This window comes from Parus major, chromosome 4 (genome assembly GCF_001522545.3).
Source record: "Parus major isolate Abel chromosome 4, Parus_major1.1, whole genome shotgun sequence".
Taxonomy (NCBI): domain Eukaryota; kingdom Metazoa; phylum Chordata; class Aves; order Passeriformes; family Paridae; genus Parus; species Parus major.
This window is the reverse complement of record NC_031771.1, coordinates 8,446,285-8,511,294: the sequence shown is the minus strand read 5'-3', so window position 1 is coordinate 8,511,294 and position 65,010 is coordinate 8,446,285. Positions and strand designations below refer to the sequence as shown.

At 38.0% G+C, this 65,010-nt stretch overlaps 2 protein-coding genes across 6 annotated transcripts in view; one reads left to right on the top strand and one right to left on the bottom strand.

Moving 5' to 3' along the window:
* Window positions 1-6,148: 6,148 nt before the first annotated feature.
* On the top strand, window positions 6,149-54,617 carry TBC1D9 (TBC1 domain family member 9). 4 transcript variants are annotated; one of them, XM_015624591.3, is made up of 21 exons: window positions 6,153-6,527; window positions 20,660-20,770; window positions 25,266-25,384; window positions 27,066-27,294; window positions 28,270-28,531; window positions 29,630-29,837; window positions 32,645-32,851; window positions 34,263-34,433; window positions 34,877-35,027; window positions 36,573-36,787; window positions 38,215-38,332; window positions 39,252-39,537; window positions 40,252-40,381; window positions 43,915-44,013; window positions 44,133-44,201; window positions 45,501-45,612; window positions 48,810-48,875; window positions 50,135-50,221; window positions 51,114-51,188; window positions 51,328-51,428; window positions 52,353-54,617. In XM_015624591.3, the coding sequence occupies exons 1-21, from the start codon at window positions 6,401-6,403 to the stop codon at window positions 53,073-53,075; spliced, it is 3,666 nt and encodes a 1,221-aa protein (XP_015480077.1). In that variant the 5' UTR covers window positions 6,153-6,400; the 3' UTR covers window positions 53,076-54,617. The 4 variants fall into 4 exon arrangements, with proteins under 4 accessions (XP_033369886.1, XP_015480077.1, XP_015480075.1 ...); XM_015624589.1 differs by having other exon boundaries at window positions 6,401-6,527; window positions 45,501-45,741; XM_015624590.1 differs by lacking the exon at window positions 51,114-51,188 and having other exon boundaries at window positions 6,401-6,527; window positions 45,501-45,741; window positions 52,353-53,075.
* Window positions 54,618-56,445: 1,828 nt separating this feature from the next.
* ELMOD2 (ELMO domain containing 2) overlaps window positions 56,446-65,010 on the bottom strand; it is an 11,397-nt gene continuing 2,832 nt past the window's right edge. The window contains exons 5-8 of one of the 2 annotated variants that reach the window (XM_015624588.2): window positions 64,315-64,448; window positions 63,677-63,745; window positions 62,386-62,519; window positions 56,446-56,847 (exon numbers count right to left, since the gene is read on the bottom strand). In XM_015624588.2, coding sequence (XP_015480074.1) covers window positions 56,846-56,847; window positions 62,386-62,519; window positions 63,677-63,745; window positions 64,315-64,448 — 339 coding nt within the window. In that variant the 3' untranslated portion in view covers window positions 56,446-56,845. Of the gene's footprint in view, window positions 56,848-57,549; window positions 61,963-62,385; window positions 62,520-63,676; window positions 63,746-64,314; window positions 64,449-65,010 lie in introns of those variants that run through there. The other variant, XM_015624587.1, reaches the window with a different exon arrangement.

The window sequence follows — 65,010 nt, the reverse complement described above, 5'->3', positions numbered from 1 at the left end:
GTGGAGTCACTTCATTCAATGCACGATAGTCCACAGTCAGTCTCCATTCTCTGTCAGACTTGCGCACAGGCCAGATGGGGCTGTTGAAGGGGGAGTGGATTTTGCTGACCACCCCTTGGCTCTCCAGCTCTCGGATCATCTTGTGGATGGGGATCACAGCATCTCAATTTGTCCTATACTGCCGGCAGTGCACTGTCGAGATGGCAATTGGTACTCGCTGTTCTTCCACCTTCAGGAGTCCTACTGCAGATGGGTTCTCTGATAGTCCATGCAGTCTCTTTACATGCTGATTAATCTCTTTTCTTCTCTCTGGATAAAAAGATTAATCTGCAAGTCTCATCTGGGTAATGAAAAGTTTAAAATCTTGCCCAGGATTTGTAGATAGTTCTGCAACTTCTGCTGGTGCAAGAGCTGGAGCCGTCTGCGATAGAAAATTCCCCATGGCTGCTCTGGAGAGTGTAGTCACTGTTTCAGCCTGCTGCAGGTCCAGAGTTTTTTCTCCTTCTTTACTCGCAGTCCCCGGTGAACTCCGTCACTGCAACTGAGCCAGGAACCGGCCCGGCCCGGCCAGAGCCTGGGGCAAGCCCCACAGACCCCATCTCCCGGCCAGGAGAGGCGGCAGGCTCAGCCCAGCCCAGCCCCTGCCCAGGCCATGCGGCCTGGGCAGGGAACGGGAGGGCAGCTGGAGCTCTGTTACCTTTCACAGCCAGGAAACAAAGAGAACTAAAGTGCCCTGACTTTACATCTTAAGGTAGGGTTCACAAGTTGATCTCCCTTTTCAATAGTTAAAACGGCTGTCAATTCCCAGTAATGACCCAGTAATTGGTCAGAAGAAAAACTCCCATCACTCCCCAGCAACTTCAAGTTCCTTAGCTCTCAAAACCACATTAAAGGTAAAGTCACCCCATGACAGAAGGTAAACAATTTTTTTCTGAATTTAAGGATAAACAAACCTAACCACTTTATGAATGGGCAATGTCAATTAAGTCTTATGACAGATATCAAAGTATTTAAATTCAGGTACTTAGCATAAGTAATTAATGAAGTGATTCTGGGGTAAGTTATTACTGAGTATTAGCACTCTTAAAGCCAAATTAAGTCCAGCTTTTCTCTGCTGTCCAACATAACTTATGTTGTTCCTTAAGAAATCTGTCTTCTCCAACTGGTTATAACTCTTAATTACATAAGCATATAATGAAACCATCAAAATCTTCGAAAGAAACTTCATTTCTTTCCAGTATTTGTCTTCAAACATTCTCATTCGTGTCATGCTAAAGAAACAGTGCCAAGGAAGCTGTTGGCTCAACTGGTTTGGTGACTTCTTACCTGTCTGGTTGCTGGTGGTTCCAGAAGTTGCCAAAAGGAAGGTGCAAGATGGATTTGGGTCACTGAATTTCAGAAAAAGGGCAAATTCTGCTGTTACAAAGATGTATAGCTTTTTTTTTTTTTTTTTTTTTTTTTAGCATTGCGCTGAAACATGATAACTGCCTTTTTTAGGGCATTGCCACATCAAAATATCAACTGCCATCAAATGTTTGTTGGCTCTCCATTTATGTTAGTAACATTGGCTCAGCTGCATGTAGTCTCCTGAGGCATATTTAAAGAGCTGTTTTTCTTCTCAGATTTATCATTGTCAGCTTTGTTATTGTAGGAAATTTAATAACTTTTTTGAAGTTTTCATTCTTAAACGTTTTCTATTTTCATTACATTGGAATATAGCAGATGATGAAATTCATACATTTATCTGTATAGTGATGCAGTTTCCACATTACAAAACAAGCAGCTCTATTAATTAGCTAATTAGATGAACTATGGACTGGCTAGTCTATCACTGAACTTTGTTACAGTAACAGAATAATGAATTTGCCACAGTGTTAACAAATAATTCCAGGCTGAGAATATAATTGTTCTTACACAGTCTTGTGGAAGTAGGTACTGTAAAACAAAACTTGCTTCTGTTTTGGCAGGGTGAAAGCTTTGGTCAATAGAAATAGTAGGATTGGTATCCATATGTCTGGATTTTGCCAAAGAATTTTTAATTGTAATGATATATTGTATATAAAATTAACTTGGTCATAACATCTGGGTGTAAAATAAACCCACAGAGATATTGGAGAATAAGGGGATAATAGTGTGGGGGAAAGCTGGTAGGAGCCCCTGTATAATTTTAATATTCTACAAGATCAATTCTAAAGGAACTTTATGACCATTTTTCTGAAGGACGTAGGGATTGACAAGATAAATAGTTATGCAATGACACTGCTATACCAGGACTTGGCTCACTCTACTATAACCTAGTGCTTATCTCCATAAACCAGACATAAGGCAAAGTTATAACCAAAATAGGGACCACTGCTTTGGAAAGCTTTTCTGAATGAAAATTTTGGATAAAATGCTCAATGTGCTCCCAGTTCAGTGCTGTGTCAAAATAAAAGAATTCGGACATAATGTCACCAAATTAGCAAAGACTTTTCTTCTATCAAAACAAAATTGAAACTGGTAAAGCTCTGTTAACATGCAGAGTCCACCTCTGACACCTATACTCCAGAAATTATCAGAGTACACAGTATGGTATAAATATGAAGGAGAGCTGGAAACTGTGAGTCTTATCCAACACACCTCAGGAAGCAGGGTAGCCACAAAAAGATGTGTGCACAATAGACAGGAACTTGCCTGACCCATGGAGAACCTGGAACACCAACAGGGCTTTATAAAGAGTAAAGCAGTCAATATGACACCTAAGGGGAGTTAAATAAACGGAAACACTTCTTACCAACTGGTAACAAGTTGTCCAATTTTCATGAAAGAACAGCAGAACTACACACACACAAAAAAAAAAAAAAAAAAAAAAAGCTAAGAAAGCTGTCATTCAAATTGAGAGAAAAATTAGTAAGTGGCTTACTGAGGAACAGCTGTCAATCATAGAGAATTAAAAAAAGAAGTGCATCTCAGAATATGAAACTGTTTTATTAGCCTTCCTTGGAAAAGTAGGTTCCTCATCCAGACTGAAAGCTTGCAGTCAGTTTGTTTCTCCTGAATTTTCCAACCTAAGTAACTCGTGCATTTCTCAAAGATAATCTTTCAAAATTTTGATATTTTAACTTTGCTCCTAGTCAACTGAATGGCTGTCTTGAACCACTAGCAAATGCTACTTGGCTCTGTCTAATGAAGAGATCCATTGTAAGAAGGTCTTCTGGAGAATAAATGATAAAATGTCTTCTTTATTTCATTCTTTTCCCACTTAAGTAATGTTAATGTCTACTACTATGATGATATTACACAGAATGGTTGTCCTTCTAGATTCATGTTTATTTTCTTCCCTTGGAGGTTTATAGTATGTTATATGAAATGATTCCTCAGTTTGTATTGATATCTGCTCCTGATTTCTTTATTTTTCAAAATTGAATAACATATGTTGGAACCCTGGGTGCAGAGAATTTCAGGCTTTCTGTGCTGGCAGGCGCAGACCCACAGGAGAACACTGTTTGACCTAGGGCCGTGGAAAGGACTTCCAAGGTTGATAGATAAAACTGAAACTGTGAGTGTCTAGTTTGAATGGAGGTGTGTGGTATCACTTGGTAGAAAATATAAACTTTAAGGTTTTAGACTACAGTAATATACATGTAGCAAGATGGAGGTTTTAGGGCATAGGCTTGTCTTGGTTTTTCACCTTCTTGGTGGATTTTAGTAATATTGTGTGATTGGATAGAAAAATCCACAGTGCAGAACACGGGTGTTTGGTTACTGGGTTATAAGTAAAAAAAAAAAAATAGTTGGAATTTTATAAATGGGTAGTTGGCACTTAAAATGCCTTGATTTTTAGTTGCAGACGAACTCACTGTTTGTAAGAATGTAATATAGATAAGAAAAAATAAAACAACTGAGTCTGAACATGAAAACCATCTTTCACTCATTAATCCCAACCTTGAGGGATCCTTTTCCTTGAAGAAAAGAACCCAGAGACATTTTACCACGTACAATGTAGTTTTAAATCTAGTGGCTCAGAGAACTTTAAACTGTCCCGTTCAGTGTTAAAACCCCACTGAGGTTACAACCTCGTACAGTTTTGTCAACAAAATAATTTTTTCAACAAAATAAAACATACAGGGGCAATTATTCTTTTATTCCTATTTCAGTATTTGCCTAAATCCCTATTATAATTCAAGGGACTGACCAGAAGTTCATTATTTTGTTCCTGTAATGGTTTGACACTGGCCAAATACCAGGCACCCTTGAAAGCCACTCAGTCACCCTCCTGTTTCACAGCTGAACAGAAGAAGGAATAAAATTTTATGATGGGGTCATGAATGAGATAAGGACTGGCAGAAAACACTCCAAAGGCAAAACAGGCTCAACTAAGAGGTACAAAGTGAATTTATTACTCACAGAGTCAGAGGAGGATAATGAGAAGTAAAATAAGCCCTTAAAAAACACCTTTTTTCCCCAACCCCTCCCTCCTTTCAACCAACAGCACAGGGGTACAGGGAGGTGGAGATTTTGGTCAGTTCATCCCTGGAGTTGTTCTTCTACTGCTCTGAGAAAGGGTGAAGAGGCTCTTCTGCATTTCCATTCAAGGTGCAGCTGCCCTTTTTGACAATGAAAATGAATATTCTACATGGTGAAGTGGAACTGAGAGTAGAACTAGCAATTTTTAAGTGTACATCAGGGACAGTCACCTCCTCCTCCTGAACTTTTTACCTACATAGAAACAAGCACATGACTGCTACCTCAGATGAAGAGTCATTTCTCCCAGGACTCTATTTCTATCTTCACATGATGGACACTGGGTACCAGCTCCATGCCAGCACCAGTTGAAGTAAGGCTAGACTCTACTAAAAAGCACAGCCTGCATGAGCAGTTTGTGCCCAGAACATGGCTTTATGCTGTCTTAGGGTCTTAATTTAGCCTTTTCAACATCTTTAATAAAACAAAGATACATATCTGATTCAAAAATAACAGTTTTATACCTAAAGTGTGTCCAGTCCTTTCCTGACAAGGTGGAAACCAAATAACATTCAGAACTACAAGGATAGAAAATGTGTTATCTATACATACTAGTGTTCCTTTTGAGCATGCTTTATTCTAAGGTTCTTGAGGTCCTCAAAAATTACCCCCACCTTTAGCAGTAGACACAAGGTGGTCTTCAGCAGCAAAGGTGAACTTCAAACATGGTGTGGGGCATGGCAGAGAACACGTTCACAAAAGGGGCTGTGGCAAGAGGGCAGTGTCACCTCCTCTGGTGGAGATGGCTTCCCCATTCCTTCTGGTTGAGACCAGAGCCTGCTCTTCCTTTTAAAACAAAATTTTACAAAATTCTCTGAGCCACATGATGAGAAGGCCAAATCTTTCAAGGCAGGCATTAAAAGGGGAATCTTAGAATGGTTTGGGTTTTACGGCATCTTAAAAATCATCTCATTACAGCCCTCTGCCATGGGCAGGAACACCTCCCACTAGACCAGCACCATCCCAGCCTGGGCTTGAATGCTTTAAGGGATGAGGCATCCACAGCTTCTCTGGGCAACCTGTTTCCCACTGCCCATTGCCTCTCCACCCTCCTACTGAAGAATTTCTTCCTGGTATCTAATCTACACCTGCCCTCTTGCAGTTTGAAGCTATCACTCCTTATCCTATCAAAAAGTCCCTTTCCAGCTCTCTTGCAGCTTTCAGGTACTGAAAGGTGCTGTAAGGTCTCCCTGAGCCTTCTCTTCTCCAGCATGAGCAACCAGAACTCTCTCAGACTGTCTGCAGAGGAGGCTGGGGGCCCCAGAGCTGAATGCAGCACTTCAGGCGGGCCCTCGCCAGAGCAGAGGGGCAGCATCACCTCCCGCATCTGCTGCCCACGGTGCTTTGGATGCCAGGACACGTTTGGCTTTCCGGGGTGCGAGCGCACTGTGCTGGCTCGGGTCCAGCTTGTGGTCTCCCGGTATCCCGAGTTCTCGTGGGCAGGGCGGCTCTCCGTCCGCAGCTCTTGCCCGCAGTGTCCCTGCGGAGCGATTCGGCGCGCGGCCACGCAGCGGGTGTGCCCGTGCCCGCGCTCAGGTGCGGGGGCGCGGAGCGCGTTCCTCGAGGGGAGGGCGGAGCGATCGGCGGCGCGCACGGCGCGGATGCGCGGCGGTCCCGCGGGCTTTGTGCGAGAGCAAGCACGAAGGGGCTGGCGTTGATGTCACCGCTGCGGCAGGAGCTGCCGCCGCCCCGGGCCGCAGCAGCCGCCCCTCCGCGCCCGGCGGAGCGCGGGTAGGCGGCGGGGGCCATGCGGCTGCTGCCTCCGCCCGGTGCCCACCGGTGCCCGCGGGGTTGCGCTGTCTGCCGCGGCGGCCGGGCATGGTGGTGCCTGATGCGGGCGGTGCGTGCGTGAGCCACCCCTCAGCCCGCCGGGCCTGCTTTTGTCCGCGCTGGGAGCATGTGGGTGAACCCCGAGGAGGTGCTGCTGGCGAACGCGCTATGGGTGACGGAGCGGGCCAACCCTTATTTCATCCTGCAGAGGAGGAAGGGGCACGGCGGCGATGGCGGCGGCGGGGGACTGGCGGGTAAGGGCGGCGGCGGCGGGGCCGGGGCGGGGCCCTCGGCCGTTCCCGGGGCGCGGGGTCCCTCAGGGGCCGGGGCGCGGCTGCAGCGGCGCTCCCCGATCCTGCCGCCCGCACGAGCTCAGGCGCGTGGAGTGCGCCGAGATTCCCACGCGGATATTCGCGATGGAGCCTTGTGTGGGAGACCACCGGTGACCGATGGCTCCGTACATCAGGGTGTGACTTGCCCCAGGTTCTGGAAGAATTTTCTTGCTGTATCTTTAGCACGCGTAGCGTAAAATAAGACAGTGTTGTAATTCAGACATTTACGTAGAGAACAGATTTGCTTCGGCATCCGTATTCTCCAGATGTCCATGTGAAGTATGTTCACTGAATGCTTTGTTTCCGACTGCTGGCAGTTGGAGACGCTTTTGTAGAGGGTTGGGTCATACTCACCTGGTTCTTAATAATACTGTGCATATACATTCCTCGAGGTCTTCCACCTTTTCTTAGGCAACGTATATGTATTTATATGAGATTGGAGGTACAGAACCCAATTGTGTTTCCATTGATACTTCTTGAATCGATGCAGAATAATCAAGCTTATTCTCCTGAAACCTGTGCCTTCTTTATGCACTTCCATGACAATTGGTACTTCAGCAAAGCAAAATAAATATATGGATTGCATCTGTGTTTGGTTCAAGGTCCTCTAGATGTTTACTGAGAGATTGTTTCTTCAGCCCTTCAATGCTCTATAGACTTGTAAGCAGTTCATAATATAAACTAAGGCACTGCTGTGAAGTGTGTTTTCATGTAGACTGCTGAGATCTTCAGTCAGTGTTGTGTGTTGATAAGCTATCTCATTCTTGTGTGGGAAGTGACCAGCAGCCACTCCACATTGGCTGTAGATTTTAAATTTTTTTTAATAATCTTTTGAAGTGTGGACAGGATTGACAAATCCATAAAAAAATGTGTTTTGCCTCAAAAGTTCATCCCTGCTTTGCTTACTGAAAAATTCTTTTCAGGTTCTCCTTTCATGGATTGCTCCCCGGCTTTTCAAGGTCTGACAAGACATTCTTCTACCTTTCTGACTTTGTTATCTTTGAATTAGAGATGGTTTGAGATAGTTATCGATTTTCCAGTCATTTCTCAGTTACTGGGGAAACAGGTTGAGAGTTTAGGGTTCTGTTCTTCAATCTGTTTGCACAGTGCATGCATACCTAAGTCATCTTGCAGGTTATGTATAATAGCCTGGTGATACCACTTTACAGGTGGAGAAAACATTTTTGAAGATTTTGTTCTTGAATGGAAGTAGGATTCATACATGTATACTCCTTTTTTTTTTTGTGGAGGCCAGATAAACCTGCAGCATTTGGTAGAAGTTCAGAGTAGAGAAATAGTTCTTTGTTTCAGCATTACCCCCCTGCCTTTTGGAATTTAAATATTTGCATACTGTATCCATTATTTTAGTATGTTAATGAAGTCTGTATAGTGAGTATTATTTAGAAGGTGAAATTCTCCACATATTTTGAAATCTGCTTTCCATGTAGTTCTTACTCGAGTCTGTGCTTTGCTGGAATTGCAGCTGATGTGGCATTGAGGTAGTAGCAACAAGTCCATTTCCAGGGGTTTTGTTTGTACAGAAAAGGGCTGGTAAAAAGTTGTAACTTTTTTCAATATGTTTCCAAAACCATAACTAATCAAACCCCTGTAACTAAGTAATTTATTAGAGTTGGCAGTATTTAAAATATGGGAGCTTATCAGACCATGTGCTAAAATGGCAAGGGTTTATGGCACAGTGTCAACAAAAGGTGGGAGAGAAAGGGAGGGAGGGATGGTTGTAGTCTCCAAGCCACTCCCAACGTGACAGGCACAATATTAATTGGAACTTAGGTTTATTTTATTTTTTTTTTCATAGAAATACTGGAATTTTTTGCTGATTCTTTTAACAGCTGTGGTCTGCCAGTTGAGGGACACAGAAGGTGGAGAAAGTTAGTGTATTGGTCTTGGTAAGAAAGACTGGTTAAAAGCAAGGTATTGAGGGACCTAGCTGATCCTGAGTTAAAGAATATGTCTGCTGATACAGTAAACAAGATACGTAATTTGTAGTAATTATAGCATTTAGTATGACTCTTTGGAAGCTCTCTAGATGATACTGATCTTGTGACAAAGGTGGAGGTTACCTGGTCAAAAGTAACAGGGAAAAAAAGAACTTTTGGGTTGGGGGGTTGGGTTTTTTTTTCTCCTTAATTACCCTTACTGTAGTGACATAATACTGAAATTTGCTCAGATGTAATCTAAGAAGTTAGCCATCCACGGTATTTAATATGGTACAAAATTCGGCCTTGTTGCTCCGTGGGAAACCAATTTCTGTGTCCTTGAAGTTGACTAGAAATATTGTGTACAAGATTTTTAACTGTGCTAGGGCTGATCTCAAGTTATATTTGCAAGAGAGGATGTAAATACAGCTGTCCTTTTATTTTTTTCTGATCTAACTTTTGCTGGCTTGTACTCCCTCATTATTGACTTTTGAAGTCATTTGTCTTGAATTGTAGAATGAGAATTGATTTTCAAATTGATGAGACTCTGGTATGATGACATTAGGTGGCTTTACCATGTAACTTAAGCAGTGGCTAGACAATGAGAAGCATTGATTCTCTGGCATTGCCCTCAAATCTAGGTTTGCCGTAAAACTGTCATCAGCAAAGTGATCAGGGTTAAGTGTAATGCCCTTCTCTCCAGCTGTGATCGTGGCAAACTCCTTTTGGCATGTCTCAGTCTAAAGCCAAGCATTTTATGTAATTTAGGGCATGGGTGAAAGTACTTCTTGTTGGCTTTATGATGGAGCAAAAGAACAGTACTCGAGTTACCTGTTCTCCTGGATCCACTCTGAGTGCTTCAATGCTTTGAAGGAAAAGGAGTATCAGTAACATTGGGTGAAGGCATGAAAAATCCACCCTTTCTACACTGTTTCTCTTCTCTTAGTGGTTTATGTAACAGCTGAACTCTTATTTAAATACTTGTTTGGACATTGGAGACATTTTCTCCACTATATTGTATTGTAACAAGTCAGGAGAATGATGATGATATTTTAATGTGTTAGGGCAGTGCTGATTATCGAGCCCATAGAAGTAATCTCTGCTAAATGGTGTATTAGATCAACAGTTTACTTCAGAGATACAGCTTTTCTGATAAGCAGTGTGGATCCATTTTTATACTGAATTAGGGTCTGGACTTGTTTAAATTATTGTGTTGATGTCAGTACTAGTCACATCAGTGGGACTTTTCTTTGTAGGCATGCCTTTAGTGAAGGGCTGGTTGGGGTTTATTTTCATTTTTAACAAGAAGAAAATAGGAAAGATTGTTAATTGGATTTTAAATTGGATTTTCATAGCTGGTCTGCAAATTCACGTTATCTTGCATCACTGCATTAATCTTCCAGGACAAGACCAAAAAAATGTACTTTTCTGCTTTAAAAGTATTTGATGTTTGATGAACTTTCTCTGTAATTAAATTGTTTAATGCCTAGCACATAATGCCATGCCCATATTTTGCTTCTGTGTGACCTGTAGTCAGGTGTTTTATCTTCCTTTTGTTCACCAACAGGGAATAAGGTATTTTCTTTCCTCATATTCTCCTTGCTTCCCTAGGCAGCCTGGTAGTTTGGCCTAGATGAAATAATTCGTTCTCCACAGGAATGTGGTGTATTTATTTACACAGCAGCCTGCATCAGCTGTAGCAGAGGCATTTGGACAGAACATGAACCCAGACCTCCACCATCATTTGGACACTGTGTCGTGTATGGTGGTATTACTTTTATGGATGTAAAGATCTTGAACATGTCATAAACTTGATAAACAACTAAAAGGCTGGTGTTATTAAGTGTATCTTGCATTCAGATGCAACAAATAGGTTTTAAAATGTCTCTTAAATGCTTTCTGCTATGCTGTGTTAAATTGCTTGCCAAACTCTTCTACTTTGAGACATTGTAGTAAGGAATTATTGTGTCTGGTAATGGATTGCAGAGCAATGTATTCACTTGGAGCTTATAGGAAGAGAGACTGAGGGTGTGGTACAATTAGCTAGGGGCTACTGTGCTCCTTTTGCCCCTTACATTTGTGTGTGTGAAGTAGAAATGAAATTCTAAGTGACTTTGTTTAAAATGTTGTTGTGAGATCTTTGAATCCCAAGGAAAATATGTTGTTCTTGGCAAGAACTGCTTTTTAGACATGAATTATTTTGCAAATAGGGTATATATGCTTACAGCTGGGACAGTGCCTGTGTGAGAGATGCAGTAGGAGTTTTAAGTCCATGTGATGTTGCAAAGAATGATTAAAATGTTTAAACAGAAGACAGCAGATGGAAATTTGCTGACTTCTGGGGATAAAAGGATCTGATGAAATACTACTTCTCCCCAGATATTTTTGCAAATGGAGTTGTCATTTAATTTCCACAAGGGAAAGGCAAAAAGGAGAGATTCTGATCTTGGGTGGCTGTTGTGATATATCCATGTCAGATCTAATATAATTTTTAATACTGTGCCAGTGTTCTAACTTCAAAGACTTTTCTGCAGCCTTGCTGGACAACACAGTATTTCACATTTGGAGCTAAGATTCTGTCTTGCAGCCCCTCAGTTCAGAGACTTGAGGAAGAGATTACTTGAAAACCTGTTTATGCTTAAGATTCAGAAAAGCTTTTGGCCAGTTGATCATCTGCCTGAACAAAGTATGGTCCATGTTTTAACAATCTTGACACTTTCTGCCCTTGTTAACTGAAATGGTTCAGATTTTGCATGTCAGACTTGAGTAGAAAGCATGTGCTTTCTGATACTTGAAATACACTATTTATCAAAATGTATGCAATTTGCATAATGGATAGAGGTGGGCAGCCTATCCATTGGCTTTCGATGATTGTTTTGGCACACAGAATGGAAGCTGGTCTCTTCTGCTCTGCTTTCATTTGTCAGTACACCAAATCTACTCTGATGTTCTGAGCTGCTCCTTAGAATCTGCTTGTGGGTGTGTTTACTTCTCAACACCAGTGCATTTCCACTTCAAGGGACATGCAGATGCCTGCAGCTGAATTGGTGTTTGATTCCCCAGACTGACTCAGAGCCTTTCAGTTGAATTCCCAGATGCTTTTCCCAGTTCCTCACTCAATTCCTGCCTCACTTCCATCTCTCTGTCTCCAGCTCTTGCAGCAGGGCACCGTTGGCTCTAGAGGCACAGCACCGTGCCTGAGATGTTGCTTGGTGTAGCTTTGTATTCCCTCCTCTCTGCTCTAATATTTCTGGTCAAAGACTTTCATTGAATGATACTGTATCTCCTACACTGTGAGTACTGTGGCCCATCCAGGCTGTTGAGCTGAGCTGCCTTTTGCCATTTTTTTCCTTTAAAATAATGTTACTGTTTTACATGTGGAATTCCAGGGTGGCCTGCTATTTCTCCTGAGATCTCTGTTTGTAGAAAACCCTCTTGGAAATGTTGCACAGGATCACAAAATAGTAAGCAATCGGTGTCTAGGCCACTTACTAATTGTCTGCATTATACCAGAGTTTGTATTACTTACAGGTTTTTTGTTATTGTTCTTTGGTCCCACACTGGAAGGTGTAGAAGAAGTAGCACTTCTTCACATCAATTTCCATATTTACATCACTTCACTCGCTGTCCAGTTATGCATCCTTGTAAGAATATATCATATTTCACAGAGTTTTGGGCCCTTAATAGTTTCAGTTAGATTCCTGCAGAACTAAAAAAAGGTTCCACAAAGTATGCTGGCGTATACTCAAATGTCTTTGGAACTTAATTTGGACATGTGTATTCTCAAACAGTATTTCTTCTTGTAAATATTTGGTATAGGCAGAACCTACTTGTTTTTATCCTTCACAGTATCACACTTCTTATGGCTTTTCCTGTAATAGACAGGAGTTGTCTCTGCCATTGGTTTTGCTGAAGTATGATGATACAATGAGTATAAAAGGGCTGTGAGCATTTGACTGAAATCTTAATTTTCTTTATCTTGTTGACCTCTGATCATACTTCTGTTGTCTGATCAATGTTGATGTTCAGAAATTACATTTTCATTTTGATCTGGTGCTTAGGTGATCTTAGGTTCTAGAGGACTTCTTCCAAATATTTCCATTTGTTTTCATTCCAAAGAAGGTTGTATTTTCTATGTTGGGTTTGTGATTATTTTTTTCCTGATGTTTCCAGATAGGCCAGTTTGAATTTCTATCACAGCAGTAATCTTAGTTTCAGCTAGTACAATTTTCATGTTTTGGATTTTACTGTTCTTCCCTCATTGTCTTGTTCTTCCCTTTGCTTTTTCCAGTATTTTATCAGCCAGAGATATTGCGACCTTCTGTTCATTATTGTTCATTTCCTGGGTAAAGTGCCTCCTCTGATAACTTATGAAATCTGATCTATCTGCAGGTATGCAGTAAGAACTGTGAGAATTTAAAATTTTCTTTTTCTGAAGCTATTGCTTCTTTTCAGATTCAGCTTGCATTTCAACATGCTTCAGGACTGTTCCTTGTGAGCTCAAGATGAGTTTACTGTGCCTACTTCAGTCCAATAAATTGATTTCATTAATTCAGTTTACATTAATTTTTCTTAGGTTGGCAGTGGTTATGCTCAGAGGTTTTTTTCTGTTTTGTTGCATTTTGTTGGGTTTTTTTTCTTAATTTTCTTATGCTTACTTGATTTGTTCTTTCATCTTACACAGTTTATCTGAATCTTATGTTGGTGCAGATACAGATTTAAATTTTCCTGTTGGATGAAAACTATTAAATTTGCTTATGCTACTCTGACAGAATGGGATACTTAAAAATAATTAGTTGTGAGTGAAGTTCAGGGACTTCTCTGCTGTTTTGGTCTGTGATACTTGATTATGCTTTCCCTAATTTTTTTTTTTTTTTCAAACTTTTGAGTCATTATTTATATCACACCTAGAAGGCATATGATAACTTCATCTATATTTTTCTCACTGTTTCTCCATAATCTCATATAGTCTGGTGTGATTGATATGTAGTATAAAATATATTTTTTCAGTAGTGTGAGATAAGTTGTTTGGGGTTTTGTCTAAATATCAGTTTTCTCTGTGTTGTAAGCCTTCATGTACTTGTAACTGTGGCATGTCCTGTCAGTGCTCTTCTCTTTTTGTGTGCTTCATCTTGGCAGAAGTTACAAAAGGTTGTAAAAGCTGAAAGTCTAAACCCAACCAGATTTAGCTTCAAATACAGATTTTTTACAGCGATGGGATGGTCATGAGTTGTTCAGATGCCTTGACTAGAACAGCTGATCCCTTTTAAATTAACATATTTGGAAGATAATCTGATTCAATCACAAGTGTTAAACTTGAAGGGCAGATGAAAGCTTTATTGTTTGTTGCTGCTTTATCCCTTGATAATCAAGACAGATATCACATTGACCCTTCCCAAGCTTTTTTTTTTTAAATATTAGTGGTTACTTTTTCAGTCTTCTCTCATTTCATCAGCCTGAAGGCAGAAAAAGTAAGTACTGGTTTTGTTCCTTTCTTACTCAATGTCAGTAGAGTGACAATTCTTCCTCAAAATCAGTTTCACTGAACATGTTTGAAAACTTCTGGGCAAAGGAAAGAGTGGCTGGATAAATCAGTGCTCTATAGAACTGTGTTGGTAGGAAGAGAGAGCAGCAAAGGCAGATATTGGGGAAAATGTAACAAATCCAAATTTCTTAATTATTTAAGAAATACATATATTTAAGAAATAGATATAAATGTTAACTTCTTGGTTAATTAAAGAATATTAATTGTCGTAAGTTCAGAGGAAGAATTTGGTTTTCATGATACCACATTAGATGCCCATATAAGCCACATGGGAACACAGGAAATAAGTAATTTAGAGGTCATTTTAGCTTCATTTATATGAATGAACACCTATTAAAAAAGCGTAGCCCTTCATAAAGTTTTGAAGGCAGTGTTCAAAATGAAGGGGTTATATTCTTACTTTAGTGGGTATTATTGCCAGTATTGGAAGTTTAACACTCAATTATTTTTGTGTGGTGCATAATATTTTCAATTTATATAGGCTTTCCTGTGAAATTAAATCAAGTAGAATTGACCCTCCCCCAGAAAAAAGGATTCGTCTGTACTATTACCTGTGGAGTTCAGGTTGTTGCTCTAGGTTGAGTTTTGACAGACAAGTAATGGGATAATCCCATCCTGTAATAATAAATGAGAGAACTAATCACATAAACTGACTTGAGAAGAAATGGAAGAGCAATGATTCATTATCGTTACTGTGAAAAACAATACCTTGTGCTGTATGGTTTAGTTATGTGTTGCTAGGAGTTACTGTTTTTATAGGTCAGGAAGCAACACTTAAACTTTAGGAAGAATTTATTCATCGTCCATTAAATCAATATAAAACTGAATACTCACAGTGTAAATATGGCTTAAATCAACCCTATTGATTGAAGCTTTTTTGGCAATCAGCTGACATCTACAATCTAAATAGGTGCCGTGGGTGTTTCAGGTTTATGACGGGAGCTCCTGATGTGTCCATCTTACTTTAGTGGAAAGAGGAGTCATCAGCACACTTTAAATACTAACAACCTTCTAAGCAGTATGTTTTTGATTCAGCATTGGAATGTCAAAAAAAAAACCAGGGCCTGTTTTGAAAAATTCTTGCTCGTGACATGTGACATTCCAAGTTTTCCTGGTTGTGTTGAGCTCCTACACAAATAGGCTGTTGACATCCATGAGACTGAGTGACAGCTCATGAGCTTGACTCCAAGAGTCACAATCTGACCTGTATTACATCTCAGCTCTTTTAAAAGGTATTATTTTGTATTTCATCTGTGTGCTAAAAGCATATATGCTCTTTGTTTAGACATTTTTAGATAAAAATCTTCTAACAAAAGGTATTTTGAGGTATGGATTCATGTCAACCTGGAAGGAGGATGAGGCTGGGCAGGGCTCTTCTCCTGGAGCCACGTGAATAACATGTTTGTACTCTGGCAAGCTGGGTAAAGGGAGGGCACAGCAGTCAGTGGTCCTTCAGCTCGAGGCAAGGTATGACATAAGTTGCCTGTGTCACTGAAGAATGGATGTGTCACAGGTCCCTGGTGTGTGCTGAAAGCACCTCTACTCTGAGGTTAGTTAGCGATGACTAGGGAACATTACTGTCTGATACCATCCCAAGCTTTTTGGTGCTTGCTGTATAACAAAGCCATGGCTGCTGGTAATTCTTAAGCTTTGAAGTGTCTTCATTTATTATAATTTGTTGGCTCCAGTGTTTTAATAATGTGCACTAGAGGTAATATATAATCCAGATCCTCACTGGATCACTCTACTTTGAACATAGCTTTTGGTAAAACACAAAAGCTCTCAAATATTATATTGCTATGAGGGGCACTGTAGAAGGGTGATAAAGAATACTTAGTCTTTATATTTTTAATTGAAAACATGGCTTTCTGTGGAAGAGGTTTGTCATAAGAAAATCCTTTGCTAATAAAGAGTTTGTTCATGTGTACCGTGTGCCTTTCCTTTAAAAACACCAGTAACTGATATTTTACAAAGACACTTGCAAATTATTATGAAAGGTAAAAGAAAGAAAAGAGAGAGAAATATTCCTGCAGCAAAGATCTGTACCATGGATATCCAAATAGTCACAGATGTTGTGACTTACAACAAGTCTATGTACTCTGAGGTATGCATGCTTAAAATGTACCAGGTTGATTTCTACAGGTCATTGCTTGATTTTATTACTGTTTGTGGGTAGTTTGTAATCAGTCTAGACTGTAAGCCATCTGGAATACTGGTCTCCAAGTATCAAGGACTGCAGTGCTGCTTGGAAGAATCTCAGCTGGCTGAAGCTATATTTGAAGTTTTCAAACCAAGATGACCTACCTTTCTGAAAAACACCCTTTGGTGAGATAGGAATAATTTGTGAAGGGGGTCTGTGTTATGGAGGAGGTCAGGCTTCATGTGGTCATAATCCCTTCTAGCAAACAAAACAGGTTGAAAATTGATTTCTGTTGTAAGGATACAAGTAGAGCACATCATAAATTAATGAATAAAGACTACTAATCTGTACTTTCTGCAACAGTTACAGGTTCCCCCTCCAGCTTATGATTAAATGCGAGCCACCACTGAATGTGGTCAGAGAAGTAATATGTAGTGTGATTTCTTCCTTCAGCACAAAGTGCATTGAGTAACTGAACCTCTTTTCCAGTAATTCCCTCTAGTGCATTATATGTCCTTCCAGCAACACAATGCAAGAGCATCATGAAAAAGCATGAGGGCCCAGGCCTCAGGTAATTGTGGCTTTGTATTCCCTGGTTCCAGATATTATACATAATTTTTTTTCCTCTACTAATGCCCATGTTTTTTGCCTATGCCAGAAAAGAAAGAGAATACTGGTCAATCTTCTGGACCTTTGCTTTAGAATTCAAGTTTGCAAAAGAGGAAGCTGACTTTATTAAAAAGTTGAATCAAGCAAAGTGAAGGCATTATCCCTCCCCTTTTTCCTCCTGGCCCATGTATAGGTATGGTTGCTCTAGAAATTTGGCACATGTATGTGGTAGGACTGTTTATACATAAATGGTTGAGTGCTTTCAGGATTGGGGCACCCATCAATTAGCCAGATGCTAATCCTACAAATTATACCATGTGCTTTAAACTTTTTCTCATGAAAACCTCTTGCTTCAACAAGGGCTTGCAGATTTAGTATTCTTACACTGGAAATTTCTCCCGTTATTTCATTATGCAGTCAGAAACCTGATGAAAGAATGGGAAAAAAAAAATTTGCAGTTGGTATAGTCATGTGATTTGATGCCAGGGTAATTCACTGGCTCTTGCCCAAGGGCCAATCTAAAATAAGGAATATGATTCTTTGTTGCCTGTTCTGTTTCTATAGAAACTCAGTTACTTAATCATGTCTGAAAAGGTACTTGCTACATGAAGAATTAATGAACTAATGAACAGTATTAAAACAGTACTAAAATTATCTTTCTTTTTTTTTTAAAGTTTGATTTTTTACTTCATGTAGAAAATCCTCAGATTATCAGTATGAACAGCTGTGATTTCAGTCTGGTTGCATCACATGTCTGCATTGCAAAAACACCCAACCAAACAACAAATACCAAACCCAAAACAACCAACACTGACCTAACCACACAAAAAGGAGCAGTTCGTGAAGGAGAGCAAGCAGGTGCAGCTTCATGATTGCATGATTTTTCATGTTACAAAAACATACTTTTTTTTTAATATCACATGTATCATCTGTCAAAACAGCTATTGCATGATACAAGTAAAATGTTACTGATAAACTGTCAGTTGCAATTGTCTTGGTAAGGTTGGATTTGAATTTCCATGCAATCTGGAATTCTGTCAATTTTTTTCCTTTAACCTCCTCACTACATGGTTATTTTTTCAACCTGTTTACTGAAAAGCCCCTGACCAACTCCTAGATACTCCACCATTGGAAAGTATTCCTCTCCCTCTCCCTCTCCCATCTGTTGTTTCAGTCACTGCTGGCTTCTTACTTTGTTGATGGTTTTCTTTTCATAGTGCTCTCCACATTTCTTAAATACATTGCTCTGTCTTACAGTGTTTGGTGACACAGGGGGAGGGGGATGTTCCTCTCCTGTCTACCATATCCAGGGGAGAAGAAGGTAGGATGGGAAGTTCCTTTGGAGCTGATGTTGCTGTACAAGTCAGTAGGTTTGTTCTGACTTCTTGATCTTACATGCATATCCCAGTTTTCACAGTGCTCCAAGAACTAGGGGCAAAATTGTTTGGCAAGACCACCCACATGCAGTGAATTTGGAAAGACAGCAGGAGGAAAGAAACAAGCAAATTTTTAAAGAATACAGGAAATGAACAGTGTTTCTGTATCTCAGAGAAGATTGCATTTGGCCAGCATACAACTTTATTTAGATATTACATCATGCCTATTGCATATTTATTACTGTCAGTAGACATGTGAAGCTGAAAAGCACAAAGAAAAGATTGCTGTATTCGCAGCAAACCCAGATGATGAACAAAGTGTATTGTCTGGCTTGGTCCCCACTCCAGTTTAGCAGTACTGGCAGCTTTACATGTTTGAGGTTTTTACCCTTGGTTGAAGTGACATGTGCTTTCTGGGCCAGGGCTATACTGCATTTATGAAGCTCAGATGTAAATAAAAATAAAAATAATTAAAGGTACATTTAACCTACTTGTTTCTCCTGAGTTTGAATGGAGCCAGGTTGTATCTAGGATGGCTGGTGGAGAATGTTCAGAGGCAGCTTGTAAGTGTACAGCCAGTAATCAAAATGTGTGAGAGATGAGGAGCAACTAAAGCCAGTGAGACTAGTCTACATTGGGATATTTTACATTCATATTTTGTGTTTGTATTCTGTAATTGTCAGCTTTATAGCACACCTTACTCCTGATGCTGTGCCCAGGCTTGTTTCTCATGCGTTGCAGAATTCTTGGGTTAAGAAGGTGGTGCATGTTAGTTCATCGTGCAGAAAGATTACAGTTGATCTGACCTGAGAAGATGTGTTTAAAACAAAATAAAAGAGAATGGGGGAAATACAAAATCACTGATAGGTGGGATATTTATTAGTATCAGTTTAAGTTCAGATTTGAGGGATCTACCGAAATGGAAAAGGGGTACTGCTTTTATATCTTTATGATGCACAGCACAAATCAGAAAGAACAGCAAGGGAACCAGTATTGTGTATACCAGTTACAACAGCAAAATGAGGAACTAATAAAACTATGACAGTAAAAAATACACATGTGAGACTTGAAAGGAGAAGAGAACTTTAACAGGAGAGTTTTAAAGTGGTTTTGGTGCATGCAGTTTATTTCAACTGTTTAGAAAAAAAACCTAATTTCTACCCCAATAAATATTTTCGCCAAAAAACAATCTGTGAAAGTTCATCCATTTGTTGTTTATATATTAATTTTTTTTTTTCAAAGAGTTGAAACAATTTGCTGAGAACTTCAACGTGAAAATTTAAATATGACATTGCTGCAGGGGAGATGAACATTCCTTGTGGAGCTGAAAAGGGGGAAAACTTTCACACAGTTTAAAAATAAATTTTAGCTAATATATTAGTTAAAATAAAACTAATTTTTAGTTTATTTTTTAAAATAAATTTTCTCTTCTTGCAGAGAGTTTGGGGGCCTAGAGTTTTGTTTTTTGTGTAGTTTATTATAAAAATAGGATCTAGAATTTGTGGAAATATAGTTAGGAGTTAATGGTAGCTTTTGGTATGTGACTGTTGGTGGCTCTTTCCGTAGCAAAGAATTTTCAAAGCTACTTCTGGAAAACAGCATGGCTTTGTCTTTCCTCAGTACCCTTTCATCTGAAAAACAGCTTGACTCTTAAGGCATTTTTGTCCTTCCTACCCTAAATAATCAGACTGTAAAGTAGCACAATTATTTTTGTTGGAAGACTTTAGTTTTACCTAGCTGACATTCAAGTTTTGAACCTTTATAAAGGTGTATTTTCTGGGATTTCTTGTTGGTGTTGGAGGAGGGTTTGTAGTTGGTAGGTTTTTTACTGCTGAGGGCTCCAGCAATATATGAAACACAGGAAAGAACTAATCAACTTTTAAACATGATTTTATAACACAGCTACGTCCTGCTTTGCTTCAATTTGCCTGTATTTATGCTAGCATTGATGTATGTTAAAGAGTAGAAGTCTTGTTTAAGCTAAAGATGTTTCCCTTTTAAATTACTCTTCCTCTTCACAGCATGAGACAAGCGTGAGGATGAATATGAAGATCTGCATTTTGCTGTGGAGGGTGAAATGGTATGGGGAGGGACTGCAAAGCCCTCTCCTGTGGGGTCTTGAATTTACCATTGTCACTGTCGGACACGAGATGAGTCACATGGATGCAGCTCGAGGTGTGAAAGAAGAAACGTTTATTTGTTCTTTCAGTATTTACAGGTTTTCGACCACAACCAGGGGTTGGATAGTCAGGTTAACACCTTCCCAACTGCACTGGCTGTGAGAGACGTCCATCAAAATGCCTATCTTTAATGGCATGTGTAAACACCTATGTTTATAGTTAGTTTCCTGGGAAAATGGCTAGAAATTATGAAAACAATATCGAAAGGCCTGATTCTCAGGGTGACATACCATCACGGTGTATTCATCAGAATTTCCTCTTCCGTAGGTCTCCTCGTCGGTACTCTTGATGTTGTGTTGGACTCCAGTGCCAGAGTGGCACCATATCGAATCCTCTACCAAACACCAGACTCCTTGGTCTACTGGACTATTGCCTGTGGTAAGCACAAATGCACTGACATGTGGATTTTTATTCTTCCTGGATACTGTGTCACATAGCATAATAAGAGAGCATCCTTCCTGCTGAGCACAGTTATCTCAGGACAAACAAATGGATGAAAACCTGCTGTAGTGGTAAAATTCAGTGGCACCAGAGTTTCTGATAGTCAGACTTTGAATGCCAGCATGGAGGGGTACGTTATGCACAATGACTGAATTAAGCCAGGAATGGTCATGGAGCAGGCACGAAACATCTGTATTTCCCACTTTTCTATTCGCAGCTGTGTTCCCAGACCAACAGTACCCATTCCTCCTTCTTGCATGCTCTTCTCAGTGCCCAGGACTCACTCCTACAACACTTTTAAGCAGCATTTCTGGGTGATGGGGTGTCTTTAAAGAGGATGGTGGGAGGAGTACCTGGATTATAGCACCCCAGTTACTCATACAGGGCACCTGGCTTCCCTTGGAATGGTAACCAGGAAGAAAGTGCAGCCCTAGCACTCACGTGAATACTGAATAGCAAACAGTGAGACATTTCCTGTCTCCTCCAGGATAAATACCATCTACATCCCAGGGATGCCCTGCCTCCTGGATGTTTATTTTAGACAGTGTGTGTTCTTTCTAAATATGATGTAGTTAGAATTCAGCAAGATGGTCGCTAGGTTAAAGTTAACTACAGGAGTGTTTGTTCCTACATAGATGCAACAACCTTTAAGAATTTTGGTCTTTAATGCTCCAACTTGGGCAGATCTAGCAGTAAGGCTGCTCCTTTTGTCATTATAGTAGTGAAAACAGTTGAGTTGATATTTTTGTACATTAAATAGGATATTTGCATGTATCAGATCTTTTATTGTATGCTTATTTCTGTGGTCAGGTTCCTATTGCAAGTAACATGAAACAGAATGGAGTTAGTCTCTGGTTTTGTCTGCTGTCTCTGAAAATAGTGTCTGGAGTAAAATGCAGAAAATCCAGGTCATTTAGCTTTGGCTGGTCAAGCTTGTCAGGTCAGATCATTAGTTTGATAGTATTGCTTTTCAGTCTTAGCAAATGGAAACTTCTCAGTGCACCTCCTCCAGCTCAAAAGTTTCACTGGCAACAAAGTTTTTGCCAACAGCCAAAACTATTAATTTGAAAAAGAATTGAGAGGAGAGAACAAGTGGAGACGTGCGTACATGCCTGTAATCTCTTTAATGGCCTGGTATCCTCCAGTACCCCCACTGATGCCTGACATTCAAAAATACTGGTTAATGATGCTATAGTCTTCTTCACTAACTGTGTCAACTAACACTTCACTAATACCCATTCTCCCAATCTAAATTTGACATTTAGATTATTTGGATAACTTTTCCTCTAGACAAATACCCTCTTGGGAGGAGAAGAGAAGGAAGAACAGATGAAGGTTTGCTATCGATACAATAACTTTAGTTCAAACCAGGCTCTGTTCTTAGGAGCATGTGATTTCTGTGTCTGGCAAAGGTGATATCAGAGCTGTGTCACCTGAATCCAACAGGAAGTTTTGCTAATAGCTCTTATTAGCACAATTATTTCTTACTGTTTTTGATTGCAGCAAACTTTAAAGAAGGCATCAGTTCAAACAACCTTTTTCCCTTCTATACCTGTTAGTACCAACGCCCTGAAGATTTTAAAATTCATATAATTTAGCTTTAGTGAGAGCTAATACTAAAACCATATATTAACAGAGTTGTCAATATTATGAAGTTCGTTCCCATATCTACATTTAACAGAATTCTTTTTACTGTCATGTACTCTGCTATGACCATAAGTAATGTGTGTCAGCTTTCCATGGATATCAGTAGAGAAAGAATGGCAAAAGTACTTGCCTGTATATTTATTTTCATCCAGATGTCAGCGCACAGCAATTAGTAACTACCTCCTTCCAAAAACTTAAAGGGGGGCAGCTGAGGACACAAGTTTTCTTGCTATTTGCAGACTCCCTTTCAAAGAAAATAGCATACCACAAAGCTCCCAACAAAATAGTGTTCCTTCAAAGACCCTTGTACTGTGCATGTGTTCAGAAATTATTTGTAAGACTTTGGAAATAGGCCATATGACTTATCTTTAGATTTTTTTTGCATGATACCTATAGATAATGACTGTAATTTTATACCTACAGTGTGTCCTCAAGATAAGCAGGGGCAGATGTTATGAGTTATGGCCACAGGATAAATAAATGTACCATACACGTAGAAATTTATGGTACTGCCGAACCGTGAGAATTTTGTTTTTCTTCTGAGAAAGATATTGTGGATTTTATGTAGAAGTACAGTACTCTGTCTACATTTAAGCTAGTATTAATAAGCATGCTCTTCAATTATGAATCTTAGCTCTAATTGAAATTGCTAATGTAGTTAATGTATATATCTGGGATTCCATTTTGTGGAGTTTTTCTTGAATTTTTAGTCTCCAAATATCTGGTTGATGGCTTAGTTGTTTTGGTTAAATTAAGAGACTGCAATAGCATAGTCACTTGAGGGCAATACTGTGGATCTTGCAGGGAGGTAAAATTTTACAGAGAGCAAATAATTTATCTATGCAACCTTGAAATTGAGCAGCCCAGTGTTCCCTAATGCTCTGCACTGTGGTTATTTTATGAATTTGCAACTAAAGCAATTCCTTCTGAACTGATCAAGGGTTGTTAAAATTATGCAGATTACTAAGGGCTTTGGCTCCATTTAGCTATGCAACTCTGATTTGTCCTGCATTGTCCCTCCCCATTTTTTAAGGGTAGACTGCTGGATATTTGATACTTGTAATCTTTTATTTTTACAGAAATATGTCTTTTTCTCTTCCTTCAGTAAAGAAATAATCTCCATCTTCACTGAGTAGCTATACGGAGTGACTCAAAGAACTGTGATTGTTTCATGATTTGTTTATGACATTTGGTCTTGCTCAGTACAAGAGTATTCTGAGAGTGAAAGTAATTTAGGGGGCGGGGGCGTTGTCTGCTCTAAAATGACTGTTTAGACAGATTTAGACATGAGTTTTCTTGATATTAACTCTACTGATCTAGGCCGTAGAGGATTCTGGCTGGTGAATCAGAAGCCTTATAGCTCTGGAGAGAAGTCTTGTTAACAGCCCTTTCTCCAGTGCAATGTTTGGTTTATTGAATTATATAGGAGAATTGTTATTTAGTTACTTTTCAAGAACAAGTGATGGTCTAGGAATGCAAAATGTTGTACACAATCAGCCTTTCATATTGTAGTAGCCCTGATGTGTCCCATGCCAGTGTCCCCACACAGTCTGCTTAGTGCTCAGCTTAAGGTGAAAATGGTGCTTTATCTAAATTTTGTTTGGAAATGAACAACTTTCTTAGATCTTTCTCCACCTATAAAATCAGTCATTCTTACAGTGGCTTTGTGTGTTTTTCAGGTATAGGACTACTGTAGGGGTTTTGTGGTAATGGTAATCATACGCACTTCGTGCAAGTTGCTATGTTGTAGCTATTTTCATTTTTATTTCCTGCCAGTCTTGAGGGCTCTGTATTTTGAAGTGCAGTGTTTTAACTGTTAAATTGAGTTTCTTCCCCTTCCCTGAGAGTCAGAGTTATTGCTTAATTTACCTAAAAGGCCAGTGATGGCAAAATGGTGAATACTTTTAATATGCAAAGATAGGCAAAAACTTTACAGTAACAGAGATAAAATAATCTGTAGTTTAAAACATTGCAGCAAATGTGGATTTTAATCCTGAGTGAACAAAGCAAAGAGAAAGACTTAGCTTGTGATGATGAATTGTTGAGAACTGGGGTGTAGGTTTTGCGCTGATTGTGTGATCTGCTGTAGGGGAAACTGGGAGAGTAAATAGTGAGATAATGGAGACAAAAAGCAGTGGGGAAAGAAAGAGATGTATTGTTACAGGTTGAGAATAATCAGCCAAAGCAGTTTCAGAAGTGATGAAAAATAACTGATGAACCACAAATCAGAAAGAGACAGCTTTAAGAAGTAGTTCATCATGATAGTGTGTCTGTACTGCTTGTCACTGCTCTTACAAGCTAAGTAATTTTTCTAATGAGTTTAGTTTTATATACATAGCTTATGCATTTCATCATTGATTTTTACAGCAGTGTTAAAGCCAACATGAAATAAAATAATATTTAGATCACCTTCTGAGTTCCAGAAAAGTCTAGTTGCATCCAGTAGTTTTAAGGAGAAGTAGCAGTGACAGTCATTTGTGGTTCTGAAGTGATTACATATGTAGGTTGTTGTGCAACATGATTTATGTATTTGTACTACAATCAGAATTGTGACATTCCCCTGGAAGTTGCACAGAATGTTGCATTCTGTTGCCTTCATTGGAGTTGTTAAATTAAATGCAGTGGGAGAAATTTTGGAATTTCCAGAAGGACAGCATCTAGTGAAATACTGCATCTCCACTTACTGGCAAGTTGTCTTGGAGTTTTTTGTTTATGATTAAAGGGACACTGACACTGGTGTGTTATTTATTTTGTGACTTTTGGTTTGTTTGGTTTTTTTATATAGGTTGCTCAAGGAAGGAAATCACTGAGCACTGGGAATGGCTCGAGCAGAATTTGTTGCAAACTCTTTCAATCTTTGAAAATGAGAATGACATAAATACATTTGTCAGAGGAAAAATACAGGTAGTGTATTAATTACTGTAAATGTTGTTAATGATACATATGACTATGGAAAGAAAACTGATGTGAATTTGAAGTAAATTTGAGCTGGTGGTCCCCAGGCTGCTCTGCCTTTTTGAAGAACTACCAGATGTTAAGTAGCAATATGTATGTAAAAATCACAGAAACTTGTGATTAGTGCACATAGCTTACAGCAGTGTGATTTTTTAAAAACCCATATAAATATAAGGTATTGTAAGTTCTAAAATTAATTGCACTGTTGACTGTCTTAAGCTTTGACAGTTGTCCATGCAACTGTTTTTCTATTGCAAGGCTTAATTTTATTTTTTTTTAATGCACTCATAATGTCTCCTCCCCATCTTCTGCTTAGTTAAATCCTGTAATATTGGCATTTATACTTCATACAGGTGTTAAGGGTTGCTGGTTCATTGATGTTTTTTTGCTTGGTGCGCAGTGGGAATGTTGGTTTTTGCAGAACTTCTTTTTCTCTTTGTAGGGCAGGTAAATAGCTAGACTGGCAAAAGAACTGTTTTCATACTAAGCATTATTTTAAAAGAAATAACCTTGTTCAAAGATTGTAATCAAAATTACTCTCTTTACTGGTGTGTGTTCAAAGCATTGGCTTTGTCTCATTCCTCTTTCAACATTTCATATAGCAAGTCAGCTCTCTTATGAATCCCACAGTCGCTTATGTTTTCCCAGTGAATCAGGTATGAGGACTATAGATGGTTATGGAAATACCTTATATGTGAAGGCATATGTGTTTTGAAATATAATCTTTATGGAAATTGTTACTTATTAGAGCTGGATGAATACTAAATGTGATTGATGGTTCTCTGTCTTATACTCTGCTCTTCATGTAAATATGGAGCAAGTTGAAGGCAAATAGTCACAAAAAAGGCAAAAAAATTATAACTTTATATTAAAGTAATAAATTTATATATATATATTCTTCGGTTTATATATATTGTCTGTAAAAGACAATAGAGATGATTGTCAAGGAGATTAGGAAAATAAGAGAATAAAACAGAGCTTCAGTATAGAACAGAAGGAACCATAGTCTTTCAAAATATCAATAAACATCTTTTCACCTTTTGCCAGTTCAAATTTCATGAAGGTCATCTGCACCTGAAAGTGGGAATTTTTCCATCCTGTTAGTTAATCTATTTGAAGGTTTCTTTTTTTTCTTCTTTCCCACCAACTTTTGCTCTTCTTCTATGCTCAAGGTCCAATAAGAGGGGTCATAGAAATAATTTTAAATATTTCCTAAAGAACAACAGTTCCTTTTCTCCCTATTTTTTTTCCTTTCCTTAAGACAAATTTCATGTGAAATCCTATGTCTGTCTCCCAGGAAGGAAGAGGAAAATACTACAGATCACAAGCACTTCACAGAACTGTTAAGAGTATTTGAGTTAGGCTGGTTAATTTAAAACAAGGTACTGGCAAGTGGATGGTGTTTGGTTGCCTTTGCCATAGGCATGGTAGGGAGTAAGATCATCAGAAAGAAAGCCTTGAATGATAAACAACTACATAAGCCAAAGATCGGGCAGAACAATAAGCTTACTGAAAGACTTCCTTGCCATTGCAATAATAATTGAGGCCTGTGTCCTGGACAGCAATGGAAATTAGGATATCTGATAGCCTATTGCCTCTAACAGGATGTGTCTTTTTCATTCCCTACCAGGGCATCATTGCTGAGTACAACAAAATCAATGGCATCAAAGAGGATGACGACACAGAAAAATTCAAGGAAGCCATAGTGAAATTTCACAAGCTGTTTGGGATGCCAGAAGAAGAGAAATTAGTGAACTACTACTCCTGCAGTTACTGGAAGGGGAAGGTTCCCCGTCAGGGCTGGGTGTATCTCAGCATTAATCACCTTTGCTTTTACTCTTTTTTCATGGGCAGGGAAGGTATGTTTTAGTGGAATGGTAATTTGTGCATCTAATAATGGTTAGGAAATCTCCCTGGCTTGTTACTTTACACATACTAATCACTGAGGGTACAAAGGCACTGCTGAGGAAAAGAGAAGCAGGGAGCAATTCCCTGATTTTTCACACTGCTTAAATGTGTGCTTGCTCCCTCATTTGGTCTTTCTCAAAGCGTTCTTTGTAAAACAGTGCTTGGCATTGTCTAGGGACATGGTTCACCTCAGGAGCTATGTCCAAGAGGGAATAGGGACAGGATCACACCAGTTCTGGCTTTCTCTTCTGCTCTTACACAATCCTCATATAGGACTCTGGCAGGCTTTGCAACCTTAAATGATGTACATTTGTACAACACCAGAACATGAGAAAGGTTTCAGAGGAGACCCGAAGTAAAGAACTGCATAATGTGGTTGCAACCATTCTGTTCTACAGGGAGTTAATTCAAAGCATGGTTTTGGAGGTGAACAATTCAGCAGTATTTGGTTATGGGCAGTGGATCAGTCCCGGGATTTAGCCTCTGCTTTAGGGACACCACCTGTATTAGTGCTGGGAGAAAAGCTAAGGTTCTGTCATGGCTGTAATATTTGAAACTTTTTACTGTATAAAAATAACACAAGCCTGTGTGATGTGTTTAGACTGTGTTTCTTTGCTTCCATAGGAAAAGAGATCATCAGAGTCTGAGCAAGTGCAGTGGCAATAAGGCATGTTAGCTCACCTAGCTTTGTAATGCTTCTGTGGTGTTCTGTAAATAAAGTAAATGATATTTAAACTCTTTTATCTGCTGTTTCTCAGATTATAGTGGTTTGTTTGTATAAATTTGGTCTATTTATGCTATGCTCCCAACTTCTCAAGGTGCAAGAAAAAGTCAGCTGAATGCATTTTATAGGAAAAGGAAGCTAAAAGCTCCTGACTATGCTAATAATTGGTCTGAATCTTGTTTTTTTGCTTGTTCCTGTTCAGCAAAGTTAGTTATCCGTTGGGTTGATATCACTCAGCTTGAGAAGAATGCTACACTGCTCTTCCCTGATATGATCAAAGTGAGCACAAGATCAAGTGAACATTTCTTCTCAGTATTCCTTAATATCAGTGAGACATTTAAACTAATGGAACAGCTTGCCAATATAGCTATGCGACAGCTTTTGGACAATGAAGGATTTGAACAAGACAGGTCATTACCCAAACTGAAAAAGAAATCCCCAAAAAAAGTATCTGCTCTAAAACGGTAGGTAGCACTAGCTCTTACTCATTTGTTCCTCCTCAGTCCTTTTACTTGCAGGATTTTGTCCAAAGGTTTTCTAATGTTGCTGCCATTTACTATTACTCCAAAAGGAATGATTGATTCCAGCAGTGGCAAAACGTGAATAATTATTTAAATATAATTACTTGGTATCTTGTTGAAATAGGAAATGGAAAACACTTGAATATGAACAAGTTGAAAAAATAAACTTACTTGAGCCAAATGCTCATTTGTTCAGAAGTTCTTTAGTGTATCTCCTGGCACTGGCTGCATTTTGGTATCTGTTGTAAGGCCAATTTATGACAGTAGGGGAAGGTAATAAAGTGATTAATGTGTTATTAAGAATTGTGCCTAGCATTCATACTCAGTCTTATCACTGGAGCTGAGAAATTTCTCTAGATTATTAATCTATCTAGAATGTCATTTAAGTATCAGGGATACAAAAATTGACATAAAATTCTACGGCATGAAAATGTATCTGGAAAATATTTCTTCTTCTTTTGTATCGTACTTCAGCTCATTAGTTCCTTTTTCATTTTTTATTATATGTTCATGTTAGTGTACCATACAGAATTATAGCCAGTGCTTGTTTTTATTTCTCATTACTTAGTGACATCTGACATGCATTATATCACTTTTGTTTGTCCTTACTGTTGAGTGTTTCATGCTGAATGCATTATCAAGACTAAGTCTTGAGAATGCTAAAAAACTCTAACCTTAAGGATTCCATAATGTTAATAAATAAGGCTCAAAGAAGCATTTTTTATTACTACTAGCAAAAAATGGATTCACTGTACATATTCTCAGAAAGAAGGGCTGAATGTGAAAAGCTCACTTGTCTTTCCTCTCTGAGAAGGATGAATGTCTGAGTCATTCATGGCAGGTTTGGTTTTTTTTACGTAGTTTTAGAACCTTCCAAAAGTGAAGACTGTATCTCCACTATATGCAAATTATTTCCAACTGTACTCTCCTTGCTTAGCTGAGTTGTATGTTGCAGGTAACTTGCAATGATTTGCGTAAAATACATCTTAAAATGTGTTATATATTCCCTAAACCAAGAAAATCTTACTGTGGTTTTTCAAGGGATCTTGATGCCAGAGCAAAGAGTGAGAGATACCGTGCATTGTTCCGACTTCCCAAGGATGAGAAATTAGATGGACACACAGACTGTACTCTTTGGACTCCATTCAACAAAATGCATATTTTGGGTCAGATGTTTGTTTCCACAAACTACATTTGCTTTACTAGTAAAGAAGAGAACTTGTGCAGCCTTATTATCCCTCTTCGAGAGGTAAACATTTGTATTTTAAAATTTATAGAGAAAGTAATAAAGCAGTATCTTATTAGATATTTCAGCCTAGCTTTGAATTTTTTTATTTTGGTGGGGTTTATTTACTATTATTTATTTTTTTGCTTGTTTTTACTGATTGTTTTTGGAGAAAAGCCGATTTTCATACTTTTTATCTCATGTGAGCATGCCATTCTGATGTGTTCTAAATAATATTTAATGACTGTGTATCTTAGTTTACAGTTCCTGCTACTAAAGTTCACACGGAGTTTTTTCCATCAGTTTTCATAACCATTGTGAGTTCTTCCTCTCTCATAAGTTGTATTCTGATTTACAGCCCAATTTTACATTTTTTGTGCCTCATAGGGAGGAGTGGAGGGTGAAGGTTCCTAGATTGATGAGTGGAAATTCTGTTAAAGAATCCGTCAGATAAAATTTGCTTTTGTCAGACGTAAAAAGATTCATAATTATCAAGTTTCGAATTGCTTCTTCATACAGATTTGCAATTATTTATTCTTGTATTTGGAAAATATTTTGTCAGTATTTTTCAAATTGGTGTGTTTCCCTTTTTAAAGCTGGTTACTTAAAGCAGATCATCAGTAAGAAAAGTTTGATGCAATAACAAATAATTATGTTGGAGTTTTTTTATGGTTGGCTTGATTTATGGGTTAATGGAAAATTGTGTTAAGTAAGTTTTGGAAGTAGTAGCAAAGCTGATGTAACCAAGGACAGTTTGGCTTGTCTGAAGAACCATGGAATATTTCAAGGCACTGTGTTTCCTCCATAAATCATTAAGAGTAAAATGGGTTCTCATTGAAAAACTTTGAAGTACAGCTTCTCAACAGCTTGTTGCAACAACTGGTTACTTGGGATGAGACATTCAATTATGGTTGCACAGGTAAAGTAGTAGAGGGAGAGGCAAAGTCTTCATTTAACAGAGCCTGTTTTTCTGGATACAGATTCAGCAACTGCTTTTGATAGCCACAGTCACAAAAGCACTGAATTCAGAGCAACTCTAAAGCTTTAAGAGACAGAAGTAGCTGAAGGAATAAGTGCTTCTATGTGAACAGCTTTAAGTCTCAGCACCAGCAGCGAGAACAGTAAACTGGGGATAGTCCTCACAACAACTGATCAGTACCATTACTAATTAAAGGAGAGCTTTCTATTTAATTAAAGATTTGAGTTAAATCCTAAGTTAATTCCAGTGTTCTGTAATATCCTGGAGGTATTTTGACAGATAAGACAATAGTAAAGCATTGATTTAGAAATTATGATGAGGAAAGATTTTTACAGTGGCTGACTGCACTGCTCACTGCACCTTCAGCAGATGCCCTCTCTAAGACAAAGCACCTCAGATATGTGTGTGTCTCTATTGAATAGGAAATAAGTGGATATCAGCTCTCATTATAGCACAGCTATAATTAAGCTTGCTTTAATAATGTCTGTTCTGTGCCTCTAGAATTTGTCTGTCTTTTGTGCTGACTGCTCTTGAACAGTTTTTAAGTGGAACAGAAAACATAGGGAACACTTTTTGTTAACTTCAATATGCTATCTGTGAAGTTAGCAAACAACTAGTTAACAGTTAACTAGTTAACTAGTTTAAGTTAACAAATAACTAGTAGATTTGTAGTTAGCAGAAAAATAAGAGGAAACGAGGAGAACAGAGAAGTGGTTTAGCACCCAGGTGGTGCACTTCAGTGTTTAAGTATTCAATGAGGATGCATGAAAAATGATTACCATATCTCTTTAGGTAGAGAGCTATTGATATTACAGTATTCATGTCTTACCATTGATTTCTGTTTTTAAAAGGGTTAAAGGAGCAAAAGTAAAAGTCCTAGCAAAATTAAATGTGCCACTTTCTATTCTGAAGGCAGTAAGTTAGTTTTCATTACCTAAGAAATCATCTGAAGTTATAAAAGCAGTGGTTTAAAGTATTTACAATTGTAATTTGTGTTTTGTTCAATGTATGAACTGCACAAACTTGATGGATTGATGTTTTTAAGGCTAATAGTTGGTAATGCTTAGGACACACAACAGTTATATAATTCATCAGCAGTGATGACTTATCCCTGAGATTTCTTTGCATTAATGTTTTACTGAAACCTCAGGGAACTCGTTCCCTGTACTCAGCAGATTGTGGTATGAGTATTTTTTACATGTTGGAGTTCAGTTAGATTAGTGACCATTTCCCTGATAACTGGAGGCCAAACAGAAGCTTCCACCTCACAAGGTAAGGTATTTTCCTTTGTAAGGGAAGACATGGGGTTAATTTCCCTTTGTTGGAAATTCCTGTGTACTGTGAAAATACAGTTAAAATAACACTATGCAAGTATTTTTACAGTATGTAACTATAACACAGTTGTACGGGAGTGTCATGTCAAAAATGGTTTATTCACATGTATTGACGGTAAAATGTAGGCCAAGGGTTCTATGGTTTCAGCCTGTGCTGATGATATTAGGAAGCAGGAGAGGGATTTGGAAGTCCTACAAAAAATCTGATAGATTTGTATCCCACAGATGAAATTTTGTTTCACTGATTCTTCTAAAATAGGGTCTGAGGAAAATCAACTAAGTAGTGCAGGGGACTTTTGATAGAAAATGTACTGAAATTAATTGTTTGAGGGATTACAGCCTTCATCTTCTAGGCTTGTAAGCCCTTGTATGCAAACCATGTTTTCTGGCAAAGGGGTATCCATAGGGATTTGATATAGGGGTGGAAGGAGTATGGGTTTATTGTATTAAGATGGTTTCTTAGACAAAGCAGCTTGATTAGCTAAAGATCTTAAGCTGTAGCAACTGTTTATTCCTAGGTGACAATAGTGGAAAAAGCAGACAGCTCCAGTGTGCTGCCCAGCCCACTGTCAATCAGCACGAAAAACAGAATGACATTCCTTTTTGCCAACTTGAAAGATAGAGATTTTCTTGTACAGAGGATCTCAGACTTTCTGCAACAAACCACTTCAAAAATATACTTGGATAAAAATATTGCTGGAAGCTATATCAGCTCAGATGATGAGGTATGTTAAGTAATATGAATAATTTACTAGAAGGGGATTTTAACTTGTGTGGGGTGAAGAAACACTTTAAAGTTTTTGCGAAGCTAAAGCTTTATATGCACAGAAACGTGACTTCTTTTGTTTTAATGCCTTTGACCTAAAGAGTTAAAATTTGTCAGTTAGGATATTCATCTTTTTCCCGTTAAACCTAAGAGAAATCATCATTGCTGAGGAAGAGCTACTCTAATTCTCGCTCCACATTCTGAAATTACCATGTATCTTTTTGGAAAGTGTCATAGTTACTTAACTGGTGAACTGAATAGTACTTTTAATATCTATTTACTTGTCCAACTCAAATGTAATTCTGGAATTTTAATAGTTTGAAGAAATTATCAGTTGGCATGAGATTCCATTAATTCAAGATTTTAGCTGCTAAATCCCATCTTTTGACTCTTCTGAAAATAGTGTCTGAGCTGAGCAGAACATCACCTGTCCTGAACATCAGGTGGCTATTCTGAAACACCTCCTTATATATGTGTTCAAAGTAAATGGTTCTTAAAATATATGACTAGATACACTTTTCTTAGGTGCTTTGAATGTTAAGCTTTGTGCTGAATTCCAGCTTTTATGTATAAAATTCAGATGCTTCATATAACAACCTCATCAGTTCTGTTAAACCCAGAAGAGTATAGTAATTCAGATCTAAAAGTAGAAGAGGCTTTTGTGATGTGTCATTTTGATATTATGTCAGTAGATCTCACATTCCAAGCCTGTCCTAAGCCATACCTTAGCACTGTCCTGAGTAGCCCTTTCCTGTTTGCCACGTGTGTCTTAAAAGAATTGTTTTTACTTGCTTTATTGATGGTGAGGTATAATTACTGTGTTGTTGTATACCAGAACACATAGTGCTGGAATTTTTGCCATAAGTGTATCTAAGTATTCTACCTACTGAATTATAAATAAATTAATTTGTAAGCATTTACTACAATTTGTAATATGACTACATATCTAGATATGCATGACTACTACTGGCAATTTCGGGCATTTGGTGTGAACTGCTCCTTGAGATTTTACTGTGATGCAGTTTCCAAGCTGTTTGAGAAGTCAGAAAATCCTTTTTTTTCAAAATACTTTTCTTCCAAATCCCAATTTAACAGTCCTATGAGGCTGACAGATCAAGGGAGCTGGTTAAATTGCCCTGGGCTACTTAGGGTTAACATTACTCTAACAATTCTAGTTCTAGAATTTGGTTGTGTTTCAGGAGAGCTATTGAGAAACTGGAAGCTATTTCATTATTCTCTACTGATTTCATTTCTGTTGCCATATGTTTTTGTTAACCATTAGCATGTATAAATTTTTAAATGAAGTGAAGTAAAAGGTTTAGACACTGGCACATCTCTATGGCTGTACTGCTTGTGACTGCTTTCTGCAGGTGTTTTCAAGATCAAGTAGTTCAGTTTCTGCCAGCCCTCACAAAAGCCTGAGCTCTGAGTCAGAGGGAGAGCGACAATTCAACCTCAATGATAATGGCATTCCAACAGCAACTCAAGCTTTAATGACAATGTATCGACGCAGGTCACCTGAGGAGTTCAACCCTAAGCTGGTAAAATACACCTCCAAGTGCTCCACCTGACTGAAAAGGCTGTTAAATTATGTTTGCCTTAAAACCCATGTTTCTGACTCAGAAGAGTTTCATTCTGTCAGACAGTTAAGAAGAGGCAGTATTTTTTGCAGAAGTAAAGGCTTGAACACCTTGTTGTTTTACCAATACAAATAACTTCACTACATAAAAGCAAAGTTGGATGTAATTCAAGGAAAGGTAGTATTCCTGCTCTTAAGTATAACTTTCTCTTAACAGCAAGGTCTACTGGCATAGAAACTAGGAAATGGGAGGAGACAGCCCATTAAGAAGGTAACTGGTCTGTAGCCAAGTTATTTCTTGTTCACTTGGAAGGTTAGGATATTGCAGGCTTTTTAGCACTCAAGATTGTATTGGGTCAGAGTGTTAGAAAGAGAATCTTTATGCCTGCCTTTCTTTGCTTTTAGGCCAAGGAGTTCCTGAAGGAACAGGCCTGGAAGATTCACTTTGCTGAATATGGTCAAGGGGTCTGTATGTATCGTACAGAGAAAACAAGAGACCTTGTACTAAAGGGCATTCCAGAAAGCATGAGAGGAGAACTTTGGCTGCTCTTTTCAGGTAGGTTTTTGTTTGAACGTGTCTGTGGGATATAAGCAAAAGTATGAGGGAAGAAAGGATTTCAAAGATGTTTAAAGGTGCACATAAAGAGTGTCTGAAAATATTTGGAGTAAGAAAGACTGTGATTGTTAGCAGGCACCAGACAAGTTTATACAGAATTTCTGTTCAGACTAGCAAATACTCTTTCTCAAACCGGCTCACATAATTAAGGGAGAATATATAAAAAGCAGAACACAGACTCTGTAACCAGAAGCCAGTAGTTTAGTTTCTAGCTGTTCAGCAACCACCAGCAAGCCTGGTGGTTTTATTAATAATAATTATTTAATTATTTTATATAAATTATTTAATAATTTCTGCATCCAGTTAAGGTTTTGGCCTTCACAGCAATTGTTGCAAGGAATTCCAAAGTTTAGGCATGTTACATGGAACCATTATATTTTTTTTGTTGGTAATAAAAAAACCCTACTCTAACCTTTTTTTAGGTTTTGCTTCCATTATGTGAAAAATGGTGAGAAAATATTTGTCTGGGATTCTGTGCCATAAGGGATTCTCTAGATTTGTGTCCACTTAAAGTTTCCTTCTTTGAATTTGAAGAATTTTGTCACAAGTTTTATGGAAATCAATCCTACCTCAGGCTTTCTTTATAACCTATCACCATATGTCTTCTTTAGCTCTACCTTCCCCAAGATAGTTACCACAGCTACCCACACCACTTATGATATGAGGGCCTTTATCTGATGACCTAATGATGCTTTCAAGTTTGTTTTCTATTTCTTCCCTGGTAATACATAGCCATGTACATTTTCTTTTTGCTGCTGGGCACTAAAGAAATGTTTCCAGAAGATACACATAGGAATTCACAGCTATGTTTTTTTGTCCTATTAACAGCTAGTTTGTAATAATTTTCAATGCATGTCTATAATTAATATTTTCTATGTAGATTACTTTATGCTACTGACACTTGATTTTCATTTCTGGAGAAGTTGTGAAGTCAGTAGTGAAATCTCACAGCAACTCCGTGAGCATGTAGTGGTATCCCTAAGGCCGAGTGCCCTGCCCAAGATGACAGTCATTTTCAGAAGTAAGAATAGAACTCATGGGTTTCCGTCTCTTGCTTTTGGCCGACATATCATACTCTTTGCAACCAAACATTAATCTACTCTGTCCTCAGGACAAGTAGCTTTCTCAGAGACAAGTTTCAAGTTATTTAGGATGGCCAAACCCATAGCCAGCTGCAGAGGGAGCTCATGATAACATATGACTGCGCAGTTGGTTTGTTCTTCATGCTTCCTGTTTTGTTCTGGCTGAGAGAGATTTTAACCTCATTATAAAAATGCCTGTAGAGAAGACAGGAAGGGGTGATAGTCACCAGAGCACATCCTTTTTATTTTTTTAATCACCTTTAAAGAAATAATATTTTCATATTTGCTTTCAAAGTTCTTGGTGATGTTTGGAATGGAAGGGGAGTAGATAATCATGTTGGAATACTGTATGTGCTAAACCTTCCATTTTCTCCTGGTTTTAATATTTTTCTTCTACTCCTAGGAGCCATTAATGAAATGGCCACTCATCCTGGCTATTATGAGGATCTAGTGGAGAAATCAATGGGAAAATACAATCTTGCTACAGAAGAGATAGAGAGGGATCTGCACCGTTCCCTTCCAGAACACCCTGCATTCCAGAATGAGATGGGTATTGCTGCTTTAAGGAGAGTCTTGACAGCTTATGCCTTCAGAAATCCAAACATAGGATATTGTCAGGTAATTGAAATACCCTGGACTCCTTCTATTACTGGAATTCCAGTTCTTTCCTTCCAGTCCCATTTCTTCAGTCATATGCGTAAGAGTTTGGCTGTGTGAAGCACATTGAGATGTGGATGGTGCTGTGAGCTCACGCCTCAGTGCTGCAGAGCGGCAGGTGTGCTGAGGTCAGAGGGATATCACACAAAGACCTTCTCTAACAGCAGTATTAGCAACACATGTTAAGAGATGCTTTCTGCAAGCATATTTTCTGCTCATAAATCTAGAAACTGGAGAGATGATAACAGAGCTGTCTACAGAAAATTACAATGGACCCTGAAGAAAGGTTATTTTCTTATTAACAAAAAATCCCCTCAAAACCAAAACACTTTGTATTCCACCTTAATTTTTTAATCTAGTTTTATCTATCCATCCTACATTGAATTATACTATATTGAATAATATTCATTATATTAGTTATAACCCTCCAGAACCTTCTTTCCTCTTTCAATGATGCCATGCTATCATTCAAAACAATGGGAAGAAACAAAACCAGAAAACAACCAGAAAGCCAAGCAAAAAACCCTAAAACACTTGGCAAAAAATAAAGCATCCTAGGAGATACCACAGGCTCTTAGGCCCATAATTCAGGTCACTTTAGTTACTGTCCTAAATCATTCTTTCTTACTATATAATTTATCACCTGGGCCTTTTTTTGCCTTCCTACATACTTTTACAAAGAGGAAATTTAAATTCATTAGTATTAAGAAGCCTGATTAATGTCTCACTGTTAAGACTTCTGGATGCAACATGAATAAGTGCAAGCTTGATGCAACATGAATAAGTGCAAATTCTAACAGATACCATCATAACTTATTTAATAACACATGTGATACTAAGTAATAGCTACAACATTTGTAAAGATTATTTAACAGAGGAGGATTAGAAGGACATTTCAATTCTGGTCCCTAAAGCTGTCATAGCAATTAATAACCTTGAGATTTTGTTCAGCTATAGTGAGAGTTCAGGCATATCACTAGTGCTGTGAGAGATGTTTTGGCTGCACCATACCCAGATGCCTCAAGAGCACCTATGGCAGAATATCAGTAGCAGCTTAACAGGGATGTGTGCAACCTGAGTCAGCCCTTTATTAGGAAGAAAAATCTTGATATCTTCAAAAAAATCTGCAACACAAAACCAACCAACCCCCAAAAAACCACCAAAAAGCCCTGGTGAAAGAACAGCAAAATTAAAGAAAAAACTTACCATTTTTTGTGATTTGAGGCTTTCTTAAGCCTTTCTTTGAGCACTTGGAAACACTGCTGTTTTTACAGGGAAGTACTTGAACAGTTTGGGATCTGCAGGGAGAGATGTAGCTAATTTCCTAACCACTTATCTGCCCAGGTACAGTGCTGGATATAGAATAATTATATTTCCCTTTCTTTTAGGCTATGAATATTGTCACTTCAGTGCTCCTTCTTTATGCAAAAGAGGAGGAAGCTTTCTGGCTGCTGGTGGCTCTGTGTGAGCGTATGCTGCCTGACTACTACAACACAAGAGTTGTTGGTATGCAATGGGGATATTTTGAAATGGCATTACAAAAAAACCAGATCAACTGGTGTTATTTGTACTGAAACAAATGTATGGGTAGATGCATCTGTGCATGCTAGTGACAAGACAGCTTGCTCAGGAGAATGAAGGCAATTTCCTAAAGAAGTAGTACTATGGTTAATAGTTTATCATTCGCTTAGGAGCAGATGGCATTCTAAAGTGGGCTTAAGCAAAGTAGATTTTTAAGAAGAGATGGAAGGCTAAAATTTGAGTTTTAGATGATCCAATTAGCTGATTAAGGTAAGGTGGAAATGGGAGCTTTAGCAGTTTGCAGTAGAAGTCTTTGTGCTTGTACCTTTGATGTGAAGGGGCACAAGTATCAGAAAGCTGTTGTCAAATAATCTTCCTTGAGTATGTAGAAATGAGTGACTTCAATTTATCATGGAGTCTGTTTTTACTATATCTCACAAATAATTGAGATACTCAGCCTTAGAAATTATTCTTCCTGGCCTGGTTAAAACACTGAAGTTATGGCATGGGAATGTATAATATGGGATTCTCTTGAAGTAAATCTAAACCCTCACAGTCAGCCTGGCCAGGTGATGCTGAGGTCTTACTCCAATTAGTAATGGTAATACCAAGCCACTATTTAACTTCTGCTGGTGCTAGACCAAATTAATCCTTTTTTATTTATTATGGAGTGTATAATTAAAACATAAAGAAACTTATTACAGTTCAATTTGTATGTATAGCTCAGTTGTTTAATGGAATCTGTTATTCATTTGAAAGTGAAAAAATGTGCATAAGCACCATGCAAAATATTTTTAGGGTTTTTATTTATAATACATAGAATATATAGATTTGTTTTTTCCTCCCCTAAATGGCAATGTATCAGTTGCTCCTGAATTAGTTCAACCTTATTTATCTTCAACAGGAGCATTGGTGGATCAGGGTGTCTTTGAAGAGCTGGCTCGTGACTACATTCCACAGCTTTATGACTGCATGCAGGACTTGGGCGTAATCTCCACCATCTCCCTATCCTGGTTCCTCACTCTTTTCCTCAGTGTAATGCCATTTGAAAGTGCAGTGGTAGTTGTGGATTGTTTCTTCTGTGAAGGAATAAAGGTGATATTTCAGTTAGCACTCGCTGTGCTCGAAGCTAATGTAGACAAGCTGCTTAACTGTAAAGATGATGGAGAAGCCATGACAGTCTTGGGAAGGTATTTATTACAGAAAATTAAGTATCTTCTTGTTCTCTTGTTTGTTTTTTTCCTTTGCTTTTCTGATTTGTTTTCTATTTAAACCAGAACCATATATGTAAATCTTTTACGTGCTTGTAGTCCCCTTTCTCCGCATAAGGTATTCCTTATATTATTTTAAAATAATGCTAAGTGACCAACAAGATACAAATCCTTATTTTAAAACATTCAAATAAACTTCTCAAACCTAGTTATAGAAATTTAACTAGATTCATTATTGTAGTGGATTACATGAGTTTTGTTACTTCAGCCTGCTACCTTTTAAATGTTACTAAGAAGAAGCCTCAATGTCAAGAAAAATTGTTTTGGGAATAGACTAAGTAAGACTCAGAAGAATTAGGTAGGATCTTGAACAAATAGATTTCAGGGAAACAGTATGATGATAAATATAGTGGCTTGAGTAATTTAATTGGAACTAATGCTGCTGAGTATAACCTCTGATTTTCTTGTGCTTGGTAGCGGTATTTAGTTTTCAAGATGTTGCTGGAACTTTGGAATTTTTTTCATAATTTCATAAAGAATTTCAATAGTATAACCCTAACACTTCCTAGAGAACGGCTTGATCACTTTTATGTGTAATAATCAATATGTAACCCTTATGCTGTCAGCCCTCAGAAGGGAGGGCATACAAATTCATCTTGAGTTTCTAATTTCTTTATTTTTTTCCCCCAACAGATATTTGGACAGCGTAACTAATAAGGACAGCACTCTTCCTCCAATTCCTCATCTTCACTCCCTGCTCAGTGATGATGTAGAGCCTTATCCTGAGGTGGATATCTTCAGGCTAATCAGGTCTTCCTATGAGGTAGGATAAGATTTCTTAACAGGAACTTGCCAATGCACACAACTTCTGCTTCACAGAGGAATTTGATACTCTGTAGTTTGGCTTTGCTTGAAATGGAAAGAACATAAAAGAAATGCAGACTCATCTGAGAAGGCTGAAATGGAGCAACGAAGATGAGTTAGACCTTCTTCTTTTAACCAAAACTTTTAATGGGAGCTGTTTCATAGAGAAGTCTGAGGCCTCAAAGAAGAGCAGCCCACAACCAAAAAGTGATTTACAAACAAAAGACTGAACTTTTAATTTGAAAAGAGTTAATTCTCAGTTAAGCTTTTTTATGGTTTTTCAAACTGAAATAGTAGTGAAATCTGTATGATTTAAGAAGACGTTTCTGTTATAAGTGAAACTTTGTTTCTTTTGCCTTTCATTTTCTTAAAAGTGCTGATTGTGACCACGGGCCACTATATTCTCTACTATCACCAAAGCTAAAAAAAAAAATTCAAGTGGATGGAGCTGGTAATAACTAATATCTATTAAAGGACAAAGCCTGCAAAACCAAGTAAAATCTGCAGACTGGTTTAATTGTCCTTAAATTAAAAAAAAAAAAACCAAACGCCGTCAGTTATAATATCTCTGATGGTTACGCTGATATACCCATATTTTATAAAAATTAAGGCAAAACTAAAGATTTTTTCTCCTAAATTTCCATTATTCCCTTCCATTGACATGTAGCCTAAGTGAATAATTCTAGTTCAGGAAGTCAATTTATACTTAGCAATAGCACAGCCTTCTCAAAGGCACTTCCTATGCCCATAAACCCCCCTTGCTTTAACATACCACATTTGATAAGGAAGTAGGTGCCCCTTAGCATATTCTGTGCTGAAGAGAAAAGTGTATCAGGGTAGATGGATGTTTGGTAGATGTCAGAATGGCCAGGAAGGCATTTATGTGAAGTTGTGTTTCCTTTGCATTTTTCCATTTTTCTCAGCATGAAAACTGTTTGCATTGGCTTAACTGCTCTAAGATGAGTAACATGACTCCATGCAGAGCTAGTTTATCTTTTTTGGGCTTCTGCAGCACAGAACCTTGTACCTCCTTCTAGGTAAATAACCAACTGCACTTCAGTTTAATTAGACAAAACAAGTAGCATGGGGAGTGAAGAACCATAAGGAAAGCAGGTTGCAGAGAGAGAATGAGTTTCAAGGGAGTTGCTATTAATTAATTTATTAAGCCCTCCCCCCTAAATTCTTTAGTAAACTATTGAGATTCAAAAGCTTTAGGGCATCTGTTACACCTTTTATGTCTTCTGATTAGTTAATGTGCAGTCAGGGCTGGGAACTCAGTGCTAGCTTTGTCACAAAGAATGAAATATCAACTAAATGAACATATGTTTTGTTATTTTTTAGAATTTAAACTGCAATGGTTACTTTCTGGGTAACCATTTATTCTTAATTTGTAGATATTTATAATTTAAAAATAATAGGAAGACCTACAGCTGAAGAAAATATGGGGGTTTTTGGAGACCTTTGCTTCCCTCAAGCATACACACACCACTGGCAAGGAGAGGGGAAAACCTTGTCCCTTCCAGACTGTCCTATGATATTTGTCATAGAAATGTGATGAGTCTGAGAACTTGGTGGCACTGGCAAAGGCACAGTATTTGAATTGCTCTATGAAGACCTGCTTTCCATCATGCTCTGACACTGTCCAGCTCTTAGGTAATAAAATCAGATGCATATATGAGAAGTCTCCAGGGAAAGTTGAAGGGATGCAGAAGAATTTCTTGGTAAATAAGTGACTAGCACCCCTCTCTGCAATGATATCGAGCACACTTTCTACTTTCAAAGGAGAAACTGTCTTTAAATAAGAGGATATACGTAACAAGAGTATGCATTTTACACTGCCAGTACTTTCTTAATTTACTGAAAGTAGTTTTTAGTAAGAAATCTCTTATTCTTTCATTCAATTTTGCTTTAATTCAGAAGCCATAGATCCTGATGTCATAAGAATTATAGTAGAAGTGACTGAAACAATGCATAATAACTGCAGTTTTAAAAGCCTGTGCATAACTCACTAGCTGTCTGTGGAGTGTAGACTCATAATCAGAGCTGTTACTGTGTTTAACTCATTTAATTTGCATGTTAGCTAATTAGGAAAAAAAATACACCTTCAACACTTCAGCTATGTGTAAAGTGGTATCTGGATCTTGGCTATTTTAACTAATGAACTGACACTGAAAGGTTTGTGCTGTGGAAATGGTTGATACAGTTTTGACCTTGAACAGATGACATCCTTCCAACAACTCCTTGTACAATTTGAGACTTAGCATGGGCAAAGGACCATTCCCAGAAGGTAATCACCTGCAACCTTCCTTTTGTGTAGACTACGTGAGTTTTAGTTTTATGGATGTGAACAGACCTCTTATTTGGCCCCCAGACCAGTGAATAAACTCTAATTACTGGAATAGGTGTGGCCTCAGTGCCACAAAAGATCTGTCTTTTCAAGTTTTTGTGACCTCTGTGATGTTTGATATTCGTGAATATCTACATGAATACCTACATTCATATACATATACATGAATATCTACATTCCATTTTTGTCAAAAGACTTCTTTATTTGCAACATGCTCACAAGTACATGAAACATATTTTTACTCCCAAGGTACATGATAAAGGTGAACACCTTTATAAATAAATGCAGTTTTAGCATTAATTTCATTTTACAAGAATGTGCCAGCGTATTATGACCTGCAAGATGCACTTGCACTGAAAATATAAATCCATATTGTATGAAAGTGTGTCCTGCCACCCCTTTATGCTTTATATATGGTGTAGTTGATGTCTGACATTATTAATCCTGCTGATCATCTGTGCATTCCTAAGTGTGTGGATTTTGGATGCCAAGAAACTTCTGCTTATAATGCTTCTACAAAAATTAATCTTAGGGGTTAGGCATTCCTCTGCACATGAAAACATGGAACATTATTCCTAGTAGGTTATCCCCCATTATGCTTCTGTAGTATGTGCAAGAGCTCCCTGACACTGTTATGTACACTATGAAGAAGACTTCTGAAAATAAGACTTGTGTATTAAAGAGAATATTTTCCTAGTGGAAATTGCATTCTTGCTACTTGGTTTAAAATCTTCAGAATGTACTGTCTCAGCCATTAGAGATCCAGTTATTTTAATATCCTCTTCTGTTGTGATTATGAGACATTCCAGGACAAGCTGAAATAAAACTCTGCAGGAGGACTTACAAAACAATCTATTCACAGAGATTTGCCAAGCAAGAATTTCTAAATACTGAGATTACAGTTTGAAAAGAGAGCATTTGAAACTGAATAAAGAAAGACCTTTCAAATTAAAATAAGTTCTTGGCAAAAGAAAATCTAGTGATGTATTCCTAAAGTCTTTGTAATTTTGTAATGTGTTAGAAAAATGCATTAACAGCAGTTTCATTTGTGCTACATCATGTAATTAAATTAATAGAGTAAAGGCAAGCTAAACATTCTGACTATTAATACACAGACAATCGTGTACTACTTTTTCTCTTTCAAGAAATTTGGAAGTATCCGGGCGGATTTAATTGAACAAATGAGATTCAAACAAAGACTGAAAGTCATCCAAACCCTCGAAGATACTACAAAGCGCAATGTGGTCAGTACTGAAATAATGTTCTTTGCAAATAATAAGTTCAGTCAGTTTCTGAAGTTTAACTTAGCTTTTCAGTGAGACATGGATTTCAAATCTGTAACTGTTAATGTTGTGTTTTAAAGGTACGAACTATTGTGACAGAGACTTCTTTTACTATTGATGAACTGGAGGAACTATACGCGCTTTTCAAGGTAAAGCTAAGTGAAGATAAGATCATGTGCCTCCAGGAAGTGTAAATTTTCATTTTTGATGTGGGACTCTCTTTTCTAAGCATCAGGCCAAGTCTGTAAGTTATTATTGGGTATCTTGATATAACTTGAATTCACTTCTGTATTATTGATATACCAAAAAACCCTAAACTCAAGCAGATTTTAAAACATCGGGAAATGTTTAATTCACTAGTTGATTTGTCCATGGAAAAACATATATACTAATAAAAAAATAAAATCAAAAATTGGATAGAGGCTTTTGATCAGTCATCAGAAAATAAACATTTGTTTCTCTCTACCTGACCCAAGTTTTGAAATTTATCACAATTATTCTATTATCTCAGACAGTTAATACTTTTGTATCGCAATTCCTGATTTTTCCCATTGTTAATGCTTTAATGCTTTACATGGGAATTTAATGCCACAAAGTGATGTACAACCAACTTCGTATTGGTAGTACAGCAGTGCCATTAGATCCACAAATTCAAAGGTGAGCATGTAAATATGTTAGCTTCACCTTCATGCACAATGTGTTAAAAGAAATTACCTTCTTTCTCTGCTTTTTATAACAAGATATTTTTTTTTTAATATGATGAAGAATTTATTTCCTTTTACTTTCCCATCTGTAATGACAAGTACAGGTTGTCCAAATCCTGCAGTACCTTCTTTCAGTCTTCCATGAAATCAGTGAGAAAAAGTCAGACTGTCCTCCCTCGCTGATTGCTGTGCAGAGCTGGGATCTTTTTTTCTAAGCTTCTGAATTGTTTTGAATTAGATTCTGCCAAAATCAGCTACAGACCCTCCACTGACTTCAGTAAGACTGAAAGAATAGTACATTATTCAGTATTTTTGAGAATCTACAAAAAATATTTCAAATAAACAGCTATTTTCATATGATTAAAGATTAAATAAAGATTTCATGAGTCTTCTGACTTGACTGCATGATGAGGGTGCAGAGTGTGACTAAGCACAACAAGCCTGTGAAGTCACATCTCTGGCCAAAACAGTTTTTCATGTTTCGTTTGCCTGGGAGGCAGAAAAAGTTTTGCTTTATCTTTTTTTTTTTTTTTTTTTTTAATAGAGGGATGCTTTTTTTATGCTGGTTAGACAAGAAACCTCTTCCAGAAGTGGAAGGGCTAGATAAATGGAAATGCATCTGTTGTCTTGCATTGTTTTAAGAATGCATGTGGAAGAGTTGTTTGGAATTTTTTTTTTATCATGGAGAGTGATGAATTATTTATAGAAATGCAGACAATCTCGTGGTGTTTACCTTCTGTTCAGGCAGAACACCTGACAAGCTGCTACTGGGGAGGAAACAGCAACGCCACAGAGCGACACGACCCCAGCCTGCCTTACCTGGAGCAGTACCGCATTGACTTTGACCAGTTCAAAGGCATGTTCACCCTCCTCTTCCCCTGGGCATGTGGAACTCACTCAGATATATTGGCTGCCCGCTTGTTCAGGCTTCTGGATGAAAATGGAGATCTGCTCATCAATTTCCGTGAATTTGTCTCTGGACTGAGTAAGGAGAATCCACAGCACTTTCAAACTAACATGACAAACCAGTTTGTTTCTGTTCAGCTCATTTTATCATGCCTGTTACAGAGGTTCCCTCTCGGGTTTAGGCTGGTCTTAGTAGGTGAATCTACATTAGTTGGTGTATCACACTGGGAAAAGGACAACACGTGAACAGATCAGTTAGGATCTGAGAACTTCACTGACTGCTAACTCTCAGCACAAAAATTAACTGCAACATGGGTGCTTAATAGTCTATTTCCCCTAGGCACAGTTAGAGTGTGAGCTGTTGCTTCTGAAATCAGTAACCAAGACTGCAGAAAGCAGTTTGGAAGTACCCCGAAAAGGAAAAAGTGGAGGTGCAGGTCAGAGAGGGAGGCTGAACATTTTTAGTCTTGAAGAAGCAAGACTTCAGGACATGGAAGCTGACATCATGAGCCTCAAGATTAACATGAGGAAGCAAAGATGAGGCAGGAGCCGGCCACTCCTTTTTTAAATATAGCAGGAGCTGTTTGCTGTAAGTGACCAACATCTCACCATCTACCATTTATCATTTCATGGCAACCTGGAATTTCCCCCAGCTCTACATTTTGATCCTTTTTGAGAGTGAAAAGGTTTCCCAGTCTGGCTTCCAGCAACTCTTTGTAACAGTATGTATATGCATTAGGGCTCCAAATGCAGCCTTGCATTAAAACCTCTGCACAGAAGTAGTAGCACCTGTTCTCTTACAAGTGCAAAATAGCTGTGACAGTAAAACTGGCTGCACACCTCCCCTTCACACCCTCCAAAAAATTCCAATGCTTCCCATGATGCAGTGATTTATATCTGAGGTACTGTTTGCCAGGTAACACTCAATGGCCTTGAGGACCCAGGAATTAACTACTCTTCTGGTTTACTGGATGCTGTTAGTAATAGTCAAGCAGCTATTGACTGAGACAGTATGTTTTGGAACCAAGAGTGAGTAATAAGAACAAGGGCCATATTTGAGCACTGTGAACAGAAATGAATGTAAAATGCACAAATGTAGCTATAAGCCACATTCATTAATTGAAATCTTTAACAGGCAAAACAATCAAAAATGCTTATTCTGAAAACTTGTATTTTTCAGAAACTAAGCCCAGTGTGGTGTAATTTGAAAACTTTATTTTTTTCCCCCTAAAAAGTAAATCAACCCTGCTGACCCCTTTTTTTGTTCAGAAGCACGAGTGGTGGGAAAGACAATACAGTCAACAAAAGAACAATGGACTTGTTTGAGCATATTTCACCATGCCCCAGGACTTTTAATAATTCCTTTTCTTTTTCATTGTCCCTACAACAAATAGCTCAAGAACCTCCTACTTCAGGTGCCTCTAGGGCCTCAGCTAAGCAAAGATGGAATAACCTGGCATATTCTTTATATTTACTATGTGCCCTGTTACAATAATATAGTCCAAATACAGGAGTGGTTTGCCCAGTGAGTTGTGCTGCTCAGAAGAGGTTTTCAGCCTTGGCTAGGAGCTCTTTGGGTTATCCACTCTTGACAAAGCTCCCCTGCACTCTTGTAGCACACTGGATTATAGCATGACAGTTGTTGACTGCTCTTCCAAGTAAGCTACAGAGATCTCTGCATTGATTCAAAGTGGCCTCCTGTCTCCCATCATGTTTTTGCAATGCACTTTTCTCAGAGCACAAAGCTCTCCCACTTCTCCAGTGGCTGCTGCTGACTACAGTACTTTTCACACCCTCCTGTCAAAGTCAGTATCATGAAAGCTGTGTCTTGCAAGTAGTACCTGAGTGTATTTTTTATTTTTGCAAACAGGTTTTTTTCAACTACAGAATGCAGGAGGATATTCAAAAAGCAAAGTGGTAACCTCACCACTTCTTCAAGCCTTTCAGGGGCAGGATCACCTCCCTTGTCCTGCTTGCAATGCTTTTCCTAATTTTAAGCAAAAAGGAAAAGGGACGCATTAGGAGGAAGGAAACTTGTACATCAGGAAGCACACAAAAATTTATCTCAAATAGTAGCTATGGGATCTTTTTCAGTTCTCTTCATATCTGGGGACAGAGAGAGGAATAAGCCTATATGTGTCACACTGTGCCCTGAATCAAAAAAAATTGCAGTTCTCTGTTGAAGGAGGTTGCAGAAGTGTAGCCCATTCTGTCCTTTGATTATTTCATGTTGCCTTTACCAGAAGAGAATGCATTTTCTGCATGGTGTGATACACCAGACAGGAACATAATGAGGTTTTGTGCTTAAAAAGGACCATGTTGAAAGCATAATGGCTAATGTAGATGTTCTCAAATTTTTGGCCCAACATCTGTATTTGTTGGAGTGTTAAGCTTTACAACAGACTGTGCTTGTCAGTATTTGCCACACCACACTCTGTAGTTTGCATAGCAGAGGTAAGATGGCACAGTCACCTATAAGGTAAAATAAATCTCTGCACAATCTGATTATTGAAAGTTAATTCATTTATTTATGGATGGCATGTGACAAATGAGATTTTTGAAAAATTCTGATTATCTGTTATTTTGTTACTTTAAAATTAACTACTGTCCATTTAATTAATTGGAAGGAGGGGCTTCAATAGAGTTCTTGAATTTCATACAGCTAATTCTAGTGTAGTCCAGAAATAAATGGGGTTGATGTGGAAAAATCAATAGAAAGTATTGCATGAAATCAGTTTAGCCCATGGCTAAGCTATGATAAATCCTGTGTACTTGAATTTATCTTTTTTTTTTTTTTCTTGTAAATATATTACTGCTCTGAGACATGTGATGTTGTTATTGGATTCTCAGATCAAAAAGTCTTCACAAAAGAGGTCTTGTTAAGTTCCAGCTGGAGGCCCTTCTGCATGATAATGCCATAACCATAGACCCAAGATTGAAGTATGAAATTTGGGTAGATTTGTCTGTGTTCTCATACTGTTTTTACTATATGATCTTAGGAGTCAAGTGACTGCCTTATGATCTTGAGCTGTAAAATACTTCCCAGAGTGAATGTTGCAGCTTCTAAAACAAAATATTGTGGCAGTAACAAATAAAATGGCACAGAATGCTGACTAGTAATGCACTACTGCATGTAATGTTGTTTAGGTGCAGCGTGCCATGGAGATCTTACAGAGAAGCTGAAGCTGCTGTATAAAATGCATGTTTTGCCTGGTAAGTAAATGATATTAAAATAGCTCTTGTTTTGATGAGAACAGAAATTTGGAGCAGAGTTGTTTATGACTGGTATTCCCAATTAAAAATTAATTTGCAGGAATTATTGTAGCTGTTTATGCAGCAGTAAAATATGGAAGCTTCTACTCTAACCAGAGAATTGGAAAGTCTGAAAGCACACTCACAGCCCTCAGTTGCTCCCTCCACAAACATAAATGTCTCTTGCCTGTTAAGCTGGGGCTGGTGATATCCTCCAGGCATAAATCCAGTGTTCTTCAGCATATGTTACTAAAATCTATTTAAGGGTCTGAAAATTAAGCTAATTTGAAATGTTCCCGCGTGTCCTGGCTCCTCATTTCTGTCCCCAGGCTTTCTTCTTGGTTTCCCATCTGGGCTGACACAACTGCTTGCAGAGGGAAGCTCCAGATTGTTTCATAGATATGTTTTCCAGGGAACTGTACAAACCTGGACTCAGCTAAGTGAGAGAAGCAGTTAAGGGTGGAGAGGGGATGAAAACACCTTAGAACAGTTCTGCAAATGCTATACTGGAACTGTGTTCTCTCTGGCTTGTTGCACATATGCCATAAAGAACCTACTGCTGTCCTCACTGGACTTGCACTTTAAGAACATTGCTTGGGTAGTTTAATTCTTGTGCACATTTACATGCTGTGGTAAACATATCCAAAAACTTGGAGAGGACATTCACCTCTCATTGCTTTGAACATTGCTGGTTGCTGCTCCCAGCTACAGCTTTGCTTGGAGGTAGGCCTGAGTGAGTCAGTAATTCAACTGGGAAAAAATACTTTAAATACTTCTAAAAAATACTTAAAATTAAAAAGAAATTAAACTATTATAAAAAAATATTATTTTAAGAATGCAGCTTATCATACCTGGGGACTGGTAAGCTCATACCAAATGATGCTTCCATGTAGGAAAGAGATCACACTCTGCTTAGGACACACTGAGCTGCACAGAAGAAAGTAATGGAAGTAGGCATGGGAAGGTGGGTAAGCCAGCTTCTGAAAGCAAACAGCTCCTTGTGAGACAGTGTTGGATATTGGGAAGGAGACAATTCAGGTCCAGTTGTTCATCTCCTGTGAGTTAAAAAGAGATGATCGCATGATCCCTAGCCCATCACACCCTCATACTTTACTTCTAGAAACTGACTAAACACATTCTAAATGTATTAATGGAAATATTTTTCAGTTTTTAATTAAAGGATGGAATTTTTAATGAAATAATCTTCCTGTGTTGCTTAGATCCATCCCCTGAGCAAGAAGAACCAGACTCTGCTTTTGAAGCTACTCAATACTTTTTTGAGGACATCACACCAGAATGTACACATGGTAGGCATCTTTGTCTTGGGCATGACCAGATGAGGCATTTCAGTCAACATGTCTTTTTAGATAGCTACTTTTTAATTGGATTAAACTTTGTTAGCAAAGTATTCCCTGTAAAAAAAGTATGAAGCATTTGTATATGTGTTGATATCTGTAGAGGTACAGGCATGTGTACTCTAAGAGTCCCCCTGAATTGTGCATTGCAGGAGTACTTGCAGAATAATGCTCTAAGTGTGTTATAGCAGAAGTAATTTTGTGGAGAATAAGAATAAATAGATTGACTTTCAAGATGTATTTGGATCAGAACTTAAAACATTCTGAAAAACCTAGAGCAACAGGTACGTCAAAATGTAGTTCAGCAGTTTGAAGTCATATGTGCCCTAATGAGATCCAGCATCTCATCACTTCTGCTTTAAATGGTTTTCTCTTTCTTGTGATACTTGATGTGAAGTTTCTTTCTGATTCAAGAAAAATATAATCCATCCTTCATGTTATAAGTGGGATGAAAGTTGTTTGAAAATACAGGTAAGAGTTAATAGTCTAGAAATGGCAATTTCAGATCCTGAGAGGCAAAAGAAGATGCACTAGTATAATCACCAAACATATATCATGCTAGGGGATGTGTTGTGTTAGCACAGGTTAATCATTGCACTACATGGACAAAACCTAAGTTTGTTCCAACCTCACTAGTGATATTATAAATTAAATGGAATTTATAGGCAGGTTTAAGAATAAGCAAAAATCATCATTTATTCCTGTAATTTTTACTCTGCTTTTTTTTGCAGAGTTTTTAAATATTTGTAAACATTTGGTTATTTTACACTGTACGCGTGAAAACAATGTCTGATTCTAAATCCACACTGATATCTCTCTCTCCCCCTGCCCCTCCACTTCCTAGTTGTTGGCCTAGACAGCAGAAACAAACATGGAGTAGATGATGGGTTTGTTACAGTGAATCTGAAAACAGATAAAGGTATGCTTGCTGTCTCCATGTGAATTACATCTTTCATTTAATGTAAAGATGCTCCTTTTGAAAATGGGGAATAAAGGTAATAATTTAAGGTTTCTTCATGGACTTTTTCCTCCATCTCTGGATAATTTGTTGGCAATAGGCAAGAAGAGCTCACAAGAGAGTCGAACTTATATGAGAATGTGGAGCCAAGAGAATAAATCCAAAGCAAAAAACACAAAGGACTTGCCCAAGCTGAACCAGGTACTTCTGCTGACACTTACTTTTCATTAAATTTAAACTTTCTTCACATATCTATAGATATTCAATGTATTAACACTGAACAAATGTTTTATTTTGAGCAGATACTTTTTTTACCAGAGTAGCAGTCAGCAGAAATTTATTGTTTACAAAATACTTTAACTGGTATTCAGCTCCCAAAACATCCTAAAAATGAGATACACACATATAGGAATGGTAAAACATATTGTTTTGATCTCTAGACAAAGGATGTGACACTGAATATCACCAGCCAGCTCCTAATGTCTAATAAGCATAACCTGAAAGTAGTATTTTATGTTTTGTAATTTGTACTGCTAGTCTCAGTGCCCTTAGATCCACAGCTGCTAAGGAGGAGGAGACCCACTGGGATAGTTGTTTCCTCCAGAGCATGTAGGGAAGGTTTATTTCCTATAGAACACTGATTCTTAGTTAAGATAGTCCTGAGCAAATCTTCTTATTTAATTAATCAGTTTTGAATTTCAAAAGACTTGTATCCAACTCCTGTCAGCTAAGGAGTGCTGCAGGCCTTAATTTTTCATAACTTCGCATCAGTTTTAGCAAACCCTTAGTTATACTTAGCATCATTCCTACAAGAAAATCCACCAAAATGAATGCAGTGTCTACTGCTCACCCTCTGTTGCCCTCCTGTGGCTTTAGAGAATTGTGTTTGTGATATGTTGTACAAAACATCCAATAATTTATTCTAAATACCTTTGAGACACACAGCATATCTGACTGCCCAGTCATAGAAAATGCTTCCTAGACCACTCCTGGGTTATTTCAAATTTCACTTTAGTCACATAAACTCTTGTGTCCTGCCTCAGTCCCAGACTTTGAAAACTGATTTGGAAGATGTCAGCATGATTTTTTCCTGCTCTTGTTAATGTTCCCTCCCCCTGTGTTTAGGGGCAGTTCATTGAGCTGTGCAAGACAATGTACAACATGTTCAGTGAAGACCCCAATGAGCAGGACCTGTACCATGCTACAGCTGCTGTAACGAGCTTGCTCCTGGAGATTGGGGAGGTTGGAAAGCTCTTCAGCGTGCAGCCCCCCAGTGACACAGACAGCAGCAACAACTACAGCAAAGCCATTCAGAGTGAGCTGTTCCAGAAGAAAGAGCACCATCAGTACCCCCTGGCACAGGACAAGGCGTTCCAGAACAGCCTTGTGGCCAGTGAGGAGGAGGCCACTGGCACTGACAGTGCCCTGGGAATGCAGATGGAAGATATTAAGCTGGAAGACTCTTCTCCTAGGGACAATGGAGTCTGTTCTTCCATGCTCATTTCCGATGATGACACGAAAGATGACAGTTCCATGTCCTCCTACTCAGTGCTGAGCGCAGGCTCACATGAGGAGGAGAAGCTGCACTGCGAGGACATTGGGGAAGACACAGTTCTAGTGCGGAGCAACCACACTCCTGCCCTCCACAGGAGCACAAGCATTGACAGGGACTGGGCCATTACCTTTGAACAATTTTTAGCCTCCCTTTTGACTGAGCCAGCACTGGTCAGATACTTTGACAAGCCTGTGTCCATGATGGCTAGGATTACTAATGCTAAAAACATCAGGATGAGGGGTAAACCAATAACCTCAGCCAGTGACTATGAAATCTCTACTATGTCGGGATAAAAGGCAATCAGGTTTTTAATTTCATTTTTTCTTTTTATTCTCTATTTATTAGTACCTGGCAGAGGCCCTGGTATTTTCAAAACATAGTTGTTTTCACTAATGTGAAAATGTTGAGGTGCAAACATAACTATCTTCAAGTATAATCACTCTTTCTGTGGGAAATGTTACACATGCAAATTTTATTCAAAATACAGAAAAAAAATTACGCTTGTCAGTGAAGTGTGTGTATTATTAATATTGCTGTCAGTGTATAATGGTAAAGATTAGTTCTTAATTTCTAAATGTAAACTTAATGCCAATATTGATGTGCATTTTAAAAATAGACATACATAGAGATCTGATGCTTGGGGAAAAAAAAAATAACAAAATAGGAAGAACCTAAAATTTAAAGGGACACTGTCAACTTGAAAAGGGCCTCAGGTAAAAATAAGTTCCAGGCAACATCCTTGAAGCATCATTTTATTTCATATTTTTTTTCCAAAGACGCTTTGAACATATGATTTGATTTTACCTTTCTGAATATATGAAAGACCACTTCAGTGATGCCTGCCTGGCTCCTGACTTCCTCTGCCTGAGACTGGTATGCTCAAGTGAAAGTGAAAAGTCCATCCCAACCTAGCTGCCACATTAGCAAATGTGGATACATGTGATGGTTTCTGCCCATTTGCCTTTCCCTGAGTTCAGCAGAAAGAAAGCCCTTTCCCAGCTGCAGCCATCAAAGGAAGATCTCCAGCATTACCCTGCCCAGGGCTGTGTTCCTAACCAGTGGACTTGGAAGCTTTGCTGGTGTTCTCCAAAGACAGTGTGTGCAGGTCCCAGAACAGATTGGTAGAGTCTCTTTTCAAAATTTGAAGTCTGTTTTTAAAAGCTTAGGAAAAAAAAAAAGTATATATATATATCTACTTCTGAGGCTGGATCTACAGCAAATATAGCTTAGTTCTCAAAACTAACCGTTACCACCAACCTATTATATGCTTGTTAGATTAAAAAAATAAAAGCCTGTATTGCATAAGTCTTTATTTACTGCAGTGTAAAGCAGCAGTAATGAAAAAAATCTGCAAGATAATGTAACTGAATGTTTAAATCATACTGAGAACACTGTCACTTTATATGAAATGACTAGTATCCTGTATTGACTAACTGAATAATACGTTAAAATGGAAACTGGAGCACCTGCACTTTGAATCCTTGCTTTTTTTTATACAGATATTTAGGATTTTTTTAAAAATTTTGTTAGCTGTTTTTTAATTCATATTTGTTTGTTTCAGGACCATGCCTACATGCCTAATCTTTATTTGCTGTTTTGAGAATATTTTCTGTAGAATACCATTGATTTTTTTATACTCCTGGATAATACTGCATCCATGTAACTTGCAGATTTTTTTAGCACAAGCTATGTTGGATTCTTTTTTTTTTAAAAGAATGCTTTTAAACTGTCAGATGAAGTGGTTTTTAACCACAAATAGGTAATGTGAACAAATAAAGTACACTCTGCACAGATTTTGATTTTTAACTATTAAAGTCATGCTAGAGGGAAAATGAGGTGGTTGTGCTTTATTACACAGACAAATGTTAGTATGTCTACTGGTACTGGTATGAAAAAGCACTGTAGTCTTTCTGCTGTGACTGGATGAGTTTACATATGTATCAAATAATTATATTAATTTGAAGCTATAATCACCATTTTGAATACTATTGCTTTTAATTTAAGATACCAAGGACAGAGTGGGGTGCTTTATTATAATGTCTGGTAGCTGAATAAGCTGTCATAGAAGTCTTCAGCTTCATTAGGTGGACTACTGACCTTTTTAAGTCTGCAGATCCCTAAAATATTTCTCTTTTAGGTGTCTGTTATGTTAAAGTGAATTTAAGCCTATCAGCAAGCTTACACACACCCCTAGAGACACACAGGACACAAAACTCCAAAACATTTATCTTTGAAGGGCTTGTCAGCTTTCTTCCCACCCCACCCACATGGCTGGGGATGCAACAGCTGACAAGAATTACCTTGCTGTTCAGGCACCTGCAACAAGAAGAGGCATCCACAAGTGGATCTCTGGTGTTACATGAGCCCATTTGCAACTTTTTTTTGTTTTGGTCTAGTAGCCTTCCTTACCTTCCTGATCACATCAGCAAAGCTCTCAAGTGTGAGCCAGGTCCTCTTTAAGAGCAGCATTGCTATAGGTAGCAGCTAGGTGAGCTGATCTTTCCCAGGTTTGTTTGGATGAGGCTGCTCACTTGATCAGGACCACCTACCTGGCAGTTGCCTATTTGATGACAAGATCTACTGTGCCCTTTCCTTTAGTAGCTGTGTGGGAGCTGGTGAACAGAAAGCTACACAAGAATTCAACTGACCAGCATACAGTGGTGTGAAACTTTTGGGAAAATATAAGTATTTTTAAAGGCTTACTGTATTGTGCAGGTGTGCTACACATAAAGTGAGTATGGCTTCAGAAGTACCTATGTCTTACACTTTTTGTGCTTAGATTCAGTCTATTCTGTGAATTGTAGAGTTCGTTTGAGAGCTGCTATTTTAGAACTTTTTTTATAGGTTATGTTATCTAGAACTTTCACTACAAAAAAAGAAAAAACTGAAGGATATTTCTGCATGGCTTTTTTTTCCAGTCTGTCTTTCAGCTTAATCAGAAGCTGTTAACACCTGGAAGTTCTGTGGCACTTACATCCTTCATTGTAGCATCTTACAGTGAATTCTAGGGGTTACAGCTGAGGGTTGAGACTTGCAAATGTTTGTGTTATACAAGTCATGTCACACAGATAAGAAGGTCATTATGTGACTTATTAAACCTGGAAAAATGACATCAAAACTGTTATAAAGAGAAAAGCACTTACATAAGAAGAAGAAGAAGAAGAAGAAGATTCTTACATAATAATGGTGGAGCTTCTATTACAGTAGAAATCAGGTGTTGTGTCATAAATTCAGATGGTGGAGAATGGTGTGGGATATATGGTGTGGCATGTAAGGAACTGTGGGAGAGAACAGGAGCAGCCTGAAAGCAGTTGGTCAGGCAAAGAGATGGTGCTTTTGCTTGGAAGGCTGTGCAGCCAGGTCTGGTACTGAGCATGGTACTGAGCCAGATATACTGAGCATGGTGTCAAGAGATTTGGAATATCCCTTTGGTCAGTTGGGATCACCTGTCCAACCTGGGTCTCCTTCCACTCTCCCAGGCACCCCCAGCTTCCTCCAGTGTGGCAGCTCAAAAAGCAGAAAAGGTCTTTGCTCTTTGTAAGCCCTGCTCAGCAGTAACAAAAACATCTCTGTATTATCAACCCTGTGTAGAGCACAAATCCAAAACACAGTCCCAATACCAGCCCCTGGGAAGAAAATTAAATCTACCCCAGCCAAAACTGCCACGATTTAAAATGCTGATTTATTCAATAGTAAAGCCAGAAATTGGCCTGATAGCAAATAATAACAAAACAAAAATGTAGCAGTGAACATTACACTGGAAAATGGTTAATAATAGAAAATTGCAACATGTATTGATAGCAACAGCATCACTGCGCAAGAATGGCATAGAGCTGGGAATGCAAGCTGTGAAATAACAGCTTAGTCAGTCTTAACAGCAGTGCAAGGTGTTCCTGATAAATGGTGGCAGATACCTCAAAAGACAATTAAGCTCCAGTTCTTCTTTTCCTGTGGTACTCAAGATCTCTGTTTTCTAAAATAACATATTTCCATAACTGATCAGCCTGGCATTTGGAGTTTGGAGGACTGGGATGCTCCTGTAGTGGCAGGGCCTGTTCTGTGATTCTGCAGAAATAAAAAATTGCTACAGATGAGATCTTCTAGTTCTCATGGAATGGCACTTTGGTACATTAATAGAAGCATTTGTTCTCCAGAATTCAGGAGAAGAAACAAAAGCTGCCTGAGAGATACAAATAAATAGAAAAATCCCAAGCAAATTATTTAACATCACTTGTATGAAGGCATGCCAAAAGATACAGTCTGAAAAAAAGTAACAAACCATCAACGCTTGAGGGTTTCTCTTTCTCCAGAGTTGTTCTCCAGCTTTTAAATTTCTTTCCTCCTGAACAAAAACACTCAAAACACTCACATTTTGAGTGGCCTCTGAGAGTTAACTTACAGGACCTTCAAATAAAATTATTGTTGCAGGGGTTTTTGGGTTTTGGGTTTGATTGGGTTTTTTTTGTGTTGTGGATTTATTTTTCTTTTTTTGGCATGTTTGTTTTCTTTAAAGCTTAAGACAGAGCTCCTTTTCAAGTGAGGATTTTAAAAGCAACTGAAATGAAGCAGTAATAAACCAGTAGCACTTACAGCAGAGTACATCTGCTTAACAGTCAAGAACCAAGGACCTCTAAACAAGCTGGAGGCAAGTCAGGAGGATGGCGGAAAGAATAAATTAGGATAAAGCCTGCACTCATATCCCAGTGCAGGCGCATGAAACTGAAAATTGTTACATTTTCTAGCAGGCCAAAGACAAGACTGTTGACATTATTTTGGAATAAAGTATTCTTTATTTGCAACCATTGTAAACATCTCTATTACACAGACATCACAGTATACATTATTGCTTTTATATTGTGGTAAACAGGAATTCTATCAATATGCAGCTATCTAAGCACAGTGTCATAAGAAGAAACTGCCCACAAGTTGTCTTGGGCTGAGTTGTTCTTAATTCCCTAGAGAAAGACAGTATCTAGACTGGCACAAGAAACATCAGTCCAAAGATGGATCACCATGGTACTACAGCAACACAAACAGTAATGACAGAAGGAAACCACACGTTACATCTTCACCACACATCACTAGCAGTATTGTCAAGGATACTGACTGCTCAACTCCCACCTAACTAAACACAAACATTTTCTTCATAATTCCTAAAGCAAGGCTCTAAGTAATTTCTTATGTGAAATTTTATTTAAATTCCAGGACAGAAAATCTGGAAAACCAATGGGGCTGTGTGTGTGTGTTTAATTTTTGTTTGCATTTTTGTTTTGTTTTGTTTTTCAAGGACTGAAAGTCCAAAACTATTTACCTGGGGTGTTTGAATTGGCCCCTTTTACTATTGCCCTTTAGGACAAAATGCCCTATTCTTTACATGGCTGTATCAGATGACAGAAGCACAACCAGTTTAAAAACACAGTTTCTTTTTTCCTATGTAGCACTGTCTTCAGATGGCTTTCCTATCAAGTTAGCTGCTTCTGAAGCAATGTGTTTACTTAGTGAAAGACTAGATTTTACATTTGCTTGTAGGAAACCCCTGCTTATCTTGAGATTAATTTGTTCATAGAGTGGCATCATGTTTCAAGCACACACTAAGGAACAAAAGTGAAGGTAGCTTGTTGAACATTTGCTACAGGAACAACAAATTTAGAGAACTACCTTGTCTCCAGGTTTTTTTTAATACCATTGCATACATGCTTTCACATAGTCAATGTTTTAAAGAGGCATCAAGTTACAAAACTAGCAGCACTTGCAAGTTCTATTAAGACTATGTATTTAAAATATTATAGTTCATGAATAATAATTTACTAAGGTTTTTAAGACTTTTAGAATAACCTGTGAGCAACAAATTCTGATGTTAAAGATTGTATCAACTTGCAGAAAAGTGACCAACCTCTATTTCCTGTCTTCCACAACCTTAAGATTGTCACCCTACAACAGTTCGCATAAAATACCACCGACTAGTAAAGCCTTGTTCTTGCCTTCTCTAAACACAATTTTACCTATTTCAATACATTTTCTAGCTACCACTGCAATACAGCTAACCTACTAAGGGTGCAAACAGGGACACCCAATACTAGTCTACATACAGTGAGTGACTCCTAGACAGAATTACTGGGCTAGTTGATGATACAAAACCACATGCAAATTCTAACTGTTTCCTGGGAAGGTGCACTGGAGCCTAACATAAACATTCACCTAAATTACTACATGCAAACTAATGTATTCCCTTATGTCTCACTCATCTGAGGATGACTGGGTTTACTTTTTCTCCTTGTATACTGCCACAGTTTACTTCCAGATCACTCACTGATTTAAGGAAAAAAACTAGCAAATATGCATCTTACTAAAAGCTTGAACTACATTTGACACTAAAACATCTCAGGTGTATAATAGGAACGCTGAGACTCTATGGTGGGGCTTTAGAAGCCTCAGCAACAGTTGAATGTCAGTCTCCTGATGAACAAGGAGCCCAGTGAAAGTTTCAATGCTAGAAAGACAAGGTTGTAGATTACTTTTGCAACTGTAGCAAAAAGAAAAGCTTTCAGGCACAGCTCAGAGGAGCCATTAGAGATGACTCAAACAATTTTGTTAGTAGCTGGCAGGCAGCAGATGAAAACAAATAGGATCTCCTTTGCTGCTGCAGAACATAATTGGGGTCACTTCTGGAATTCAAAAAGTCAGCTGTGTGTCGCTTGTAAAGGAGATCTACAAGCAGTAGAGAAAATTATTAACGAAGACAATCTCAACAGAAGATGGGGCTAGAAAATAACCACTTGGGTCACTGGGAAGGAGTCCGCTTTCCACTTCCTTTGTTGGATTTTTGGCATGTCCAGTGTCTGCAAGGCTCAGAGAGAGCTCCACCACAGGACCTGAATCATAAAATGCTCTCCACAGGACCTTAGCTCTTCAGTGGTGAGTATTCCAGGATCCATATATGGGGGAGTAGCAAAAGAACTGGACCTCCCATTGTCAGTTTGAATCTGCTGGTCAGTTCAGCTGTTCAGTTTACAAACCAGGGCAAACCACAAATACTCTCCCTATGCACATCTTCATGGTGGGTTTTTTGTTGTTGTTGTTGTTTTTTGGGTTTTGTTTTATATCGGTGGAACAGCATCAAGCCAACTCAGGTGAGATTGAATCCTTCCCACCCTGAATACATTTAACATATCTGTACCTAAGGTATAAAAGAAAGAGAACTGTGCTACCTCATATACATGTACTGTGTACCCTGATCAGGAGCTTCCCCACCAGCAAGAGATCCCCAGCATTTAAGGGATCAAGAGGACAAGGGTGGATGCAGTGCAACAAGTCACTATTGACACAATACAGACTCACAGAATTACTGGGGTGGGAAGGCACCTCTGGGATCACAAAGTCCAATCCCTTGCCTTTAAAGCAGGGTCCCTCAAAGAAGGCTGCTTAGGGCCATGTCCAGGTGGATTTTGATGATCTCTAAGAAATGCAGTATTACAAATTATATTTCATGTTTATGTAGTGTTACAACACTCATTACAAAGTGGGGGGGGGGGGGGGGTTGTTTATTTTTTATATTTCTTTATTTTGCCTCATGCTTGCATTAATTGTGTTCAATGCTTATACTCTTCAGGAATCTCTTCTCGAGTAGTCATTGACTAGAAATTAACTAGTTTACCTGAGATTATTAAAACAAATATGGAAGCTTGAATCAGCATACAAATTTTGTGCTACTGAGCTATTTAGATATATGGTGAAAAAATCTTTCTCAAATTACTCAGGTTCCTAAGGCTGTGATCTAGTTAGAAGAATCAAAATTTAAAAACTGATTGAAAAGAGCAGAAGGCACTTATTTAATAGAAGGTCTTAGAAAAGAAAGTGATGGTCATACCAAATCCATTTAAAGTTGCTCTAAGCAATAATTAAGTCACAATACAGACATGAAGTTCTGTCTATCAGATTGTCTGAGGATGGAAAGACTAAGGAACTCGTCCAAGTTGCACCCCTTCCATGGAAAATACATCTTTTTTAGACTTGTACTCTGATGTGAATTTATTTTTACAAGATAAAGACTGCAGCTGCAATAAAGGGGTTTTTTTTAAGTTTATGAAAGGGCCAAAGTAGATCTGTAGTACCTCCCACTAAGAATACCCCCTTAGCTGCTACAAGAAAGGGCTGACAAATTCCAAGTCAATCATCATAAGCATTTGAAGTCAGATTAGAAAGAATCAAAAGTTTTTACAACAGGAATACTTTTAGAAAGAGTAGCTTTAGCCTGAGGATCTTATCCTCATGCTGATGACATATGGTTCTTTTTGTTTGTTTGCAAACTAAACTTCTTCCAAGCACAGGAACTGGCTGGTACAAATCCATGGATAAGCTTCCTTATCCAGAAGTAATTTCTAATGAGTACATCAATATGCTGATGGATTAAGCCTTCTCTCCAAAATTATAAACAAATAATAAGTCTCCTTTGAGTACCTCTTAATTACAAATAAATTTAACATTGTTGAGTGATCAATGACATATAAAGGAACAAGAACACAAAAAATCTAGAAGCACAATAATTTCAACTAAAGAGCTCAACTTCAACTGTTATGTTAAAAGGCTGGAATTTAAATTCAAATTTGAAAAGCTGAACTTAAACTGTCTTTTAAAAGACCATTAACAGTCAAACCCATTAATAGAAAATATGAAAAAGCATAAATATCTGCTTCACATTCCTGCACCAAGAAGTATAAAAGAAAATGTGAAAAAAGTAAAGCAATCTAGAGGTTCTTGAGATTTGTGGGCTGTTTTTTGTGTTGGTTTGTTGGTTGTGTTTTGTTTCACTTCCTTTTCAAAAAGCTGTCCCTTTGGAGAATAGCATAAAAATACCTGTAAACAGAGGTTGATTGTCCAAGCTTTCTTAACTGAATTTTGCTATTTTTTTTTTTAATGTAAAAAACCAGTTCCATTGTTAGACAGTTTTTGGTGAAACACACAAAACTTCCATCCAAATGCATCATTCAATTTTTGATGCAGAACCTCATATACTGCAGAGGAATTAAGGTTTCTTTGTACATTGTAAGGTCAGTACCACATTGTAATCCAGTAGAAGTCCCTTAATTTTTTCATGGAATTTCTCTCTGTATTGGTTGAAGTGCATAATGCTTTCTGGTTCTTCTTCAAACCAGAACTTGTCAAACTCATAAACTAGATAACCTGTGAAGAAAATAAAACATAGATCTGCAAAAATTACCTCCACAATTTCATGCCTTGATCTAGCCACTCCTAGAATGAAGCTTTGGACTCTCTTCAACCCCTTAAAACAAGGACTGTCCCATCCCAGTCTACAGCAAGCTTTTGGATGCTGTGATAATGAATAAAAAAATAAACCTGCAAATATTCAGTTTTAAGACTGGAATATCTAAAATATAGAAAGCCAGAGAAATTATCCTTAAATGTACATTTCTGCAGCACAATGTTTAAGCAGCAGGTACATTTCCAATACCTGATGCAGAAGACAAACAGCTTGCTCTGGCTAATGCGAAAAGAGATGAACTCCAAAGAGCACTCCAAAGAACCCAAGCTCTACGTTGTGGCCTACCCTGAGTTGTCCGTACTAGAGAAGCCATAGATACTTACAGTAAAACTGATGGAAGTGCTTCATCTGTGGCAACCCAGAGACCATGTTGTAGAGATAAGCCTTTAAAGCACCGTTCTTGAGCAAGCTGTATGCCATCTCTGTCAGATTGATCCCAACTATAGCATAGGAATATCTGCAACACGAATCATGGTTTTACATTATGGATTGAAACACTTAAAGGCTTCCCTCTGCTTTAGGATAGCTGTGATATCCATAATATTAGGATTAGGATATTAGGATATCCTAAAGCACACTCTACTTTAGGATAGCTGTGATAATTGAATTTTTTCCTATAATACCTGTTGATGAGCTGATTCCAATCTACAGACCTGGTGCATCCAACCATGTAAAAGTTATTGTAATATTGAGATGGCAAAGCTAATCAACACTGACTTCAACTTGTTAATTTGAAATCCTTAAATCTGCTGAAATATTAAAAATTGGATGTGAAAAAAATTGTTGCAGTGTAAATGCAACAGCTATTTCAACCTGTTGTTCAAGCTGAAAGAATCTGGTTTTCTTTTACATAGTATAAAAAGCATTATAACAGAAATTCTTAAACAACAACTACAGTTTGTGGAGGAAGGAAAAGTAAAAATAAATCTGTGCCAATGATATAGTTAAGTAGTTGAGAAAAATTCTCACATATCCTGTTCATGACAGAGCTGGGTAAAGTTATTTACAATCAAAGTCATGAAGGGCTCCTGTTTTTTGATAAGTCATCAAGTTAACTAGGGACTAGATTATTATATCTGACTGGTTTGAGAGTGTACTTCCCTGTAAAATTAGGTGAATGTCTAAATATGTGAAGTTTTCAAAAACAAATTTAAAATTGTACAACAACAAAACACCTGTTTGTAAATACTTTTTACAGAGCAGAAACCTAGATGACGAAAAAAAGGACCTTAAGAGGTAATCTATATTATCCCAACACAGGATCAGTAAGAAGGTAAAAAATAAGTATGAATTTTAAAATCTAATCTATTACAAATAAAATTAACTAAAATATTAAAGGTGTTTACTTGTTAAATAATGATATTTTGCCCCAACATTTTTGCCCCAACAAATCCATTCTGAAAAGAAAAAAAAAAAAAAAAAGCTGCACTCACTTTCCAGCTAGAAATTGCCTTCTGTGTTTGGTTTCTCACACCTTTCTATTTTGACCCTGTTTTCATTCTTTAATGGAAATAACACACATTTATTTTCCTCTTTACTTTCTGGGCACATTTAGCAGTCTTCATTTAAGTTCTTACACAGAAGCAGCCAGAAAAATATTCTAGAGTGACTTACCCCAGCTTTGGGTGATTTGACCGAGAAAGGATATGACGAGCTTCATTGGTGTAATGCTTACTAAAATACCTGGCAGTGTAAAATATTATTTTAAATTCTTTGAAAAAAAATACTGCATCAATGTCAATATTAATATCTGTAGCTTTAAACTAAAGGTGAAAATAGACTGTAACTGGAAAATGGCACAAAATGAAAACCAAGGAAAAGGTAGCAAATTAAATTATATTCACCATGAAGTAATACTGTAAAAAAAAATAAATCATTGTGATCTGAACATCAAATATGAAGTTCAACCTAGCTGAAAAGTTAGCTTATCAAAGATACGTAAACTTGTCTATTTTTCATTACAGTAGGAATTTTTACATTCAGTAATTTTTAAAGCTTTTGACAAGTTAGGTACAACCTACCAATTCTATCATAAGGCAACAAAAAATAAGGTGTCTTGGGCAAATTTCTATCCCTTCCATCACTTCTTACCCAACCACATCACGTGTTTACAATGTGCAGCCACTAGAAATTTTGAACATACTGCTTTCTATTTGCTTCCAATCAGTTTTTATTAGAAACAGCATTAGCTACGGAAAATACAGATACTGAAAATTTGTTACAAAAGGAATTAAATACTTTTTTTCACTTACACCAGATTCACTAAGCCCAGCAGCCCCATCCCTCTGAAGTCTGTTTTAGGATCATCGCCTTGGAAGCCGATGTCACACCACTGTTTGCTGATTCTGGCCTTCAGATTCTCGTGAGGCATCAGCAAATTCCAGAGCTGCACAAATATACTTCCATGTTATGGTGCTCAAGTATTCCAAGTCACATAATTCAGAACACTTGCTCCTGCACACTAGAAACCATTCACCAAGGAACAAGTACAATCTGCATGCTACTCTTTTCTGTTGGTGGCAATCTGGAGTCTGCTACATTGGCTCACTTCAGCAATTATGAAAATTATTACATTTAACATTAAATGTGGTCATTTCCCTTCACACAGACAAAGATGCTGTAAGAATACCAAAGAAACCGAGACTTGTTTCACCTCAGAAATTAATTTATGCATCATTTTGTAATAGGACAGCTACAAACTGAAATACAAATTCCCAGTGAATAATCATTTAGCATGTCAGTGTTGGGGCTTCCACAGCAAACTGAGATATGAAGAGCTAAGAAAGTAATTTTCATCTTCCAGCATCAAACTATCTTCCGTGACATTGACTGGGATGCAGTAATAAGAAGAAATTAGTGTCTTTTTTTTTTCAGTTTAGTAATTGAAGAATGCAAAGAATTAGAATTAGAATTGAATCTGCAAAGTTAGACATGTGCACAAGGCTATA

Excerpts from the sequence above, each read along its gene's own strand:
- TBC1D9 (XM_015624589.1), top strand. The coding sequence starts at position 6,401 with ATGTGGGTGAACCCCGAGGAGGTGCTGCTGGCGAACGCGCTATGGGTG. Across the intron at positions 6,528-20,659 it reads CGGCGGCGGGGGACTGGCGG|GTCTCCTCGTCGGTACTCTT; the intron begins GTAAGGGCGGCG and ends CCTCTTCCGTAG. Across the intron at positions 34,434-34,876 it reads AGGAGTTCAACCCTAAGCTG|GCCAAGGAGTTCCTGAAGGA; the intron begins GTAAAATACACC and ends CTTTGCTTTTAG.